This window comes from Coregonus lavaretus (genome assembly GCF_964263955.1).
Source record: "Coregonus lavaretus genome assembly, chromosome: 3".
In the NCBI taxonomy this organism is placed as follows: Eukaryota; Metazoa; Chordata; class Actinopteri; order Salmoniformes; family Salmonidae; genus Coregonus; species Coregonus lavaretus.
In genome coordinates this window covers 62,750,657-62,822,745 of record NC_139990.1, presented here as the reverse complement: position 1 = coordinate 62,822,745, position 72,089 = coordinate 62,750,657, and the positions used below count along the sequence as shown (strand labels likewise).

The window sequence follows — 72,089 nt, the reverse complement described above, 5'->3', positions numbered from 1 at the left end:
GCCATGTTCTTCCTCTTGCTGGCTCTTCTAGGAATGCCTACTGGTGCCATTGTTCCAAGTAAACACTTCCTCTTGTTGTTATCTCTAGATATATGACTCCCTTTAGATTGACTGGGCAAAGCCTCTCATAATCAATACTAAGAGTGATATCAGTTTCTAAGTAGCCAAGAGTACTGGTGTCTCGTTATCATTTACGACACGTCTGTTATAGAATAGATAATAACCACACACAAGGAACTAGAAATTGGAATGAGCAGATTAGAATGTTATTGTCTCACGTGCACCATTAAAATGCTCTCCTGCAGTCAAACAATATTATCCTCCTGCAGAAAATCTTGCCTTGCGTGGAAAAGCTACTCAGTCAAACCTCATCGAGAACCCATGGTCAGGTTATAGCCATCCCTCAAATGCCATTGATGGGAACCGCAATTCACATTTCCATCATGGGTCCTGCGCTCTCACTGACTCTGAGACTAATCCCTGGTGGAGAGTGGACCTGCTTGATACGTACATAGTCACCTCTGTCACCATCACCAACAGAGGTGACTGCTGCCATACAAATATCAACGGTGCTGAAGTTCGCATTGGGAACTCCTTACAGGATGAGGGCATTCACAACACACTGTAAGACCACAATTACTTTCAGGAATGTTTTATGTATGATTGTTCTTTCGACTGTTCTTTCGATTGCTCATTCTCTCTCTCTCTCTCTCTCTCTCTCTCTCTCTCTCTCTCTCTCTCTCTCTCTCTCTCTCTCTCTCTCTCTCTCTCTCTCTCTCTCTCTCTCTTTCTCTGTCTCTCTCTAGAGCTGGGGTGATCTCCTCCCTTGCAGCAGGTAGATCTCTCACTCTGAGGTGGACATCAGGTGTGGAAGGACGTTATGTGACTGTGGTTCTACCAGGGACAGGAAGACAACTGACACTCTGTGAAGTAGAGGTTTATGGGTACCTCGCCCCAACTGGTAAGGATAAGCGCTATCACTTAAATTCATGCATGTAGTTTTGGAATTGTACATGTTATTAGCACAAGTATTATAATGTAGGCACATATAGTGAAAATTAAATACAGAAATATCTCATTTCAATAAGTATTCACACCCCTGAGTCAATACATGGCAGCGATTACAGATGTGAGTCTTTGCACACCTGGATTGTACAATATTTGCCCATTATTCTTTTCAAAATTCTTCAAGCTCTGTCAAATTGGTTGTTGATTACTGCTAGACAACCATTTTCAAGTCTTTCCATAGATTTTCAAGCAAATCTAAGTTAAAACTGTAACTCGGCCACTCAGAAACCTTGTGTTTTAGGTTATTGCCCTGCTGAAAGGTGATTTCATCTCCCAGTGTCTGGTGGAAAGCAGACATGTACCAGGTTTTCCTCTAGGATTTTGCTTGTGCTTAGCCCCATTCCATTTATTTTTTATCCCGAAAAACTCCCCAGTCGTTAACGATTACAAGCATACTCATAACATGATGCAGCCACCACTACGCTTGAAAATATGGAGAGTGGTATTCAGTAATGTGTTGTATTGGATTTTGCCCCAAACATAACACTTTGTATTCAGGACAGAAAGTTAATTACTTTGCCACATTTCTTGCAGTATTACTTTAGTGCCGTGATGCAAACAGGATGCATGTGTTGGAATATTTGTATTCTGTACAGGCTTCTTTCTTTTCAATCTGTCAATTAGGTTAGTATTGTGGAGTAACTACAATGTTGTTGATCCATCCTCAGTTTTCTCCTATCAGAGCCATTCAACTCCGTAACTATTTCAAAGTCACCATTGGCCTCATGGTGAAATCCCTGAGCGGTTTCCTTCCCCTCCGGCAACTGAGTTAGGAAGGACGCCTGTATCTTTGTAGTGACTGGGTGTATTGATACATCATCCAAAGTGTAATTAATAACTTCACCATGCTCAAAGGGATATCTGCTTGTTTTTTACCCATCTACCAATAGGTGCCCTTGTTTGCGAGTCTTTGAAAAACCTCCCTGTTCTTTGTGGTTGAATTTGTGTTTGAAATTCACTGCTCGACTGAGGGACCTTACAGATAATTGTATGTGTGGGGTGCAGAGATAAGGTAGTCATTCAAAAATCATGTTAAACACTATTTTAGATTAATGATAAGAACCCGTCTGCGCTTTTTTAAGAATCCTGAAAGAGATGGAGATACACACTGTCGAAAAAAGGAATAATGTTTATTAGAACACCATGGTGCCCAAAAAATCATAATTCAAGAAAGTACATAAACAAAAGGTAAAAACAAAACCACAGTTTCGCCTCAGGCCTCAGGCCATCATCAGTGTAAATCGTCGGCACACACACCTGGCTTCTACTTCAAGGATAATTGCATATGTCACATGATCAAGAAAACGTATCAGAAAATCTATAAAACAGAACCTATTACAATAGAATGCATGATCTACATTATAGATAAAATATACGCGGAAAGAGAAATATCATCAATTATACATATATAAGAGTTGGAGGCTAGAGATACCACTAGATGAGGGTATCGAACACCAACAAGAGACAGTAAACCAGTTACAGAAAACACATCAATAACAATTCTTCGTTCATGCCAGATGGGTGGAGAGTTTTTAAATAAAACATCCAGCTGCATTCTGTCTGGAGAAGACTTAATTCAAGATGACCACCTCTATGTGAACGTTGTATCTGCTTTATAGCACAGAAGGACATGGAAAAGACGGGGTGACCGGCCTCTGAGAAATGACATGCAATAGGGGATTTAGGTTCATTTCTCCTTATACTGATGATGGCCTGAGGCCGAAACACTTGTTTTGTTTTCACCTTTCATTTATGCACTTTCTTGCACTAAGATTTTTTGGGCACAATGATGTTTTAATAAACATCTTTATTTGTGTATTATTTTTTTCAAGCCTCAGTTTTGGATGTATTCCTTTTTTTGACAGGTCTCCATCTCTCCCAAACACTATTATTGTACACAGAGTGAGTCCATGCGACTTATCATGTGACTTGTTAAGCAAATGTTTACTCCTGAACTTATTTAGGCTTGCCATAACAAAGGGGTTGAATACTTATTGGCTCAAGATATTTCAGCTTTTCATTTTTTATTAATTTGTCAATTTTGGGGAAAAACATAATTTCACTTTGACATTATGGGGTATTGTGTGTATGCCAGGGACAAACAAATCTGAATTGAATCCATTTTGAATTCAGGCAGTAACACAACAAAATGTGTTAAAAGTCAAGGGGTGTGGATACTTTCTAAAGGCACTGTACTTTGTATCCCTAATTTACTCAAGTGTTTCCATTATCTTGGCAGTTACCTGTACATAACACCTTCATGAAACCAGTCATAACAGCTTTATTCAACATAATTCATAAGAAATGTTCAAAATACTGTAAAGTCCCCTCGATTATAGCTCTTTATTTATCAGTTCAACAGAAATTCATATTTTCACTGTAACAGTACCCAACCCACTGACACATTATTCACACAGCACCGGGTAAGCCTCAGAGAATTACCCAGGTAGCAGTGAAGGGGTTTATATGCCTTGCTCAAGGCCACAATGACAGTAAGGCAGGTGTGTCAAAATCAACTCCTGGAGCATGTGTCTAATGGTTTTTGTTATTTCCTTTCAATTAGTATCCAGTTAACACCTAGACAACCAGGTGAGTGGAGTTCCTAACTAATCAATGACCTTAATTGATTAATAACAGAAGGCCCGAATACCCGCAGACACTCTGCCCTCCAGGAATTGGGTTTAACACACCTGCTTTAGGGGTTGCAATCAGACCTGCTTTAGGGGTTGCAATCAAATTATTATCTTGCAATGAAAACATTTTATTATTTTTTAAGGTTCTTTATGAATGATGTTGAATAAATGTGTTATGAAGGTTGTTATGAATGATACTGCAACATTGACGAAGGGGTCATTAATGGTTTCATAAAGGTGTTATGAATGCATTATGTATACCCCCTTCATATAAATTAGTACCGTTATTATAAAGTGTTTCACAGGACAAATACATTTCTTCACATTTCTGTCTAGGAATGAATGTGGCGATGACAGGAAAGGCCACCCAGTCATCATTACATGGGTTTGGGTTTGCTAACAATGCTATCGATGGGAACCGAAATGGTATTTATGAAGATGGTACCTGCACCCACACCAAAGCCAACTATAACGCCTGGTGGAGGGTGGACCTTCTGAAGACCTACAAAGTGTTCTCCATCACCATCACCAACACAGTCAGTGTTCCCAGCAGACTCGATGGAGCTGAGATTCGCATTGGAGATTCCCTGGAAAACAACAATGGCAACAACAATCCCAGGTGAACAAAAGTGTTCTTCGGCTGTCCCCATAGGAGAACCCTTTGAAGAATCCTTTTTGGTTCCAGGTAGAACCCTTTTGAGTTCCATGTAAAACTATATACACAGAGGGTTCTACACAGAACCTAAAATAGTTATACCTGGAACCAAAAAGGGTTCTACCTGGAACCAAAACGGATTCTTCAAAGGGTTCTCCTATGGGGACAACTTTTGGAACCCTTTTTACTAAGAGTGTAGAGTCTAACTGACTAGATTTGCTAAAGTGTGTGAGGTACATGTGACAGTGTGCAAACGGTGTCATAGATACCTTTGCTGCAGTGACTTATCAGTGTGTTTGATTGTGCAGGTGTGCTGTGATCTCCTCTATACCCGGGGGCTTCTCCAACACCTTCCAGTGTAACGGCATGGAAGGACGATATGTCAATGTGGTCATCCCAGGAAGAAGTGAATACCTGATCCTGTGTGAGGTGGAGGTCTATGGGTCACCACTGGACTGACAGATCCAGAGCATTTATTACCAAAATGTAATCTGGAGAACAGTATACACTGTTTTCTGGGGGGGTTACAGGTACAAAGCAAAGAAAGTAACAAAAGTCTAAGTAAATATACAGTACATCATTGGTTTGTATGTGTGGGGCTTTGGCTGAGAATACTGACCTATATCACTGGTGACCTGGCTGCTCAATTGTTCCTTGACTAGCACCATGTCATTTTTTCACAGCACCTGACCTCTGTGATTGCCAACAAGGGTTTTGCCACCAAGTACTAAGTCATGTTTTGCAGAGGGGTCAAATACTTATTTCCCTCATTAAAATGCAAATCAATTTATAACATTTTTGACATGCGTTTGTTTGGATTTTTTTGGTTGTTATTCTGTCTCTCACTGTTCAAATAAACCTACCATTAAAACTATAGACTGATCATGTCTTTGTCAGTGGGCAAACGTACAAAATCAGCAGGGGATCAAATACTTTTTTCCCTCACTGTAAATGCCTGGAATATTTCAATATTGGAGAATCTCTAATACAATGGGTTAAAGTTATGTATAGTAACCCTAGGTGTAAAATAGTAAATAATGGCTACTTCTCAGAAGGTATTAAACTGTCAAGAGGAGTAAAACAAGGTTGTCCACTATCGGCATATCTATTTATTATGGCCATTGCAATATTAGCTATTAAAATCAGATCCAACAATAATATCAAGGGGCTAGAAATCCAGGGCTTAAAAACAATGGTGTCATTGTATGCTGATGATTCATGTTTTCCTTTACATCCACAATTTGTATCCCTCCATAGTCTCATAGAGGATCTAGATACTTTTTTTAACCTCTCTGGATTACAACCAAATTATGATAAATGTACTATATTATGTATTGGATCACTAAAAAATACAACTTTTACATTACCGTGTGGTTTACCAATAAAATGGTCTGACAGTGAAGTGGACATACTTGGTATTAATATACCGAAATAAATACATTCTCACTACAATACATTTTTATAGAAAGTTAGCAAAAATAGATAAGCTCTTGCTACCATGGAAAGGAAAAAACCTGTCCATTTGTGGAAAAATCACCCTGATTAACTATTTATCCATATACCAGTTGACCTATTTGCGTATGGCACTTCCTAACGACTTGTTTTTTTTAAATTATATGAGCAAAAAATATTCTATTTAATATGGAATGGGAAACCAGAAAAAATGTGACGGGCCTATTTATATAATTAATTCAAATTCAGAGGGCAGAAATTATTAAATATTGAAGCATTAGACCGCTCACTAAAGGCTTCAGTCAGACAAAAGCTATACTTAAATCCAAACTGGTTCTCTAGCAGATTAGTATGAATGGCTCAGCCGTGTTTAAGAATGGCCTGTTTCCCTTTATTCAGATTACAACCTCTCACTTTTGGTTATTTGAAAATGAAATATTGCTATTTTAGAAATGATATCATAATTTGGACTGGTAGAGTTATGTCACACATGCAGCTAACAAAAATATATGGAAATGTCTTCTCTATCCAAAATTACAACCAACTAATTGCAGCATTACTGCAAAAATGGAAAAGGCAAGTGGAAGGGGGAGAAAGTAAGGAACTTGTCTGTCGGCCCTGCATTAAATACTAAAATTGGTTAAAGAAAACTGTGATAAACAAAAAAGTATACCAGTTTCATTTAAGGACCAAAACATTGACAGCTGTGCCATAGAGATTGCAAAATAGTTGGGAAGAGATTTTTTATGTACCGATGTACTGACACAGGAGGCGGATAGTACGAGTCTCAGAGTTTATTACAGTACAAGGGCAGGCAAAGAGTCGTAATCCAAATCAGAGTCAGGCAGGTACAGGACGGCAGGTGGGATCAGGGTCAGGCAGAAAGGTCAGAACTGGGAAGACTAGAAAAAGCAAAACAGGAGACAAAGGGCTGTGAGAGGGGTTTAATTCTAGATACATGGAAAGTGGGATGTACAGTTGAAGTCGGAAGTTTACATACACCTTAGCCAAATACATTTAAACTCAGTTTTTCACAATTCCTGACATTTAATCCTAGTAAAAATTCCCTGTCTTAGGTCAGTTAGGATCACCACTTTATTTTAAGAATGTGAAATGTCAGAATAATAGTAGAGAGAATGATTTATTTAAGTTTTATTTCTTTCATCACATTCCCAGTGGGTCAGAAGTTTACATACACTCAATTAGTATTTGGTAGCATTGGCTTTAAATTGTTTAACTTTGGTCAAACGTTTCGGGTAGCCTTCAACAAGCTTCCCACAATAAATTGGGTGAATTTTTGCCCATTCCTCCTGACAGAGTGAGTCAGGTTTGTAGGCCTCCTTGTTCGCACACGCTTTTTCAGTTCTGCCCACATATTTTCTATAGGATTGAGGTCAGGGCTTTGTGATGGCCACTCCAATACCTTGACTTTGTTGTCCTTAAGCCATTTTGCCACAACTTTGGAAGTATGCTTGGGGTCATTGTCCATTTGGAAGACCCATTTGCGACCAAGCTTTAGCTTCCTGACTGATGTCTTGAGATGTTGCTTTAATATATCCACATAATTTTGCCTGTTTCCTCCAGCATCTTCACAAGGTCCTTTGCTGTTGTTCTGGGATTGATTTGCACTTTTCGCACCAAAGTACGTTCATCTCTAGGAGACAGAACGCGTCTCCTTCCTGATGACGGCTGCGTGGTCCCATGGTGTTTATACTTGCGTACTATTGTTTGTACAGATGAACGTGGTACCTTCAGGCGTTTGGAAATTGCTCCCAAGGATGAACCAGACTTGTGGAGGTCTACAATTTATTTTCTGAGGTCTTGGCTGATTTCTTTTGATATTCCCATGATGTCAAGCAAAGAGGCACTGAGTTTGAAGGTAGGCCTTGAAATACATGCACAGGTACACCTCCAATTGACTCAAATTATGTCAATTAGCCTATCAGAAGCTTCTGAAGCCATGACATCATTTTCTGGAATTTTCCAAGCTGTTTAAAGGGACAGTCAACTTAGTGTATGTAAACTTCTGACCCACTGGAATTGTGATACAGTGAATTATAAGTGAAATAATCTGTCTTTAAACAATTGTTGGAAAAATTTATTGTGTCATGCACAAAGTAAATGTCCTAACCGACTTGCCAAAACTATAGTTTGTTAACAAGAAATTTGTGGAGTGGTTGAAAAACAAGTTTTAATGACCTAAGTGTATGTAAACTTCAGACTTCAACACTTCAATATGCAGGCATATTCCACCCACACGAGTTGCTGGCTCCGGGTGGTGGGATTGGTGAAGACGAGGCAACGAAGAGTCGTCTCAAGGTCCTGATTGGCTCCCTCCAACTGGCCGTTAGACTGGGGATGAAAACCAGAGGACAGGCTGGCCGACGACCCAATGAGGGTGCAGAACGCCTTCCAGAACTGGGATGAGAACTGAGGACCGCGATCGGAGACCATGTCGACCGGAAGACCATGGATCCGGAAAACGTGCTGCACCATGAGCTGGACCGTCTCCTTAGCTGAGGGCAACTTAGGAAGGGATATATTGGACCAGGGGCGGTGAGGAACAGGGAGTGGTTGAAGGAGGCCAGCCAGAGCTTGCCGCAGAGTCTTGTTTTGCACACACACAGTGCAGGTGGCAACGAATGCGGAGACGTCAGGAACCATGGTGGACACCAAAAACGTTGTCGGACGAAAGCCAAGGTCCGACTGGATCCAGGATGACAGGTGAGTCTTGAGGAATGTTCCCCCCCCCCCCGATGTCGTCGAGGTAGACAAACACAAATCGATTCAACATGTCATGGAGCACATCATTGACCAGGGCCTGGAACACAGCGGGTGTGTTGGTCAGTCCGAATGGCATCACCAGGTACTCGTAGTGCCCGCTAGCCATGTTGAAGGCTGTCTTCCACTCGTCTCCTTCCCGTATCTGAACCAGATGGTAGGCATTCCGAAGGTTCAACTTGGTGAAGATGACCGCCCCTGGAGAGGTTTGAAAGCCGAAGAGATGAGTGGTAGCGGGTAACAGTTTTTAACCGTAATGTCATTAAGACCCCGGTTGTCGATACACGGACGCAGGGTCTTGTCCTTCTTCTCCACAAAGAACAACCCTGCGCCGGCGGGGGAGGCAGATGGACGCATAATCCCTGCAGCGAGAGAGTCCTCAATGTACCCTTCCATTGGTCTCTGGACATAACAGGGAATAAAGTCACCCCCGAGGCAATGCGGTGCCTAGGAGATGGACCTAGACTTGGCTCTCCTGTACCACCTGCAGTGCGGTAGAAGAGAGAACAGTCTATGACTTGGGTGGCTGGAGACTTTGACAATTTTTAGGGCCTTCCTCTGACACCGCCTGGTATAGAGGTCCTGGATGGCAGGAAGCTTGGCCCCAGTTATGTACTGGGCCATATGCATTACCCTCTGTAGCCCCTTGCGGTCGGATGCCGAGCAGTTGCCATACCAGGCGATGATGGAACCAGTCACGATGCTCTCGATGGTGCAGATGTAAAACTGTTTGAGGATCTGAGGACCCATGACAAATATTTTCATTCTCCTGAGGGGGAATAGGCATTGTCATGCCCTCTTCATGACTGTCTTGATGTGTCCGGATTAGTGTCCCGCTCCTTGAAAGCGGCAGCTCTAGCCTTTAGCTAAATGCGGATGTTGCCTGTAATCCATGGCTTCTTGTTGGGATATGTACGTACAGTCACTGTGGGGACGACGTCATCGATGCACTTATTGATGAAGCCGGTGACTGATGTGGTATACTCCTAGGAGGCACAAAAGGTACAACCTTAATATATAACACTATGTCTTTTTAGTTCTCACATGCACACACGCACATATGGTCATGTAACAGGGTGGATTGCAATTGCACCAGGCCAGCAGATGTAAGGAAACATTGAAGTAATTTCATAATTGGACACTTTAAGTCTGACACCTACTACAAATCTTATTGAATTTAGTAATCAATCGCAGTAGAATATCTGAAGTGGAATAAGAATACATACAGTGTATAACATGTTGCCTGGTTCCTGTATGCCCTTATAATAATAATATGCCATTTAGCAGACGCTTTTATCCAAAGCGACTTACAGTCATGCGTGCATACATTTTCTTTTTGTGTATGGGTGGTCCCGGGGATCGAACCCACTACCTTGGCGTTACAAGCGCCGTGCTCTACCAGCTGAGCTACAGAGGACCACATAAGATCCCATGTGTAGCAATGTTAACAACTACTCTGTTACACATTGAACATGTGATGTTTCCTGTTATTCCCTTCCATATCACTCTATCCTGATCATTCAATTATACTGTCTTTATGTAACAGTGTTGCTTCCGTCCCTCTCCTCGCCCCTACCTGGGCTTGAACCAGGGACCCTCTGCACACATCGACAACAGTCACCCTCGAAGCACCGTTACCCGTCGCTCCACAAAAGCCGCGTCCCTTGCAGAGCAAGGGAAACAACTACTTCAAGGTCTCAGAGCGAGTGACATCACCGATTGAAACGCTACTAGCGTGCACCGCTAACTAGCCATTTCACACTGGTTACATTTATATCTCCATAAAATTTGAATCACGTTTTAGTTATCTATCTCAAAGATGACTCAGCCTTATCTATTCTGATAATAGCATGTGCTGCACGTTTTACATGTAGAAAACAAAGGTCACAAGTTCATTGACATGGTGACAGGTGTATAAATACCTCTGTCAGATTCAGCTTAGTTTACATAACCTTTACCTACATCAACATCAACAGTGACTTTATTATTTTGAGTGTGAAGGTAAGAGGATATGACAATCTAATACTATTTGGAATTGCTTTATATTATATTGTATTTTCTGCCTAACTACAACCCTTAATTTACATAACAGTTATGGCATAATAACGATGTAATCATTCAGCAGTGAATTAAATTGTAGATTTAATCAAACCTGCCATGGGGAAAAAATTGCGGTATCTTTGTTTACACAAGTAAGCTGTTTACATGTTAGGAAAGTCTATTTGCTTTTTTGTTTTACAATACAAACATATAAAAATATAAAACAGGGAGCACTGCTTTGTAAAGAATATAAATGGTATCAAACAAAAATGTATGTTTATGCTGGTGCAATATGGGTCTGTTTATATGTTACTGCAATGTGAGCCCTGTGTCTGAGCAATGTGCCTGTACCACTGAATCTGCAATGTGCCTGTACCACTGAATCTGCAATGTGCCTGTACCACTGAATCTCCTGCCACAGCATCTGTACATTTGCTTGTTCTGTGTTTCCCCTCCAGGATGATGAGACAGGCCATGTTCTTCCTCTTGCTGGCTCTTCTAGGAATGCCTACTGGTGCCAGTGTTCCAAGTAAACGCTTCCTCTTGTTGTTATCTCTAGATATATGATGCTCTTTAGATTGACAGAGAAATGCCTATAGTTACCAACATTAAAAGTGGTATCAGTTCACAAGGAGCCAAGAGTTGATTGTTTTGTTTATGACACACCTGTAATATAATCAATCCTTATCACACACAAATAACAAGGAACTGGTGCACCAGTGTTATTCCTATGGTAGATCTCTCACTCTGAGGTGAACATCAAGTGTAGAAGGACGTTATTGTCTGTGGTTCTACCAGGCCAGAACAGTCTTCTAACACTCTGTAAAGTGGAGGTTTATGGGTACCACGCCCCAGCTGGTGAGGATAAGCCTCATCACGTTTAATTCCATTTGAATATTATTGAAGTAAATACTTTTAGTAAGTAACTCAGAGCAATCATGTCTTCTACTGACTCATTTAATGCAGACAAAGATTCAAGTGATGTCTTGGGTATACATACTGTATGATACGATACACTATAAATAATGTATCATTGCCTAAACAGTAGTTAAAAACTTGGTTTAAAGTCTGCTGCCAAATCTGTAAAATGTGAAGCTGTGTATCCTCTTTCAATTACAAGGGGATTACATTTACATCAGCATACTAATGCAAGCGCTAACAGGAAATAATGTAGTTTTACAGGGAAAACCCACCCAGTCATCATTGTATGGGTTTGGTTTTGCTTATAATGCCATTGATGGGAATCACAATGGTATTTTGGAAGATGGTTCCTCCTCCTGCACCCACACCAAAGTAAACTTTAACCCACACAAAGGGTTCTCTATCACCATCACCAACAGAATGGATGGGACTTTCAGTAGACTGAATGGGTCTGAGTTCCGCATTGGTGACTCCCTGAAAACAACAAGAACAATGGCAACAACAATCCCAGGTGAACTATGGGAGTTAGAGTCAATGCTATATTTATAGCAAACCTGTGTGCAGTCCGTAGAGATAGTTACAGTGGCTTGCGAAAGTATTCACCTCCCTTGGCATTTTTCCTATTTTGTTGCCTTACAACTTGGAATAAAAATGGATTTTTGTGGGGTTTGTATCATTTGATTTACACAACATGCCTACCACTTTGAAGATGCAAAATATTTTTTGTTGTGAAAAAAACTAGAAATAAGACAAAAAAACTGAAAACTTGAGCGTGCATAACTATTCACCCCCCCCCCCCCCCAGCAATTACAGCTGCAAGTCTCTTGGGGTATGTCTCTATAAGCTTGGCACATCTAGCCACTGGGATTTTTGCCCATTCTTCAAGGCAAAACTGCTCCAGCTCCTTCAAGTTGGATGGGTTCTGCTGGTGTGAAGCAATCTTTAAGTCATACCACAGATTCTCAATTGGATTGAGGTCTGGGCTTTGACTAGGCCATTCCAAGACATTTAAATGTTTCCCCTTAAACCACTCGAGTGTTGCTTTAGCAGTATGCTTAGGGTCATTGTCCTACTGGAAGGTGAACCTCCGTCCCAGTCTCAAATCTCTGGAAGACTGAAACAGGTTTCCCTCAAGATTTTGACCAGTTTCCCAGTCCCTGCCAATGAAAAACATCCCCACAGCATGATGCTGCCACCACCGTGCTTCTCTGTGGGGATGTTCTCGAGGTGATGAGAGGTGTTGGGTTTGCGCCAGACATAGCGTTTTCCTTGATGACCAAAAAGCTCAATTTTAGTCTCATCTGACCAGAGTACCTTCTTTCATATGTTTGGGGAGTCTCCCACATGCCTTTTGGAGAACACCAAACATGTTTGCTTATTTTTTTCTTTAAGCAATGGCTTTTTTTCTGGCCACTCTTCCGTAAAGCCCAGCTCTGTGGAGTGTACGGCTTAAAGTGGTCCTATGGACAGATACTCCAATCTCCGCTGTGGAGCTTTGCAGCTCCTTTAGGGTTATCTTTGGTCTCTTTGTTGCCTCTCTGATTAATGCTCTCCTTGCCTGGTCTGTGAGTTTTGGTGGGTGGCCCTCTCTTGGCAGGTTTGTTGTGGTGCCATATTCTTTCCATTTTTTAATAATGGATTTAATGGTGCTCCGTAGGATGTTCAAAGTTTCTGATATTTTTTTATAACCCAACCCTGATCTGTACTTCTTCACAACTTTGTCCCTGACCTGTTTGGAGAGCTCCTTGGTCTTCATGGTGCCGCTTGCTTGGTGGTGCCCCTTGCTCAGTGGTGTTGCAGACTCTGGGGCCTTTCAGAACAGGTGTATATATACTAAGATCATGTGACACTTAGATTGCACACAGGTGGACTTTATTTAACTAATTATGTGACTTCTGAAGGTAATTGGTTGCACCAGATCTTATTTAGGGGCTTCATAGCAAAGTGGGTGAATACACTTTTCCGTTATTTATGTTTTAGATTTTTTTGAAACAAGTAATTTTTTTCATTTCACCAATTAGGACTATTTTGTGTATGTCCATTACATGAAATCCAAATAAAAATCTATTTAAATTACAGGTTGTAATGCAACAAAATAGGAAAAATGGCAAGGGGGATAAATACTTTTGCCAGGCACTGTAGAGGACGCAACATTGTATCTGTCCCATTATGGTGTCTGTGAGAGCATGGGCAGTGCCATTGAGGCCATCTCCATTTTGAAGTAGTCCATTTTATTTTTCTACTACTTCTATGAGTTGGTAAACAAACCTTGAATGTGTTGTTTGAACAGGTATAAAGCCAAGATTGACGATTTACTGCCACCTGCAGTTACGGAATATTTGTTCACAAGTATAATTTATAGGCTGATCCCTCCTGGAATTATGTGATCCTTCCTTAACCCATAGGAAGTCCCACCCAGTTGACTACTTCAAAATGGTGAAAGTCCTCAATGGCGCTCCATATGCTAAAATGGGCGTTTGGTCACTTGAGTCCTCTATCTATCTCTATGGTGCAGCCTGACTACACCAGGAAATGTGTTGAATTGTCAACATTATTGAGTGGTTCACCATATGAGTCTAATGAGTTAACATGGAGCTGCTTGTGTTATAGTTACTGTTCTAAAGCAGTTTTGGTTTCCTCCTACATGTGTGCTGTGATCTCTTCTATTCCAGCTGGCTTCTCCAGCACCTTCCAGTGTAACGGCATGGAGGGTCGACACATCAACGTGGTCATCGCAGGAAGAAGTGAACACCTGATCCTGTGTGAGGTGGAGGTCTATGGGTCACCACTGGACTGACAGATCCAGAGCATTTATTACCAAAATATAATCTGGAGCACAGTATACACTGTTTTCTGGGCTTGATAGATAACTTATATTGTAGGTAATATTCTCTACACTCTTAGAAAAAAGGGCTCCAAAAGGGTTCTTCGGCTGTCCCCATAGGATAACCCCTTTGAGTTCAAGCTAGAACCGTTTTGGGTTCGATGTAGAACCCTCTTTAGAAAGGTTTTTACATGGAATCCAAAAGGGTTCTTCATGGAACCAAAAAGGATTCTTCAAAGGGTTGTCCTATGAGGACAGCCGAAGAACCCTTTAAGTGTCTAGATCGCATCTTTCTTTTCTAAGAGTGTATGTGTAGGGAAAATCCATGTTTAAATTCATTAACAGTTTAGCTTTTGTCAAACGGCTGATGTCGATGTGTGGTGGGAGTCAGGCGCAGGACACAGAGGCTCAGTCAAAACGACTTTACTGGACTGAAAATAAACACTCAATACAAAAATAAAGACCTCGACACAGGAGGTAAAACGAACACGCAAACTATGCGTAACAATAATATCCGACCAAGGAAAACCAAACTGACAACCCCAGACAGGCGGACAATTACACACAAATACCCACAAACAAAACGAGAAACTTATAGGGGACATAATGAACACTAAATAGAAACAGGTGTACAAACAAGACAAAACCAAACAAACATCGATAACATACAACGGTGGCAGCTAGTACTCCGGGGACGACTAACGCCGAAGCCTGCCCGAGCAAGGAGGAGGAGCAGTCTCGGCAGAATTCGTGACAGCTTTTTAATTTCACACTGTAAATATAGTTATATTGAGCACATTCATTTAGATCTGTTTTATTGAAACTGTACATACTGTAATGGTTCCTATCATTGTACTGTATTGCATGTTAATGTATTTTGAGAAGATAAAGTGTAACACAACACCTACGTTTCAGAAGTGTTTCATGGTTTCACCCAGAATGCAATTATCAAAGATGTTTTGATAGGAATATTAAGTTCTATGGCCCTATGTTTTTTGTATTCTCAAAACCAAGACATTTACTTAAGTCACCTGCGAATGCACACAAGCATGTACGCACGCATGCACTCACATGCACGCACACACATACTGTATACACACTCACTTGGTCATGTAGAAGAGTGTGGATTGCAATTGTACCACGACCGTAAGGAAACATTGAAGTAATTTTATCATTAGACCACTTTTAGTCTACTTTTATCTAATTGAATTTAGTCATCAACTGCAGTAGAATATCTGATGTGGAATAAGTATACAGTGCATACGGAAAGTATTCAGACCCCTTGACTTTTTCCACATTTTGTTACCTTACAGCCTTATTCGTGGTCCTCTGTAGCTCAATTGGTAGAGCATGGTGCTTGTAATGCCAGGGTAGTGGGTTCGATCCCTGGGACCACCCATACGTAGAAATGCATGCGCGCATGACTGTAAGTCGCTTTGGATAAAAGCGTCTGCTAAATGGCATATTATATTATATATTATTATATTATATTCTAAAATATATTCAATAAAAAATGTTCCTCATCAATCTACACACAATACCCCATGATGACAAAGCGAAAACAGCATTTTAGAATTTTTTGCAAATTTATAAAAAATTAAAAACAGAAATACCTTATTTACATAAGTATTCAGACCCTTTGCTATGAAACTTGAAATTGATCTCAGGTGCATCCTGTTTCCATTGATCATCCTTGAGATGTTTCTACAACTTGATTGGAGTCCAACTGCGGGAAATTCAATTGATTGGACATTATTTGGAAAGGCACACACCTGTCTATATAAGGTCCCACAGTTGACAGTGCATGTCAGAGCAAAAACCAAGCCATGAGGTCGAAGGAATTGTCCGTAGAGCGCCGAGACAGGATTGTGTCGAGGCACAGATCTGGGGAAGGGTACCAAAACATTTCTGCGGCATTGAAGGTCTCCAAGACCACAGTAGCCTCCATCATTCTTAAATGGAAGAAGTTTGGAACCACCAAGACTCTTCCTAGTGCTGGCACCCCGGCCAAACTGAGCAATCAGGGGAGAAGGGCCTTGGTCAGGGAGATGACCAAGAACCTGATGGTTACTCTGACAGAGCTCCAGAGTTCCTCTGTGGAGATGGGAGAACCTTCCAGAAGGACAACCATCTCTGCAGCATCCACCAATCAGGCCTTTATGGTAGAGTGGCCAGACGGAAGCCACTCCTCAGTAAGGGCACATACAGCCCGCTTGGAGTTTGCCAAAAGGCGCCTAAATGACTCTCAGAACATGAGAAACAAGATTCTCTGGTCTGATGAAACCAAGATTGAACTCTTTGGCCTGAATGCCAAGTGTCACATCTGGAGGAAACCTGGTACCATCCCTATGGTGAGACCTGAGAATAGCTATGCAGCGACGCTCCCCATTCAACCTGACAGAACTTGAGAGGATCTGCAGAGAAGAATGGGAGACACTCCCCAAATACAGGTGTGCCAAGCTAGTAGCGTCATATCCAAGAAGACTCAAGGCTGTAATCGCTGCCAAAGTGCTTCAACAAAGTACTGAGTAAAAGGTCTGAATACTTATGTAAATGTATATTTCAGCTTTTACATTTTTTTAATTTTTAAAAACCTGTTTTTGCTTTGTCATTGTGAGGTATTGTGTGTAGCTTAATGAGGGGAAAAAACCGATTTAATCAATTTTAGAATAAGGCTGTAATGTAACAAAATGTGGAAAAAGTCAAGGGGTCTGAATACTTTCCGAATGCACTGTACATATCATATGTTGCCTGCTCCTGTACATGCTCTTGAGATTATATGTGTAGTAATGTTAACAACTACTCTGTTACAAGTTGAACATGTGTAGATGTTTCCTGTTATTTCCTTCCATACCACTATATCCTGATGATTCAATTATACTGTCTGTATATCGCCATAAATTGGAATAATGTTTTAGTTATTTATCTCAATGATTATGTCACAGGGTGGAAAAGTGACAGGCTCTAAGGTCTGAGTTGAGCAGGCAGAGGCAAAAACTATATTTTTAACATTTATTTTCATAGGGCATAGTTTACAGTTGTCACCGTTTCAGTAATCAAGTTTCAACACATGAAAAATTATTTACAATTCAGTGAGAATGCTTCATCTCCGTATCAAATCATCAGACAAGCATTCAATCCAAACCAAAGAAATAAAGGGGCACATTAAGCGGTTCAGGCCAGCAGGTAGGTTGCAACAAGGATCCACCCAAAGCAAATGTTTCACACAAAAATAAATAAACCCCCATATTTACTCATAGCAAACAACAAAGTCCTCTTGAGCATGAAGTCCTCCAATACCTGCTAGCAGCCCTCCCACATGGTGCCCTGGGGCAGGCAGGGCCGTTCTTGTAGTCTTCTACTAACACAACACATTATTTGATCTTGTCATCGGGACGTTAAGTGACGGTCACAAGGAAATGTTCTCTAGGAGGCTTTTGTCTAGTTCCCTCTGTGGTCCTGGGACGTCAATGAGGACCAGATAAATATGTTTTTAGGACGTTCTCAAGACATTCAGTCTATCAGTTGTCAGGATGTATATAATGGTCCCAAAGAAACGTCACTAGGGTGTTGTAACGGATCATGTCCGTTAGTGGTTAGATTCCAGTATTTTGCAGAAGTATCTCTTGTGTTCCCTCCTTAAATGCCCGGTCATGATACAAGCAGCCCTGTTGATGATTCACTGGAGCTGGTTGAGACCTGTCTTATTGCACTGAAGTAGTGCTGGAAGTCAAACTATGGCACAGTAGTGCAGGTGATTAGTTATCATGGTATGGTAAATGATCAGGAGGATGTCCTTGGAGACAACATCGGACATTGGGGTGTATAAATGAATCAATCAGATTCAGTTGTCTACAGAATTTTTACCTACATCAACATCAACAGTGACCTTATTTTTGTTGAGTGTGAAGGTAAGAGGATATTACAATCTAATACTATTTGGAATTGCTGTCTATTACATTATATTTTCTGCCTTACACAACCTTACATTAACTGTTGATTTACATAACAGTTATGTCATAACAATAATGTCATAATTCAGCAGTGGGTTGAATTCAGATGGGCGTGATGTTCCCATAATCCAATCCTTTACTTAAATGCATGCTGTTTGCAAGTAGGCTATGATTGCAAAGAGACAGCAAGCTGGTCTGCATTTTAAACTGAAAGACTTGCATTCTATTGAAAAAGGTAGCATGGTCACAACAGTAGAGAATAGTGCTAAGAGTAATGTAGCGCCTCTCATTGTCCTCTCAGCTAATATTATACTCTCATGAATTACGAAGTAGAAATAGTGCAGACATTTAAAAGCCAGTTATATTAAATGAAGTGTACTTTAAAGACCACAAGGAAAATTCTACAAATCTGATTTTTAATATGAATGAAGTATTGCTAAAGAGACAAAAATCTGCATTTTGACGTGTCCCTTTTCTGAGGAAGATTTGAACCCAAAAATGTCCCCAAGTTTTCAGCATCATTGTAAAGCCCTAGTTATTTTATTGCTTTGACAATGTCATTTCTGAAGATTATTATTAATTTCACGAGATTAGTGATTCATTTAAATGTGTCCCTCATTTTCAAGGTCAACCCTGCTACAGGAACTGAACTCTCGTTTAAATATGGTGATTACTTTTTAAATAATTTTTTCAATAAAAACATGGTGGAAATCTGAGTGGGTCAAGAATAACACGTCAACCAATGTTACACATAGATGATAGGCTAGAAATGTAAAAAAAAAAAAAAAAAGTTGAACATGTGCTCTTAATGACAGAATGTTAAAATGAGTTTAAATGAATAGTAAAAAAAAATACCAATAGAGCCTGCAAGTCCCAGGAGAGTCAACAAGAGGAACATCATGGTTGATCTCATCATCCTGTAGGAAAAGCATAGAGCAAGTCAACAACTGGTCTGATAGGAACCAGTCCACAGAAACATTGACACAAACACTGAAACAATCTTAGATTACACTTTCCAAAATGCACTCTCTTGGTGTTTATTGTTAATATAATAATAATATGCCATTTAGCAGATGCTTTTATCCAAAGCGACTTACAGTCATGCGTGCATATTTTTATTTTATTTTTTATATTTTTTGTGTATGGGTGGTCCCGGGGATCGAACCCACTACCTTGGCGTTACAAGCGCCGTGCTCTACCAGCTGTTCTTCTTGAGAGGTGAGTTAAACAATATTTAAAATGTTTTTCTTTGTTCAAGTGAGCTGAATTTATTAAAATTATCAATTGTGATTGAATTGCAGCCTAACAGATTGTTTCAGTGTTTGTGTCAATGTTTCTGTGGACTGGTTCCTATCAGACCAGTTGTTGACTTGCTCTATGCTTTTCCTACAGGATGATGAGATCAACCATGATGTTCCTCTTGTTGACTCTCCTGGGACTTGCAGGCTCTATTGGTGCGACTGTCCCAAGTAATCACATCTTTAATTCCATTTCCTCCTGTTAACTGACAGATATACAGCCTGGTCTCAGAGCATTTTGTATTATTCTGTACTTATATCTGAGAAGCTTCATTTAGTATGATATGTTACTTTTGGTATGTGTTCCGCATTTACTCACAGAATAATACGAAATGCTCTGAGACCAGGTTGAGATATAATGCCCTTTAGATTAACAGGTCAATGTCTCTTACTATGAAACGTGAGGTTATATTATATCTCAATGTATTTATGACACCAACAGGCAGATTTATGTACTAGGATCACAGTCCGGGGCCTTGGCGTAAAAAAATGATGAAAGCGTTACGGAGCCGATTAAAGCAGAACATTTGGTAGGGATGCTCTTTGGGATGTATTAATTGTCCCCAACGATGAAATCGGGGAGGGGACTGTGGATCGGTCTGCGTCTGTCCGTCCGTCCATCTGTCCATTCGTTAGTCAAACCCGATATCTCAGACACCGCTGGGCCGATTTTGACTAAACTTGTGTGAATGATGCGTCTTGCCATAGAGATCCGGCATTTACAAAATTTCACTGATTGGCCCAAGGCGGGAGCTATAGCAATGAACTGAAATGTGTGAGTCACACCAGAGAGCGAAGTGAGAGGGACAATTGGGACCAAAATCTGTGGTGTTTTCTATTTGGCACGTGACATGGAGTACAGGGAGTGGACTAGCTAAAGAGACAGGTACCCAGGCTAATCACCTTCCATTTTTGAAGACATTTATTTTCTGAGCAGCCAATTGAGTATCTGGTCAATATAATGGATAATCTGTGGTCACACAAGATAACATACATTTGTTTGTCACACGCGATATCTCAATTGGCCCAATTGGCAATGCATCCTTTCTGGGGGAAGAGATGTTGTTGATATTAGAAGGGGTTCCCAAAAATGGGGGCATGGCACCCCTATTTAATTTTTTTTTTTACATCATATAGCTGACAATACGGAATCAGATTTTGGAAATGTGATATTACTGTTGACTTTTTGTAGCCATGTACATGTATAATACAAATCTTGTGTATTTGTAAACTGGCAGAACTGGCCTGGAAACACCCCAACTCAACCTGTAAACCACTCAAATGTGGTTTGAATCACCTCAACAAATGTCCAAAAGGTTAAAAACATAATGTTATCAAGTTTTTAAATTGCCAACACACCCAAGGAGTTGTATTATGTAGCTTATTGATGTAGCTAAAAACATTTCTCCCCACGCTGCAGACGTCTGTATTGGTCCGCTAATACAGGAGAAGTAAAGACCAAGTGCACTACTTTTATGAGAAAACATTTTTCCCGCACTGCAGAGGGCTATATTGGTCCGTTAATACAGGCAAGACCGTCACGCTAATTAGGCAGGATTAGATTGAAGAGGCCTTTTCTGTAGCCTACAGGCTGGAGATAAAATGTATGAAAATACAATGAGACAGACACATTTTAGATCATGCAGGTTTCTCCGATCATAGCGTAACCTAAATGGCGGCCAATCAAAACAAAATGTGCTGACACGTTAACAAACAACATATCCTAAAAACAGGACAGCAGTCTTTTTTTGGTGCATTCCAGACCTTGATTTGGCTCAAACATAGATGTCTATGTTCGGTTCAGATTTGTGGTGGTCCGGACCGGCCTTGATTTTAATGTTCATGGACATCGATTTTTGGTCCGGTCCGGACCAAATCTGAACGAATCCTAGACGTCTATGTTTGGTTCAGTTTTTGTCTGGTCTGGACCAGCCTTGATTTGCCCCAAACATAGATGTCTAAATTATGTCTTTTCAACTTTAATTCAGAACCGAAAATGAACCTGATTTCAACGTCCGGAAAATAATATTTTCAATGTCTGGAAAATAGGTATTTTCAACGTCCGGAAAATACGTATTTTAGACTTATTTTCAACGCCATTTGTATTACTGGGACTATTCTAGTTTTGTGGGGCTGCAATGTTGAATACAGGAGTAGCAAAGGCCCAGTACACTACTTTTGAAAGAAAAACAAAGGGAAAGTTGTAAGGTGCTGGGTATGCCCATGCTGGGGTTGCCAATTTCAGGGACAGCACACTCATTCTTGAAGGCAGCACGCTTGACCGAAACCAGGCACAGTCATCAAGTTACTTTGCTTTCATTGTCAAAACTCCTGAAAGATGCTTGGTTGTTGGAGTCCACATGCTCTTCTTTTGATACATGGAAAGCAGAAAGCAGGTATCCAACCTTCCAGCTCTGGAACTTTGTTCTTGAATTTGAAAGACTGACCGTGCACACAGAACTAGAGATTTTGGTCTTTGTGTTGATAAGATGCCTTGACACCCTGGTTCTTTGCACTGGACATAATAAACTACGCAAGGTGGATTCCTATCCACATTCGAGACATGAAAGCTCTACCAGCTAAAATCAGAGAAGAATTCTCAGACTTCTGGGTCCTGCCAAAAACACAAAACAAGTTCTAATACATGCCACTTGACCAGGCCCATGAGCAAAACCATTAGCTGGTAAAAAGGATCAGGGGGAGCCATTGGTCTAACAGAGAACCCCACTGCCTTCCAGAGATGGATGGTAGCAGGATCTGAGCAGACCAGACTACTGGTTGATTTTGAATTTCAGCTTTTGAATTTAGAGTCCCCTTTTAAAACAAAATCTTGAACACGAGCAGAGTTCATCACAAAAGCAAACATTCAAAAAACAAGTAGCCAACTGTGCAACACAATCTCAAGCATTGGGATTCCATTCCTGGATAAATGTCCAGAGCTTCTGGTTTTGGATAGACTTAATTGTGCAAGTAAAGATGCCATTACCACTGTCTGCACCATTGAGCAACTATGCACTTAAAAACTACTACAATTGCTCAGAGAAAAAGTTTTTGTTTAACAAGTAATACTTTCTTTCTCTAAAAGGTAGGGGTCAAAATTATTGACAATCCTAAAGATTCTTATAAATAAAGTAGTCAAAAGTTTAGTATTTGGTCCCATATTCCTAGCACACAATGACTACATCAAACTTTTGACAATACAAACTTGATGGATGCATTTGCAGTTTGTTTTGATTGTGTTTCAGATTATTTTGTGCCCAATAGACATGAATAGTAAATGCATTGTGTCATTTTGGAGTCTCTTTTACTGCAAATAAGAATATATGTTTCTAAACACTTCTACATTAATGTGGATGCTACAATGATTACGGGTAAACCTCAATGAATCGTGAATAATGATGAGTGAGAAAGTTACAGAGGATCAAAGATCATACCCCCAAGCAGGGCTCTAAAGTGCGACCATTTTTGGTTGCATATGCTCCTAAATATTTTGCTGTGCGACCTGTCATTTTAATTTGAAATCTGCGTCTAGAAAAATAATCACCCAGATACAAATTGTTGTAATGATTAGGCTTCGCTGTTTTCGAGTGAACTGGAGATAAAATTGAGCACAGATTCATTACTATCATCGTTGCACCATTACTACAGTGAAAACTGATAGGTTTCTAGCACAAACAGGTACAAATATATTCTCATATTACCGTGCATGCTGTCGTCTTTTTCTTCCTATCATGAATTGGCTATACATTCATAAACCATTTGGCAAGATGTCCCAAAACAACCCACGGGGCATTTATTTACACCTTGTTCAGTCATGTAACATCATTAGCTAGTTAGCTAACAATCTGGTTACTGAATTAACACTATATACAAACATTTGTGGGCACAGAAAGAAAGGAAAAGGGATAGCTTCTTCGGGAAATCAATGATCCTATCAGACCAATGAACTTGACGCTCTTAAAGAGAGTGTACAATTGTCCATTCAATAGGTAGTGCTTTTACACAATATAGAAACCTAATATTTAAAAAATTACTGTAATTTCAATTACAGGTTTTTGTCTCAACATTTTAGCTTTTTATAATAAATAAATGTCTTTATAGGGTTAAAATATTATTTTATAGGGCACAAAGGTAGCTAGACATTCGTATAGGCCCAATATAGGCTATATCTCAATCAATTAAAACAATCTTATTTTCTGGTGCTCCTAAATGTTATGTTGTGCTCCTAACTTTTTAATGTTGTGAGCACCAGTGCTACCAATGTAACATGTTAATCAAGAGCCCTGCCCCCAAGATATGTTAATCTCTCACCATTACCAATAACATGGAAGGTTTGTTAAAAGTAGGGCCCTTTCTTAAACAAGCCATACAAAGCTGGTTACAATTTCAATTTTATCATCCAGAAAAGACAGAACAAATATTACAACAAATATTATGGTTAAACTCAAACATACTGATTGATAAAAAAAAACATTCTTTATGGATTTTTTAAAAATTCAAATGGTATTATATTTATTAATGATATTATGAGTTACAGTGCCTTCGGAATGTATTCAGACCCTTTGACTTTTTCCACATTTTATTACGTTACAGCCTTATTCTAAAAGTATTTGGGGACCTTTAACAAAATGTGACTGTCAGAACGGGTGTTGAATGTGGAGGATGAGGGCTGCAGTAGATAAATCAGATAGTGGGGAGTGAGGCCTAAGAGGGTTTAATAAATAAGCATCAACCAGTGGGTCTTGCGACGGGTATACAGAGATGACCAGTTCCACAGAGATTATATAATTTTGTACCCCACTGTACATTATGCACATAGCAAAATAATGCCATCTGCACTGTTATTTTAGTTGTCAGTTAATCTGACTATTCTCTGATCATTGATTTTACTACTTATTTCAGAATTATTTTAAGGTTTTCTGTATAGTTGTCTGATGTTGGTGGGGCATACCATAATTTGTTATGTTAATCCTGAATCACTATGATAAATATATACAGTACCAGTCAAATATTTGGACACACCTACTCATTCCAGGGTTTTTCTTTTTTCTACATTATAGAATAATAGTGAAGACATCAAAACTATGAAATACCACATATGGAATCATGTACTAACCAAAAAAGTGTTAAACAAATCAAAATATATTTTATATTTGAGATTCTTCAAAGTAGCCACCCTTTGCCTTGATGACAGCTTTGCACACTCTTGGAATTCTCAGAGAGGCAACAAAGAGACCAAAGATAACACTGAAGGAGCTCCACAGCGGAGATTGGAGTATCAGTCCATAGGACCACTTTAAGCCATACGTTCCACAGAGAAGGGCTTTACGGAAGAGTGGCCAGAAAAAAGCCATTGCTTAAAGAAATAAATAAGCAAACACGTTTGGTGTTCGCCAAAAGGCATTTGGGAGACTCCCCAAGCATATGGAAGAAGGTACTCTGGTCAGATGAGACTAAAATTGAGCTTTTTGGCCATCAAGGAACACGCTATGTCTGGCGTAAACCCAACACCTCTCATCACCCCGAGAACACCATCCCCGCAGTGAAGCATGGTGGTGGCAGCATCATGCTGTGGGGATGTTTTTCATCAGCAGGGACTGCAAAACTGGTCAGAGTTGAAGGAATAATGTAAGGCACTAAATACAGGGAAAATCTTGAGGGAAACCTGCTTCAGTCTTCCAGAAATTTGAGACTGGGACGGAGGTTCACCTTCCAGCAGGGCAATGCATACTGCTAAAGCAACACTTGAGTGGTTTAAGGGGAAACATGTCTTGGAATTCTCTAGTCAAAGCCCAGACCTCAATCCAATTGAGAATCTGTGGTATGACTTAAAGATTGCTGTAGACCAGCGGAACCCATCCAACTTGAAGGAGCTGGAGCAGTTTTGCCTTGAAGAATGGGTAAAAATCCCAGCGGCTAGATGTGCCAAGCTTATAGAGACATACCCCAAGAGACTTGCAGCCGTAATTGCTGCAAAAGGTTGTTCTACAAAGTATATACTTTGGGGGATGTGAATAGTTATGCACGCTCAAGTTTTCTGTATTTTTTGTCTTATTTCTTGTTTGTTTCACAAACATTTTTTATTTTGCATCTTCAAAGTGGTAGGCATGTTGTGTAAATCAAATGATACAACCCCCCAAAAAATCTATTTTAATTCCAGCATGTAAGGCAACAAAATAGGAAAAATGCCAAGGGAGGTGAATACTTTCGCAAGCCACTGTAAAATATAATTTGATTTGTTTAACACTTTTTTGGTTACTACATGACTCTATATGTGTTATTTCATAGTTTTGTTGTCTTCACTATTATTCTACAATGTACAAAATAGTAAAAATTAAGAAACACCCTTGAATGAGTAGATGTTCTAAAACGTTTGACCGGTAGTGTATATATATATATAATATATCTTCTTCTTTGGAGTTTAAGGGCGGTTGGCATCCAATATGTTGCATTACCACCCCCAACTGGACTATGACATAAATCCATTTTACTTTGTGATAGAAAATAAAGCTAATAAAAATAAATATTATTATTAACAATAATAATAATAATAATAATACTATGTAAAAACACCCTTCCAACTAACCCAACATTCATTAATAACCCATTACCCCATTCCACTACTTTGACCATATCTGCTCCTGCACCATGCCAACGGCCTGGGAGGACGGGACACCACCACTCAACACACACTGTAACTCTTCTGAAGTAAAATCTCGTATGTCCAAATACTTCTCTGCAGCTGCCACCACAAAATCTATTTTCGTTCCATTTCTGCGGTACAGTTGATAACCATTGCAATGAATGCTAAGAAGCCAACCTTACTGAAGCAAATACTGTATCACTCGTTGGCCTATCCCTCTGTGCTGGCACAGATCTACTACTGTAGATTAATTACATCTACATCGGTGGCCATTTTGAATTCCGCATCCTCGTTAAGTTTGCAATGAGCACCCTTTCTAGGATGTTCATATCACCTGAGGAATGTTTGTACCAAATGTCATGCTTTAATCCATGACATTTTAGATTAGAAAACTATGTTATTCTGTTTTGAATGCATCATTAAATTGCTCCTCTATACTCACTCAAGTATATATTTCACTGCAGGAAATCTTGCCTTGCGTGGAAAAGCTACACAGTCAGACCTCATCGAGAACCCATGGCACGGTTTTAGTCATGCCTCCAATGCCATTGATGGGAACCGCGATTCACATTTTCATCATGGGTCCTGCACTGCAACTGATGAATCCACTAACCCCTGGTGGAGAGTGGACCTGCTTGATACCTACATGGTCACCTCCGTCACCATCACCAACAGAGGGGATGCTGTTCCTGAGAGGCTTAACGGGGCTGGGATACGAATAGGAAATTCTTTAGTGGACAATGCCAGTCATAACCCTTTGTGAGTCAAGATACTGTGTTTAAAAAAAATGGTATATACAATGTGTTGCTACTGTTTACATCCTTGAAGAGTTAAATTAGAGTGACCACAGTATAAATAGCAGACATACTGTACATAAAAACCCATGCAGACAGGACAGATAGAATCAAGCAATGCTGGTGAAAAGATTCAACCCCACTCATAGGTTACCACCAGACCAGAGGCACAGTTGTAGACATCAGCATATCATCTCCTGTGCCTTGTTTATTTAGTTTAAATAAAGTTATGTAGTATATGATGCAGTATCTTGACAGAGGTCAGTAAAAATTAATTTCTCTCTCCAGGGCTAAAACAATTGCCTCTGTGCCAGCCGGCAGTTCTCTCACCCTGGACTTGAACCCAGCATTTGAAGGACGTTATGTGACTGTGGTTCTACCAGGCCAGCAAAGACTTCTGACACTCTGTGAAGTGGAGGTTTATGGCTACCTTGCTCCAACTGGTAAGAACGTATATTAATATATATATATATATATATATATATATATATATATATATACAGTGGGGGAAAAAAGTATTTAGTCAGCCACCAATTGTGCAAGTTCTCCCACTTAAAAAGAAGAGAGAGGCCTGTAATTTTCATCATAGGTACACGTCAACTATGACAGACAAAATGAGGAAAAAAATTCCAGAAAATCACATTGTAGGATTTTTTATGAATTTATTTGCAAATTATGGTGGAAAATAAGTATTTGGTCAATAACAGAAGTTTCTCAATACTTTGTTATATACCCTTTGTTGGCAATGACACAGGTCAAACGTTTTCTGTAAGTCTTCACAAGGTTTTCACACACTGTTGCTGGTATTTTGGCCCATTCCTCCATGCAGATCTCCTCTAGAGCAGTGATGTTTTGGGGCTGTCGCTGGGCAACACGGACTTCCAACTCCCTCCAAAGATTTTCTATGGGGTTGAGATCTGGAGACTGCCTAGGCCACTCCAGGACATTGAAATGCTTCTTACGAAGCCACTCCTTCGTTGCCCGGGCGATGTGTTTGGGATCATTGTCATGCTGAAAGACCCAGCCATGTTTCATCTTCAATGCCCTTGCTGATGGAAGGAGGTTTTCACTCAAAATCTCACGATACATGGCCCCATTCATTCTTTCCTTTACACGGATCAGTCGTCCTGGTCCCTTTGCAGAAAAACAGCCCCAAATCATGATGTTTCCACCCCCATGCTTCACAGTAGGTATGGTGTTCTTTGGATGCAACTCAGCATTCTTTGTCCTCCAAACACGACGAGTTGAGTTTTTACCAAAAAGTTCTATTTTGGTTTCATCTGACCATATGACATTCTCCCAATCCTCTTCTGGATCATCCAAATGCACTCTAGCAAACTTCAGACGGGCCTGGACATGTACTGGCTTAAGCAGGGGGACACGTCTGGCACTGCAGGATTTGAGTCCCTGGCGGCGTAGTGTGTTACTGATGGTAGGCATTGTTACTTTGGTCCCAGCTCTCTGCAGGTCATTCACTAGGTCCCCCCGTGTGGTTCTGGGATTTTTGCTCACCGTTCTTGTGATCATTTTGACCCCACGGGGTGAGATCTTGCGTGGAGCCCCAGATCGAGGGAGATTATCAGTGGTCTTGTATGTCTTCCATTTCCTAATAATTGCTCCCACAGTTGATTTCTTCAAACCAAGCTGCTTACCTATTGCAAATTCAGTCTTCCCAGCCTTTGACAGCTCTTTGGTCTTGGCCATAGTGGAGTTTGGAGTGTGGCTGTTTGAGGTTGTGAACAGGTGTCTTTTATACTGATAACAAGTTCAAACAGGTCCCATTAATACAGGTAACGAGTGGAGGACAGAGGAGCCTCTTAAAGAAGAAGTTACAGGTCTGTGAGAGCCAGAAATCTTGCTTGTTTGTAGATGACCAAATACTTATTTTCCACCATAATTTGCAAATAAATTCATAAAAAATCCTACAATGTGATTTTCTGGATTTCTTTTTCTCAATTTGTCTGTCATAGTTGACGTGTACCTATGATGAAAATGACAGGCCTCTCTCATCTTTTTAAGTGGGAGAACTTGCACAATTGGTGGCTGACTAAATACTTTTTTTCCCCCACTGTATATATTCTCTGTAATCATAGTCTAAACATTATCCACTCTTCTTAAAGTAACCTCTATGATTACAGTGAATGAATATGCTTACACAAGTTCAAACAATTGTTTGATAAGATGACTCATGAGAGTTATTGTGCATTATCCTCTATTTTGTCCAGGAGATAATGTGGCTCTATATGGAAAGGCCACCCAGTCGTCTTTGTATGAGTTTGGCATGCCCAGCAACGCTATTGACGGGAACCGCAATGCTATTTGGATAGGAGGGTCCTGCACCCACACTCTCGAGGACATGAACGCCTGGTGGAGGGTGGACCTTCTGAAGACCTACAAAGTGTTCTCCATCACCATTACCAACACAGTCGACAGTGTTCCCAGCAGACTCAATGGAGCTGAGATTCGCATTGGAAACTCCCTGGAAAACAACGGCATCAACAATCCCAGGTGAATTACTGTAGTAGAGTTGAGGTCCTTTTTATATGTTTTAAAGATTAGTTGAAGCAAAAAAGGATGGAAAACCAACCTAGCCAATCAGGAGCCAAGTTGGAACTATAACCATATTCGTACATTTATCCTGGCTAAGGTACTTACCGGGTACCTTAAAGGGGCAATCTGCGAATGGTACATCCATTTTTTGACTTTTAAATTAATGATTTTATACCCATTGATTGTTGAAGTATATAGCTCATAAATACCTCATGAGCTTAGTTCAGAACCCAAAATATAAACTTGTTTTACTCCAATGTTTGTAAACAATGTAGATGTAAATTGACACGGTATAGTCTCAAAACATTGTTAAAACTATAATGTTGATATCATAGTTGGTCAGTACTTGCATCCATAGCTCTGCCTATGATTTTGAAAGAGGTTACATTAATCCAGCCTCATCCCTCAGTTTTTTTTACCAAAACAGTTGCGGGGTGCCGCTTTGTTATTGTTTGAACTGCAGATGGGCGGCTAGAGATAGCGGCTAGATATCAATTTTAAATTGAGCAGAAGTTGCTATAGTAGTTTGTTTATCTTTTATCCTGCAGGTGTGCTGTGATTTCCTCTATCCCAGGTGGCAATTCAAGCACCTTCCAGTGTAATGGCATGGAGGGTCGATATGTCAACGTGGTCATTCCAGGGAGGAAGGAGTACCTGACCTTGTGTGAGGTGGAGGTGTACGGGTCACCCCTGGATGGGACTGGGCCTACATGTAACTAAATCAGATCATTAAGTCTTAACAGCACCCTGCAATGTTTGGGGGCTGTATTGTCTTACAGAAAACAATTAAACATGTTTTGTATACTTTCACTATGTTAATTATCAAAAATGTGTATTTACTTTCAGTATACAAAAACGAATTTGGTACACTATTCTGGAAGTTCTGTTTGTACACTGTTTTTGGATGTTTGGGTATAAATTGGCAAACATTTTTTGTAAAACTTTTAGCCTAATTATTGGTTAGATGGTTATTATTAATACCTAGAAATACATGTAATGCTGTAATACTAATGCTATTATGTTAGAATTAATGGTCCCGCTTTAAATGACGTTCAGATTATAAAGGCTTCGTAAAGCCTTCATAATGCCTTCATAAGCACTATATACATCTGTTACAAAGCATCTATAACCGTATGTCATCCTTTATAAAGGGTTCATAAATGTGGCATAACTGTGTGACATAATCGCCAATGTCAAATGTGACATAATCCACTAGGTCGAATATGATGTAAACATGTGCTTTATAAAGGGTGACATGCTGAAGGATGGCAACGCTCTAAAGTGATGTCATGTTAGTCACATTACACCTAATCTCGTTCCCAAACACTTCCGCCCAAATGCTCAGAAGGTCACTTCCTGGTGAGGCCTGATCACCCTCACTAGAAAGACTGGAGACATTGGGTGAGATGTAAACACTAATAATTAGAAGAAGTTTATAATTCATCAATAGTCCTATGTGTATTTCGAATCACGAGAAGGACAGAGAGAGAGTGCTGCCTCTGAATGAGGGACACCTGTCTCTAGTCTATTTTACCATTACCTTATGGGATACAATTATTTCCTTATGGAGTTATCAAGAGTTGTAATTCTAATTTGATTTGTTTTTGATTTAACAGGCAGTGTTGTTGTTTATTGGGTCTCGTCATCTTTTGGTCCTTTTTTGGTCATTTCCCTCACGCTTCATAACATGTGCCGCCGGTTTTCCTCGCAGACCCCCACTGGAAAGCTCCGCAGGCAGAATCAATCATCGCCAAATTGTCGTGGAAATTCTTACACAGGGACACTTGAAGTCAATCTTAAATTAATGTCACGATCGTCAGGGAGAGACCAATGCGCAGCGTTGAAGGTGAACATATTTATTTAATTAATGATCACACGATCAAAACAACAGACGATAACGTGATGTCTACGGTTCAACACAAACCAAATAAGAACAAGAAACCACAAACACAAAGTGAAAGACAGACAGTTAAATATGGCTCCCAATCAGAGACAACCAGCTGACACTCGTTGCCTCTGATTGGGAGTCACTCAGGCCAACATAGAAATACAAACATAGAATTACACACCCTGGCTCAACATAACAGTGTCCCCAGAGCCAGGGCGTGACAATTAATCATTGTCTACTGTCAACGCGCTGGAGAGGTTCTAACAAACAATGAACCATAGTGAACATCTGTCAGAATCTCTAACGGGGCAGTCCCGTTAGTTCCCTTATATACTGACAAGTTATATTTGCATGATTTAGCTTATTCATAATTAATTAATCATTAACGTTTGCTTCATTTATGTGACCGACCAATTCTGGGTCATGCATGTGACAGACCAATACCTCACGAGGCTTCTTCTCTCTAAGCTGAGACCTTGAAACTGAGATATCCCTTTCTCTAAAGAAGGTTCTGGGCGTACTGTCAAATTGCAGACACTGGATAGTGAGGATTCGTTCAATCAGTCACTTGCATGAATACAGAAATTGGTTTATGGAAAAGCACAAACATAGAACATAGAAATTGGTCAATAGAAAAGCACCAACATAACATTTTCCATCACACAACTTTAAATGGTTGATATCCCAGGCTTATGTGTGCTGTGTGTGCAATAGCCTGGGGGTGACGTTACACCAAGAAACACTTACCTTGATGAAAGCCCCCAACCTAAAGAAATTGAAAGTGTCTTTCTTCTGGAACCAAGTTACATGTTCTTTAGAAGACAAAACATCCAGACAACAAAAACGAGCCTTACCGCGTGGTGCTGGACCCAGTCAAATCTTTGACACATTCACTCACTCCCCCGCTGAAAGATCAGCCACAAAATGTTAGCACCATTGTAACATGTTGTAAACAAGCTCTGGTCTCCAGCATGGGAACAGAAGAGGAAAATCTGGTGCGGTAGTCTCAGGTTGGACTACTCCAAATCATCTTGGTTCTGACACACAAACGCAAGCTTTGCAGGTCCATCATCCCATTTAACAGCCTCTCACACACTACTGTAACCTGTGGATCATGACAGAAACTTCATAAATCAGCAGAATGTTAATAACCTATTTATTTACACTTTATGTAGTGTCCAGTAATACTTAATTTGAAATGAGACACCTTCGCATGATGCTGTACTTAATTTAAAGTCAGACCCCTTTGGTCATTTATAGCACATTAAGTACCAGTCAAACATTTGGACACACCTACTCATTCAAGGGTTTTTCTTTATTTTTACTATTTTCTACATTGTAGAATAATAGTGAAGACATCAAAACTATGAAATAACACATATGGAATCATGTAGTAACCAAAAAAGTGTTAAACAAATCAAAATATATTTTATATTTGAGATTCTTCAAAGTAGCCACCCTTTGCCTTGATGACAGCTTTGCACACTCTTGGCATTCTCTCAACCAGCTTCACGAGGAACGCTTTTCCAACAGTCTTGAAGGAGTTCCCACATATTCTGAGCACTTGTTGGCTGCTTTTCCTTCACCCTGTGGTCCAACTCATCCCAAACCATCTCAATTGGGTTGAGGTCGGGGGATTGTGGAGGCCAGGTCATCTGATGCAGCACTCCATCACTCTCCTTGGTCAAATAGCCCTTACACAGCCTGGAGGTGTGTTTTGGGTCATTGTCCTGTTTAAAAACAAATTACAGTCCCACTAAGCGTAAACCAGATGGGATGGCGTATCGCTGCAGAATGCTGTGGTAGCCATGCTGGTTAAGTGTGTCTTGAATTCTAAATAAATCACTGACAGTGTCACCAGCAAAGCACCCCCACACCATCACACCTCCTCCTCCATGCTTCACTGTGGGAACCACACACGCGAAGATCATCTGCTCACCTACTCTGCGTCTCACAAAGACATGTCGGTTGGAACCAAAAATGTCCAATGGTCTAATGTCCATTGCTCGTGTTTCTTGGCCCAAGCAAGTCTCTTCTTCATATTGGTGTCCTTTAGTAGTGGTTTCTTTGCAGCAATTCGACCATGAAGGCCTGATTCACGCAGTCTCCTCTGAACAGTTGATGTTGAGATGTGTCTGTTACTTGAACTCTGTGAAGCATTTATTTGGGCTGCAATTTCTGAGGCTGGTAACTCTAATGAACTTATCCTCTGCAGCAGAGGTAACTCTGGGTCTTCCTTTCCTGTGGCAGTCCTCATGAGAGCCAGTTTCACCATAGCACTTGATGTTTTTGCGATTGCACTTGAAGAAACTTTCAAAGTAGAAAATAGTACAAATAAAGAACAACCCTTGAATGAATAGGTGATCCAAAATGTTTGACCTGTAGTGTACATAATGGCTTAATGATGTAAACACACATGTATTAACACTTAGGGAATTGTCACTAATAGCTAAAACAAGTGTCTAAACCATACATTTCTTTTTATTTGATGTTTCAAAAAGTCCAGCAATGCGATTACATTGAACATTACACAGGGCTGTGAATAGTGTGGCTTGTCCCTGAGCTGGTGGACGAATGGTTCTTGCCTCCGTTCTTGCTGGAGGTACTGCATGTTGGTTCCAACCTTAAAGTAACAACAAATAAAGTTAATAGGTCTGTTAGGAAATGCCGTTGTCACACCATCTGGATAAGGGCATATCTGTGCTGTACCAGAAACTCAAAAATGTGAAGATGGGAATCTCCATTAAATTCGTTTATTATATTCTTCTTTCATTTACAAATCTCATGACGTAACTATGAGACATAGCTGTATCTAAGGGATATGTATTTAGCTGAGCCTGCTAGCTAACTATATTTCGAACTCATCACATGATCAGCATCTCATCAGCAACACTAAAAAAGGCCTTCCGGAGTCACAGAATTTCTGAAATTTTCTAAATAAAAGTCCCCCATGTAATAACAGAAAAGTGTCAATAACTATTTATGATATATGACAAATAATTATCTAAACATTAACAATGATTCATATTTGTTGATATTTAAGTGACATTTGCATTAAATGTGGGTTTTAAAACATGTTCCAAGGTCAAATAAATGCCCCCAATGCGAATCACTGTATATGGAATACATATTGGCTTAGAGCAAGAACTATTCTGGGTGCAGCAGTAAAAGTATTGTAGGGAATACTCAATAGAATGTATATATGGTGTCATTTCATGGGGCTCTAAATAATACGGAGTGTGGCGGGCCTTTTACTCCACCCATTCCATTGGCGGCCCAATCACATCACATGTGTGCTTACTGCACTACAGAAAACCTGCTACCCAAACAACAATGCAGGGCATGCTCACTGAATTAAAGGAAAACTACACTCAAAAATCTAAGTTTCTTAGATTTTTCCCAAAACTGGGGTAAACCAGAAAAAATGGGGGAAATCCGAAACCTGGAAAAACAAAACCAAGAAAACGGAATTTGGGAAAAAACTGAAATAGGCAATGAATAAAAAACTATTATAAAAGGCCCTACCAATGTTTTTTGCTGTGCATGACTGCACTTTGGAGTCTGTGTTCTCCTGCAGCACAGCATTTTGTGGGGAGTTGAGGTCAGGTCCAATATTGACTATGTACCCAAGAGGGAAAGAGGTTGGGCCATTCTATAAATGTTTTAGTGAAATATAATCTAATATATAACATTTTGCAGAAACTTTTATCGAAAGCGAATTACAGTCATGCATGAATACATTTTTACGTATGGGATGGTCCCGGGAATCGAACCCAATATCCTGGCGTTGCAATGCTCTACCAAGAAGTATGACAGGGTTATAAATGTTTTGTGAAGCCTCAATTTAATATGATTTATAAGGTCTTTATTAAGCGGTTCTTATGCCAACCTTTATAAAGCACAGGTTTATATCATATTTGACATTGGTGGTTATGTCAAACAGTTATGCCACATGTATGAACCCTTTATAAAGCATGACATATGGTTATAGATGATGTGTAACACATTTATGTAGTGTTTATGAAGGATTTATGAAGGCTTTATGAAGCCTTTATAAGCTGCACGTCATTTAAAGCGGGACCGAATTAATTAATGGTGAAATCTGGAAAGTTTCCATTGTGTATTTGGTTGTTTGTGCTTGTAGTCTGTAAATAGCTAAATAAATTGGGCAATATGCGCTCCTTCGTCCTTTGAACAACAATCCACTCTTTGCCATAGCCTGTTCCCTCTGAAGTTGTAACACTATCTTCTACTCGAAATTATTAGGGCCCTAAGTTATGGTCGGGATGACTGCAGATGACTTTATTGCTTGCAGCTTTATTACTTGCCGGCTTCATATCATAGCACATGGTTTGAAGTTTGAAGAACCATAAACATAAGAAATTATTAACCAGCTGCATTCATATATGGCTGAGTGTTACCAGACCAGGACAAGACCAAATCAAGCATATATCAACATACGTCTAAACTCCGCTGGACATTAAGGTAAGATAATATGACAGAATCCACCAGTAGTCCATTGAATGCCTTTACCCTTATTTGGACATAATAGTAGTGATGTTAATTTGTTTACATAATGTGTATTTTAATTGTACTTAATAAAACAAGACGTCAAAAGATGAAAAATCAACACTTGAAAGTAGGCTTGAAGTGAATACTACCAAACTACCTTGAAATGAATAATGCCAAAAGGTCTACACCATGGGGTAAACAGTGCCCATGACCACGTTTCCATCCACAATTTTCGTGTGAGTAAAGTCATACCATATAAAAAATAATCACGACAGCTGTGATGGAAACAGGACGTTTCGGTACAATTTAATAAAATAAAAAAATAAAAATAGGCTACATTGTGAAACGAGTAGGTGATTACTGTGTAAGGGTTTGATATAAGCTTTCTGAAAATGTTGTACAGTAAATTACTTACTGGTTGATTCACCTTGGAACTTGAAATTAATCTCATGTTGAATAGCGACCTGGACGTTTTACGTCATATTATGAGGCATGTTTTACCTTGCTTCAAAGTAGCCTATAGCCATAATCCCACCATAGAAACAGGCAATTATTTTTATAAAGATTTACTCATATGCGTTCTCCTGTTCTATTGGTTTTCTTTCAACTTTATTTTATTGTCTAGCAGCCAAAGACATTATTCTAGTCATATTAGCAACCCATGAGAGTTGCATCTTTAAATCCCCCCTCTTTCTAAATTTCGAATGGATATTTCCATCTCTGTCCATGAAGCCGCTCACATATGTGGTGCACATTTTAGAAGGGTGTTTTCCTGCAATTGCATTTTGGAACATTCACGCGTAGGCCTTCCAACTTGTGTACATTGCTGCGCCTAAAATGTGAAGAAAAAATAGTTTATCAACATTTAAGCTAAACATTCTAATCTGTTCCATCAGCCCTATTCATTGATACAGTGTATACTTCCACTACACTACTTTGATTATTATCAGTGGGGATTTAGAATTGAGTATAAGCAATGCCCACTGGAAAATAAGTGGGTATGTGGCAGTGGAGGCTGCTGATGGGAGGACGGCTCATAATAATGGCTGAAATGGAGCGAATGGAATGGCATCGAACACATGGAAAACATGTGTTTGATGTATTTATTTGATACCATTACACATATTCCGCTCCAGCACACTTGCTGTTGATTGGTGAGATAATGCTGCTGCGCTCAGCCATGAGGAAGTTATGATTTACCCAGTATGTCAAAGTTAAATATGATTGGATAATTTATCTAGCAAGTCATCAGATGATATTTGGGAGTTCTATATACTTTATTTTAGTACACTGAACTAGAAATAAATAAGTAACCATAAGGCATTTTTTTGTGTTTCATGAACTCAAATCTGAGTTGATCATCAGACTCCAGATACATACAGTAAGTTCACCTTACTTAATTGAATTACGGCAATTGGATTCCATACTTTAAAAAAGCCATCTTATTTGATTTCACAGTGCCTACAGAATGATAAGAAAGGCAATACTCCACCTCGTACTGGGAGTGCCAGGTCTCCTTTGTGCTGTTGTTGCCCCAGGTAAACAGATTGATTAATAACATATAAATGTCACTGACACCATAAGAATGTCAGACTACCAAGGCATGGGTATTTAACACACTGATCAAATGACAAGTACTAACTTTCCTTCATTTGTCCACATAATGTTGCTTGTAATACAAAACTTTAATGCTAATTGTTTAAATCTGCCTGCAGAAAACATTGCCTTACGTGGAAAGGCAACCCAGTCGTATGTGATAAATAACGCATACACAGGTTATAGTCTTGCATCAAATGCCATTGATGGGAACCGTGAGTCAAATTTCATGGCTGGGTCTTGCACTGCCACTGAGACTCAGACGAACCCCTGGTGGAGAGTGAACCTGCTTGGTGTGTACATGATCACATCTATCATAGTCACCAACAGAAATGAAGATTCTGAGCGGCTCGATGGGGCTGAGATCCGCATAGGAAACTCCTTACTGGACCATGGTGTTCGCAACCCTCTGTAAGACACATATTCACTCAGGGTTCCACACTCTGTGTGTTTCTTTGATGACATTACATTTTGATCACACACATCACAAAAGCTAGATTAATGTCTACACAATCATGTAAAGACAGATAGATAATTAAACATGCTTTGCTCTATTTCTTTGAATAGAGTAATAATCTGATATGGTTCAATGTGTACAGTATGATAAGTGTACACTCTTAGAAAAAAAGAGTTCCAAAAGGGTGCTTCGGCTGTCCCCATAAGTTAACCCTTTTAGGTTCCATGTAGAATCCTCTGTGGAAAGGGTTCTACATGGAACCCAAAAGGGTTCTACCTAGAACCAAAAGGGTTATACCTGTAACCAAAAAGGGTTCTTCAAAGGGTTTTCCTATGGGGACAGCAGAATAACCCTTTTAGGTTCTAGATAGCACCTTTTTTTCTAAGAGTGCACTCTACTGTTCTATTGCAGACTCTTCCTTCAGGATAACTTATTATTTCTCTTCAGGGCTGGGGTCATTAAATCCATTCCAGCAGGTAGATCTCTCACTCTGAGGTGGACATCAGGTGTAGAAGGACGTTATGTGACTGTGGTTCTACCAGGCAAGAACAGAATTCTAACACTCTGTGAAGTGGAGGTGTATGGGTACCATTCTTCAACTGGTAGGACTCAGTTTTCTTAAATGTATTTTTATTTATCTTCAGCATATTAATATAGTGACCAGTAAACAAAGTATAATGTCCTGCTATTGTGTCCAGGAGAGAATGTGTCGTTGAAGGGAAAAGCCACCCAATCTTCACTTCATAAATTTGGATCTGCGTACAATGCCATTGACGGGAACCGTGATGGCCGTTGGGCACATGGCTCCTGCACCCACACTGAAGTTGAACTGAACCCCTGGTGGAGGGTGGACCTTCTGAAGACCTACAAAGTGTTCTCTGTCACCATCACCAATAACTTAGACATTATTCCCAGCAGACTGAATGGTGCTGAGATACGTATTGGAAACTCCCTGGACAACAACAATGGCAACAACAATCCCAGGTGAAGTATGGGACTTAGATACTACACTGTGTTAGAGACCGTGTTGGGGAGTACTGAACTAGATGTAGTTCAACTAGTAATTCAACTACATTTTGCAGTAGCCTGGTGGTAGTTTAACTAAATTCAAATCTTGGTAGTGTTTTCAGTAGTTAATACTTTTTTTTGCGGTGTAGCCAACTACTAGAACTACACACTACTTCTTTTGTAAAAAGAAAAGTAAATATGGGTGAAGAATTCCCTTTCTTTTTCAGCATCAGACCTGTTTAAATCTCACTTGAAACATCGTTTTTGTTTAGTAGGCTAAACTACACATTCTGTTAACATATGACCCCAAAGTGATTTGTTCTTACAATTTGTAGTCTGTGACATTTCGAATTTTCACAAAGTCGTTTGGATATAGTGAACTACTTTTGCAAAGTAACTTTATATTTTTCTTATGGGTAGCTTTAGTGTAGCTTAATTTCTCCCATTGTGAATAATCGGTAGCTTGGTAAACTATATTTTTAGAGTAGCTTCCCGAACACTGGTGAGAGAGTAGTATTCAGCTGGGTTAATCGGCCAAAGCTATTGCTCTTACTGCTGTTCTAAATCAGATTCAGATCGATTCAGATCCATTTATTTTGCATCCTGCAGGTGTGCTGTGATCTCCTCTATCCCAGCGGGCTTCTCCAGCACCTTCCAGTGTAACGGCATGGAAGGACGATATGTAAATGTGGTCATTCCAGACAGAAGAGAGTACCTGATTCTGTGTGAGGTGGAAGTGTACGGAGCACAGCTGGTTTGATAAATCAGTACTCACGATACTACCATGGCTTGCTAGTTCCTTGCAACCTGCCAAGGATTACATTCACCTGAAACACTGTTTTTGTATACAGTATGAGATTGAATTGCATGAGAATATAAAATCCACTCATTTTCTTGTTTACATTCAAAATGTTTTCTTTATTAAATCATATATTACATTTTTGGTTTGTTTTTCTTCCACCAAGACCCGATGTTTGGGGTATAAAATATATATATTTTGAACCATCTGATGGTGTTGTTGTATTGCACATGTTGATTCCCCTGGTGTAATAGTGGACTTCTCCAGCACATTCCAGTGTAACGGGATGGAGTGACAATACATCAATATGATCATTTCAGGAAGAAGTGAACACCTGACCCTGTGTGAGGTGGAGGTCTATGGGTCACCACTGGACTGACAAATCCAGAGCATTTATTTCCATAACTAAATCTGATGCACAGGATACACTGTTTTCTGGTCTTAATATACGTGGATAACACATTGTAGGTAACATTTTCTGTGTGTAGGGAAAAAGCATGTTTAAATTCAGTTGAGTTTTTTTCTTTTCACACTATACATATTGATACACTAAGTACAGTGCCTTCGGAAAGTATTCAGACCCCTTGACTTTTTCCACATCAATCTACACACAATACTCCATAATGACAAAGCAAAAACAGGTTGTTAGAAATTTTTGCTAATTTATTAAAAACAAAATAAAAGTATTCAGACCCTTTACTCAGTACCTTGTTGAAACACCTTTGGCAGCAATTACAGCCTCGAGTCTTCTTGGGTATGACGCTACAAACTTGGCACACCTGTATTTGGGGAGTTTCTTCCATTCTTCTCTGCAGATCCTCTTAAGCTCTGTCAGGTTGGATGGGGAGCGTTGCTGCACAGCTATTTTCAGGTCTCTCCAGAGATGTTCGATTGGGTTCAAGTCCGGGCTCTGGCTGGGCCACTCAAGGACATTCAGAGACTTGTTCCGAAGCCACTCCTGATTTGTCTTGGCTGTGTGCTTAGGGTCGTTGTCCTGTTGGAAGGTGAACCTTCGCCCCAGTCTGAGGTCCTAAGCGCTCTGGAGCAGGTTTTCATCAAGGATCTCTCTGTACTTTGCGCCGTTCATCTTTGCCTCGATCCTGACTAGTCTCCCAGTCCCTGCCGCTGAAAAACATCCCCACAGCATGATGTTGCCACCACCATACTTCACCGTAGGGATGGTGCCAGGTTTCTTCCAGACGTGACGCTTGGCATTCAGGCCAAAGAGTTCAATCTTGGTTTCATCAGACCAGAGAATCTTGTTTCTCATGGTCTGAGAGTCTTTAGGTGCCTTTTGACAAACTCCAAGCGGGCTGTCATGTGCCTTTTACTGAGGAGTGGACTCCGTCTGGCCACTCTACCATAAAGGCCTGATTGGTGGAGTGCTGCAGAGATGGTTGTCCTTCTGGAAGGTTCTCCCATCTCCACAGAGGAACTCTGGAGATCTGTCAGAGTGACCATCAGGTTCTTGGTCACCTCCCTGACCAAGGCCCTTCTCCCCCGATTGCTCAGTTTGGCTGGGCGGCCAGCTCTAGGAAGAGTCTTGGTGGTTCCAAACTTCTTCCATTTAAGAATGATGGAGGCCACTGTGTTCTTGGGGACCTTCAATGCTGCAGACATTTTTTGGTACCCTTCCCCAGATCTGTGCCTCAACAGGTGGACTCCAATCAAGTTGTAGAAACATCTCAAGGATGATCAATGGAAAATGGATGCCCCTGAGCTCAATTTTGAGTCTCATAGCAAAGGGTCTGATTACTTGTGTAAATAAGGTATTTCTGTTAATTTTTTTAATACATTTGCAAAGATTTCTAAAAACCTGTTTTTGCTTTTTCATTATGGAGTATTGTGTGTAGATTGCTGAGGATTTTTATTTATTTAATCCATTTTAGAACAAGGCTGTAACATAACAAAATGTGGAAAAAGTCAAGGGGTCTGAATACTTTCCGAAGGCACTTAGATAAATGCATTTAGATAAATGTGTACTGAATTTCAGGACTCTAGGTCACACGGGGGTGTAACCTTTCAAAGTTAGCATTTTTAATCGCTTGTTGTATGTTCATGTACTTGGAGAAGATAAAGTGTAATACAACACCTGCGTTTCAGAAGCATTTCATGGTTTCACCTAGAATGCAATTATCAAAGATGTTTTGAAAGGAGTATTACACCCTATGTCTTTTGCACTCTCAAACCCAAGTTATTTAGCTGCACATGCTCAGGCACATGCCCACACTCATGCAATACACACACACTTGGTCATGTAACAGTGTGGATTGCAATTGCGCCAGGCCCGCAGATGTAAGGAAACATTGAAGTAACTTCATAATTAGACACTTCAAGTTGGACACCTACAAACAAATCTTATTGAATATCTGAAGTAGAATAAGTACATACTGTATAATATGTTGCCTGGTTCCTGTACATGCTCTTGTAATTCCATGTGTAGCAGTGTTAACAACTACTCTGTTACACGTTGAACATGTGTCACTGTGACATTAGGGTCAACTTTTGGCCATCCAACACCACTTCCAGCCCCAACCAGATTTCCATAGGTAGTCTCCAATCCAGCGACCAACCAGGCCTGTATTCGGAGTATACAGTTAATGTTCACAGTGGTGTTGGCATATCTCCAGTACCTACCTCTTGGAGTGTGTAACTGAGGTGCTCTTTCGGTGGAGGTTTCAGAGTGGAGGCACACAGATTGGTATGGTTCAAACTCAGGATTAGGGTGTTTATACAGGAGGTGAAATCAAGCTGGGGAAAACTGTACAATAAGTACATTATGTAAAACAAATATAACAAACATGATGATAACTGAGACAGAAAACATAAAACTGGAAAAAACTAAGAATAAATCAAAATATAACTGCAAGCAGCCTTGCCGGGTTTCAAGCTGTTACACACAGTGAGACCATTTGGGTACATTTCCCTAGGATGAGTTACATTGCTGCTATAAGCCAATGAGCTGGCATGTATTGTTTATTCTATTTGTGTGTAGTTAAGGGTCGGCAGGTGGCTTAGTGGTTAAGAGCGTTGTGCTAGTAACCGAAAGGTCGCTGGTTCTAATCCCCAAGCCGACTAGGTGAAAAATCTGTCCTATGTGCCCTTGAGCAAGGCACTTAACCCTAATTGCTCCTGTAAGTCGCTCTGGATAAGAGTGTCTGCTAAATGAAAAAACAAAACAAAAAAAAGTATATAATGTTTTGCAACACTACTGCCTATTGGCCTCATAGCGCAACCATCAAACGTCTTCTTCTCCAGAACCGCTGGACCGATCTGCAACACATTTGGTATGTTTCATCTATGGACATACGTCTTTAAACGCAATATTTTCCAAGTCTCTAGCTCAAAAAACATGGCCGCTACAAGCCAATGAGCTTGCATGATTCGTTTTTCCTGTCCAACAGCTCCACAAATTTCATCATGTCAAACAGATCAAGAGATACTGTATAAATATATGCCATTATAGTGCCACTGTGTGGTTGATTTGAATGTGCTTGCATACGTTGAGTCTTGACAGTGTTTGGAACATATGTGTCAAGTTTTGTTACAATATGAATCTGTCTGATTTATAAGTATTTATGTGCCAGGTCAAGCCCACTTTAATGTTTATTGGTTAGTAGCGGCCATGTTGTTTGAAATGCCTTCCTGGAAAATGTTGCGTTGTGAGACTTTGGTCTATAGATGCCATGTATCAAGTTTCATGCAGATCAGTCATTCGGTGCAAGAAGTGTTTTTCACAAAATTCAAAATTCAGGAAAATCCATAGTGGCGGACCTTAAGTGTCCTTGAGACACATTTCATCCTTGTGAGGAGAAGGACCTACGTATTGAATTTCAGGACTCTAGGTCACACGGGGGTGTAACCTTTCAAAGTTAGCATTTTCAATCGCTTGTTATAGCACCACCATGTGGCCAATTGGCATGGCATTGCATGAGAGGGTGTGGCCCTTGGCCCTTTACCATCTTATAAAGTTGCACTCTCCTGGGTTTTACCATCTCACAGGAATGTGATTTTTTTCCACAAAATTGGCAGAAGAAGGAAAATAATAATCAACGCCAACAAATACAATAGGCTTTTACCCAGCTTTGCTGTTTGACCCCTAATAATAAGCTGAGCTGAAATAAATTAGGCATCAATCATGCCTGCAAACTGGTAGTATGCCAACCTTACCCCTGTCTGACAAGAAGAGGAATGACCAGGGTTTTGTAGTTTACCTGAGATAGGCCTACCTGGAAAATACCATTATCAACTAATCAAATATCACTGGCATGAAATAAATACATGAAATGACCAATAACAACATACAGACATTCACATTCCATAAATACATAATTCTCAATAACAGTGTAGAACAATGCTTAAAGCATACAATAAACCCGGGTAACATTAATTTCCCCCCTTTGGACATGGCCAACCGAATTGCAGTCCTGGTTTGGCCCGCTCTCTGCCAGAGCATTAACCTTCAACAACCAGGAAAATACAGGTAAGTTCTAAATATATGTAGATATAGAGATCTAATTACCAGAACATTTGCATTTTGTAGTTAGTCTTGGAAATCTCAGAATTTGGGCAACAGCACTAGGTCTGCAAGACTGCAGCTGGATGCATCTCCACTGATTAACCAAAGGCTCATTATAGACTATTACGACAACAGAGAAATTGTGCAATATTTTAGTTTTTTTGTGTGTCCATTTCGACCGGCCCACCCAACTAAGAGATGGTCCATCTGGCATCTGCCAAAATTGCAAGATGGCCTATCCGTCCCTGCAGACAGAGCATCAAGGGAATGCACACAGCAGTACAGGACAGACAACTTTTTTGTCCACGGTTGGGGTGGGGTTATCTGGGAAACAAAGACTTGTAAACAAACATGCTCAGGAGATCATCCTTCAATGGGATGGCCACCTGGTCATGTACATCACACACGGCGAACCCATTTGGAGCAGTGGTGTCTACTTTGCTGATAACCTCACCTTCAACAATCACCTCACCCTCACTGATGAAGGTGCCTAATCCTACAGAGACTGAAAGGTGATATGGTGCTCTCATGATCATCGCCGTACCTGTCAGTAACATTATCACCATACTTGTCTATGTTTACTACTAAAATCTCCTTTGGAGGCTCTCTTACCCTCATATTTGATAAATAAAGAAGACTGAATATTCATATTCATTGCTTTTCTATTAAACAGTTGTAATCCTCATACCATCACCCCACACTGACAGAACCCAGATCCTATTTAAGTTATTCAAGGAATAATCCACCCAAAACCACAAATTCCTATGAATTACAGTGTTAAATAACAAGAACATTATTTTTTTGTGAAGGAATGTTTAATTTTGCTGTTAATGAGGCTGGTAGCAACGTGTAAAAAATCGTTCTGGAAATCTGTTGCAACTCAAGTCGCCTACAAAACCCACAATGTAATGTTATCCTCTGGGCTGACAGGGTAGCTAGCTAGCAAACGTAGCTACACACAATAATACCAAAGTCAATATCAGCATGTGAAGTAGCTAGCTAGCTGTAAAATCCCCAGAAAGACAATTCCTATATACGGCCCCATAGAGAAGTCAAATTAGAAAATTCATAATAAGACACTTTAGACATCACCTTTGTGCACAAAACATCCATTACATTATTCAGATAAATGTAACCGAGGCCAAATCTTTCCCCATCACTCACAGACGAAGATATTAACATTTTATATTCATGCTTGTTTACCTGTCCACGTGCTTAGTATGAAGATATGTAGAAACTGCTTCTCTAATAGAAATCCCTGATCACGCTTGTAGGCGATGTCATGGCGATGTTTGCTAGCTAAGCTCATGCGCAGAAACACGTAATCACGCCAAACTGCGCATGTGCAGGCCTTCAAATCAAAGGCACTCCTTCGATATGAAGTTGTTTTTGACGAAATTTTAAATGTGTCAGTTTGTCACTTTGACGAGGTTGGAATAATAACACGTTCAGCTACTTAAGACATTGGCTCGAATCTAGGATGTGCCTTCAGATTAAAAAATTAATAAAAAAGAAGGAAGGATTTTTCACTTCTCTCACTGACTTCTCAAACCCCAAACCCCGGTCTGGTCTGCCAAGTCTGCTTCGCAAGCTTTCCCAGAAGTCTTGCGGTGTTGGGCCTCTGGGTCTAGAAACTCTGTGGTGCTAGTGCACAGGCGTAGAAATCCCAGTAAGAAAGATGGCAGCAACCACGAAATGGCCAATGTGAACGTGAGTAGATTACATCGAAGACAACGGTAGGCCATCTTGGATGCCGTCTCCAGTTATTTTATACTTCAATGACAGCCACAGACTCAGGCCACGGCGAGGAGCCAGGGGAGAAAATTACATTGCATGATGGTCATTGAAGGAAAAACTGAGTTGAATAATTTTGTCCACTGTTTAGTTTGAGCACATCTAAGCAAAATACATACTTTGTCATGACGATATAGACCAGGGGTGTCAAACTCATTTTAGCTCAGGGGCCACATGGAGGAAAATCTATTCCCAAGTGGGCCGGACCGGAAAAATCATGGTATATATATAACTTAAAAACAACAACTTCAGATTGTTTTCTTTGTTTTAATACGATCAACATACAACATGAAGCTGGAGCCTGAGGACAGTGTGTCCAAAATAGTACAAGCACAACATCACTATTAATCATAAAACATGTCAAGTTTATTTGAAAATTCGAAAGAAAAAGAACACAAACACACAATGCCTCAGTGATTAACAGAACTGTTTCACAGATCACAGAACTATATCAGGGGGTCATTTCTCAGGCAGAAATGTAGATAAAAAGAATGAAATCCTGTTCCCCAAACAAGTGCAAGAACCACAGAGTCAAGAATAGGTTAAATATACAAATAAAATAAAATCAATTAAAAACAATAGCACATCAACATAAAAACATATAAACATAAAGCTGGAGCCTGAGGACAGTGTGTCCAAAAGCACAACATCACTATTAAATCATAAAACACCTCAAGTTATTTGAAAGTTCTGAGGACAAAGAACACACAAACACACAATGCCTCAGTGATTCACAGAAGTATATCACAGATCACAGAACTATATCAGGGTGTCTCATGTAGCACTTTAAGTGGGGTTGCATAGTTTATTTGACTCCTGATACCTGGCATCTTTTAGCTTTCACCAGCGCATCAATATCAGGCGTCACATCCTGAGTGGCAGCCAACTTCAGGATGTGATTCAAGTGCTTGTGCGTGAGCCTTGAGCTTTCTCTCTGAACTTTGTCACAATGCCTGCTTTTTTCCCGATCATTGAGGGCGCACCATCTGTAGCCAGGCTGACAGCGCGGGACCAGTCCACTCCGACCCTGTCCAGCGCGCCGACGAGTGCGGTAAAAATATCAGCTGCTGTCGTTGTATCTGTCATCGGCACCAACTCCACGAACTCCTCGGTGACAGTCAATGTGTCATCAACTCCGCGGATGAAAATGGCCAGTTGTGCAACATCTGTAATGTCCGTGCTTTCATCAATTGCAACCGAAAACGCAATAAATGACTTTACTTTTTGCTTCAACTGGCTGTCCAAATCCACTGAAAGATCGGAAATCCTGTCTGCAACTGTGTTTCTTGTTAGGCTGATATTTACAAAAGCCTGACGCTTTTCAGGGCACACAATCTCCGCTGCCTTCATCATGCATGTTTTTACAAATTCACCCTCACTAAATGGTTTTGAAGCCACTGCGATTTCATTAGCAATGAGGTAGCTAGCTTTCACTGCAGTGTCACTGATGTCTCGGCTGTGAGTAAACACAGACTTGACCTACTTGCTCTGCCCCGGTATAAACAGTTTGCTTGCTTAACACAACTGCTATTGCGCCATCCAGTGGACGCAATTGGAACAGCAGTTTATTTTATTGAAAAATTGTAGCGCATTTTTATACTTTACAAAATCATCTCGCGGGCCGGATTAAACCCGTTTGCGGGCCTGATCCGGCCCGTGGGCCGGACGTTTGACACCCCTGATATAGACGGATGGATGTGTTCTAGATAAGTGTGCCCATACCATCTATTGGCTGATTTGGCAATCTGGAGTGAAGGTAATAGTTTTAAAAGCGTTATGAAATGTGACAGTGTGTTATTCCCTGTCTCCAGTGATGAGAACCTTATCGTGACGATGCTTTACAATACGATTTCCTGATTTCACAGACGGACCAGTTAAATAATGGTGAAAATAGTCTATGTTCTATGAGGCATAAACGACATACATTTGCTTGCGAAAGTATTCACCCACCTTGGCATTTTTCCTATTTTGTTGCCTTACAACCTGGAATTAAAATAGATTTTTTGGGTGTTTGTATCATTTGATTTACACAACATGCCTACCACTTTGAAGATGCAAAATATTTTTTGGGGGTGAAACAAACAAGAAATAAGACAAAAAAACTGCAAACTTGAGCGTGCATAACTTTTCACCCCTCCAAAGTCAATACTTTGTAGAGCAACCTTTTGCAGCAATTACAGCTGCAAGTCTCTTGGGGTATGTCTCTATAAGCTTGGCACATCTAGCCACTAGGACTTTTGCCCATTCTTCAAGACAAAACTGCTCCAGCTCCTTCGAGTTGGATGGGTTCCGCTGGTGTACAGTAATCTTTAAGTCATACCACAGATTCTCAATTGGATTGAGGTCTGGGCTTTGACTAGACCATTCCAAGACATTTAAATGTTTCCCCTTAAACCACTCAAGTGTTGCTTTAGCAGTATGCTTAGGGTCATTGTCCTGCTGGAAGGTGAACCTCCATCCCAGTCTCAAATCTCTGGAAGACTGAAACAGGTTTCCCTCAAGAATTTCCCTGTATCCATCATTCCTTCAATTCTGACCAGTTTCCCATTCCCTGCCGATGAAAAACATCCCCACAGCATGATGCTGCCACCACCATGCTTCACTGTGGGGATGGTGTTCTCGGGGTGATGAGAGGTGTTGGGTTTGCGCCAGACATAGCATTTTTCTTGATGGCCAAAAAGCTCAATTTTAGTCTAATCTGACCAGAGTACCTTCTTCCACATGTTTGGGGAGTCTCCCACATGCCTTTTGGCAAACACAAACTTATTTTTTTCTTTAAGCAATGCCTTTTTTTCTGGCCACTTTTCCGTAAAGCCCAGCTCTGTGGAGTGTACGGCTTAAAGTGGTCCTATGGACAGATATTCCAATCTCCGCTGTGGAACTTTGCAGCTCCTTCAGGGTTATCTTTGTTGCCTCTCTGATTAATACCCTCCTTGTCTGGTCTGTAAGTTTTGGTGGGCGACCCTCTCTTGGCAGGTTTGTTGTGGTGCCATATTCTTTCCAGTTTTTAATAATGGATTTAATGGTGCTCCGTGGGATGTTAAAAGTTTCAGATATTTTTTTATAACCCAACCCTGATCTGTACTTCTCCACAACTTTGTCCCTGACCTGTTTGGAGAGCTTCTTGGTCTTCATGGTGCCGCTTGCTTGGTGGTGCTCCTTGCTTAGTGGTGTTGCAGACTCTGGGGCCTTTCAGAACAGGTGTATATATACTAAGATCATGTGACAGATCATGTGACACTTAGATTGCACACAGGTGGACTTTATTTAACTAATGATGTGACTTCTGAAGTTAATTGGTTGCAACAGATCTTATTTAGGGGCTTCATAGCAAAGGGGGTGAATACATACACTACCGTTCAAAAGTTTGGGGTACTATCCAGGTCTGTGCCCAACCAGCTCCTACTTCTAAAAATCCACCTTTCCAGAAATAAGTCTCTCACTGTTGCCGCTTGCTACAGACCCCCCTCAGCCCCCAGCTGTGCCCTGGACACCATATGTGAATTGATTGCCCCCCATCTATCCTCAGAGTTTGTACTGTTTGGTGACCTAAACTGGGATATGCTTAACACCCCGGCCATCCTACAATCCAAACTAGATTCCCTCAATCTCACACAAATGATCAAGGAACCTACCAGGTACAACCCTAAATCCGTAAACATGGGCACCCTTATAGATATCATCCTGACTAACTTACCCTCTAAATACACCTCCGCTGTCTTCAACCAGGATCTCAGCGATCACTGCCTTATTGCCTGCGTCCATAACGGGTCCGCGTAACAGGTAAACGACCACCCCTCATCACTGTCAAACGCTCCCTAAAACACTTTAGCGAGCAGGCCTTCCTAATTGACCTGGCCCAGGTATTCTGGATGGATATCGATCTCATTCCGTCAGTAGAGGATGCCTGGTTGTTCTTTAAAAGTGCTTTCCTCTCCATCTTAAATAAACATGCCCCATTCAAAAAATTCAGAACTAAGAACAGATATAGCCCCTGGTTCTCCTCAGACTTGACTGCCCTTGACCAGCACATAATCATCCTGTGGTGTACTGCATTAGCATCGAATAGCCCCCACGATATGCAACTTTTCAGGGAAGTTAGGAACCAATATACACAAGCAGTTAGGAAAGCAAAGGCTAGCTTTTTCAAACAGAAATGTGCATCCTGTAGCACTAACTCCAAAATGTTTTGGGACACTGTAAAGTCCATGGAGAATAAGAGCACCTCCTCCCAGCTGCCCACTGCACTGAGGCTAGGCAACACTATCACCACCGATAAATCTACAATAATCGAGAATTTCAACAAGCATTTTGCTACGGCTGGCCATGCTTTCCACCTGGCTACCACTACCCCGGCCACCAGCTCTGCATCCTCCGCTGCAACTTGCCCATGCCCCCTCCGCTTCTCCTTCACACAAATTCAGACAGCTGATGTTCTGAAAGAGCTGCAAAATCTGGACCCCTACAAATCATCTGGGATAAACAATCTGGACCCTTTCTTTCTAAAATTAGCCGCCGAAATTGTCGCAACCCCTATTACTAGCCTGTTCAACCTTTCTTTTGTAACGTCTGAGATCCCCAGAGATTGGAAAGCTGCCGCGGTCATCCCCCTCTTCAAAGGGGGTGACACTCTAGATCCAAACTGTTACAGACCTATATCCATCCTGCCCTGCCTTTCGAAAGTTTTTGAAAGCCAAATTAACAAACAGATCACCGACCATTTCGAATCACACCGTACCTTCTCTGCTATGCAATCCGGTTTCCGAACTGGTCAAGGGTGCACCTCAGCCACGCTCAAGGTCCTAAACGATATTATAACCGCGATCGATAATAGACAGTACTGTGCAGCCGTCGTCATCGACCTGGCCAAGGCTTTCGACTCTGTCAACCACCGCATTCTTATTGGCAGACTAAATAGCCTTGGTTTATCAAATGACTGCCTCACCTGGTTCACCAACTACTTCTCAGATAGAGTTCAATGTGTCAAATCGGAGGGCCTGTAGTCTGGACCTATGGCAGTCTCTATGGGGGTGCCACATTGTTCAATTCTTGGGCCGATCTCTGTTTATATCAATGATGTCGCTCTTGCTGCTGGTGACTCTCAGATCCACCTCTACGCAGACGACACCATTTTGTATACATCTATCCCTTCATTGGACACTGTGTTAACAAACCTCCAAACGAGCTTCAATGCCATACAACACTCCTTCCGTAGCCTCCAACTGCTCTTAAACACAAGTAAAAGTAAATGCATGCTCTTCAATCGAACGCTGCTGGCACCCGCCCACCCGACTAGAATCACTACTCTCGACGGGTCTGACCTAGAGTATGTGGACAACTACAAATACCTAGGTGTCTGGTAAGACTGTAAACTCTCCTTCCAGATGCAGATTAAGCATCTCCAATCCAAAGTTAAATCTAGAATCGGCTTCCTATTTTGCAACATAGCCTCCTTCACTCATGCTGCCAAACATGCCCTCGTAAAACTGACTATCATACCGATCCTTGACTTCTGCGATGTCATTTACAAAATAGCTTCCAACACTCTAATCAGCAAATTTGATGTAGTCTATCACAGTGCTATCCATTTGTCACCAAAGCCCCATATACAGTGGGGAAAAAAAGTATTTAGTCAGCCACCAATTGTGCAAGTTCTCCCACTTAAAAAGATGAGAGAGGCCTGTAATTTTCATCATAGGTACACGTCAACTATGACAGACAAAATGAGAAGAAAAAAATCCAGAAAATCACATTGTAGGATTTTTAATGAATTTATTTGCAAATTATGGTGGAAAATAAGTATTTGGTCACCTACAAACAAGCAAGATTTCTGGCTCTCACAGACCTGTAACTTCTTCTTTAAGAGGCTCCTCTGTCCTCCACTCGTTACCTGTATTAATGGCAACTGTTTGAACATGTTATCAGTATAAAAGACACCTGTCCACAACCTCAAACAGTCACACTCCAAACTCCACTATGGCCAAGACCAAAGAGCTGTCAAAGGACACCAGAAACAAAATTGTAGACCTGCACCAGGCTGGGAAGACTGAATCTGCAATAGGTAAGCAGCTTGGTTTGAAGAAATCAACTATGGGAGCAATTATTAGGAAATGGAAGACATACAAGACCACTGATAATGTCCCTCGATCTGGGGCTCCACGCAAGATCTCACCTAGGGACCTAGTGAATGACCTGCAGAGAGCTGGGACCAAAGTAACAAAGCCTACCATCAGTAACACACTACGCCGCCAGGGACTCAAATCCTGCAGTGCCAGACGTGTCCCCCTGCTTAAGCCAGTACATGTCCTGGCCCGTCTGAAGTTTGCTACAGTGCATTTGGATGATCCAGAAGAGGATTGGGAGAATGTCATATGGTCAGATGAAACCAAAATAGAACTTTTTGGTAAAAACTCAACTCGTCGTGTTTGGAGGACAAAGAATGCTGAGTTGCATCCAAAGAACACCATACCTACTGTGAAGCATGGGGGTGGAAACATCATGCTTTGGGGCTGTTTTTCTGCAAAGGGACCAGGACGACTGATCCGTGTAAAGGAAAGAATGAATGGGGCCATGTATCGTGAGATTTTTAGTGAAAACCTCCTTCCATCAGCAAGGGCATTGAAGATGAAACGTGGCTGGGTCTTTCAGTATGACAATGATCCCAAACACACCGCCCGGGTAACGAAGGAGTGGCTTCGTAAGAAGCATTTCAAGGTCCTGGAGTGGCCTAGCCAGTCTCCAGATCTCAACTCCATAGAAAATATTTGGAGGGAGTTGAAAGTCCATGTTGCCCAGCGACAGCCCCAAAACATCACTGCTCTAGAGGAGATCTGCATGGAGGAATGGGCCAAAATACCAGCAACAGTGTGTGAAAACCTTGTGAAGACTTACAGAAAACGTTTGACCTGTGTCATTGCCAACAAAGGGTATATAACAAAGTATTAACAAACTTTTGTCATTGACCAAATACTTATTTTCCACCATAATTTGCAAATAAATTCATTAAAAATCCTACAATGTGATTTTCTGGATTTTCTTTTCTCATTTTGTCTGTCATAGTTGACGTGTACCTATGATGAAAATTACAGGCCTCTCTCATCTTTTTAAGTGGGAGAACTTGCACAGTTGGTGGCTGACTAAATACTTTTTTCCCCACTGTACTACCCACCACTGTGACCTGTACGCTCTTGTTGGCTGGTCCTCACTACATATTCGTCGCCAAACCCACTGGCTCCAGGCCATCTATAAATCACTGCTAGGCAAATCCCCGCCTTATCTTAGCTTATTGGTCACCATAGCAACACCCACCCGTAGTCTGCGCTCCAGCAGGTATATCTCACTGGTCATCCCCAAAGCCAACACCTCCTTTGGCCGCCATTCCTTCCAGTTCTCTGCTGCCAATGACTGGAACGAACTGCAAAAATCTCTGAAGCTGGAGACTCTTATCTCCCTCACTAACTTTAACCATCAGTTGTCAGAGCACCTTACCGATCACTGCACCTGTAAACAGCCCATCTGAAATTTGCCCACCCAACTACCTCATCCCCATATTGTTATTTATTTTGCTAATTTGCACCCCAGTATCTCTATTTGCACATCAACTTCTGCACATCTATCATTCCAGTGTTAATACTCATTGTAATTATTTTGCACTATGGCCTATTTATTGCCTTACCTCCATAACTTACTACATTTGCACGCACTGTATATATATTTTCTGTTGTATTTTTTTGACTTTATGTTTTGTTTTACCCCATATGTAACTCTGTGTTGTTGTTTTTATCGCACTACTTTGCGTTATCTTGGCCAGGTCGCAGTTGTAAATGAGAACTTGTTCTCAACTGGCTTACCTGGTTAAATAAAGGTGAAATAAAAAAAATAAAAAATAAAACATGTATATTCTTGTTCTGAGAAATGAAGGCTATACCATGCGAGAAATTGCCAAGAAACTGAAGATCTCGTTGTCACGATCGTCGTACGGAATAGACCAAGGCGCAGCGTGATGAACGAACATGTTTATTTATCTATAGTGATAAATACTGACAATGAACAAAACAACAAACGACTCGTAACGTCCTAGGTAACATAGACCAACACGGAACAAGAACCCACAAACACAAAGGGAAAAACAGACAGTTTAAATATGGCTCCCAATCAGAGACAACCAGCCACAGCTGACACTCGTTGCCTCTGATTGGGAGTCACTCAGGCCAACATAGAAATAAACAAACTAGAACTCCCAACATAGAAACAGAACACATAGAATGAACACCCCCTGGCTCAACATATAGAGTCCCAGAACCAGGGTGTGACAGTACCCCCCCCTAAAGGCGCGGACTGCGACCACGCCTCAACCAGAGCAAAACAGGGGAGGGCTGGGTGGGCATTCCTCCTCGGCGGCGGTTCTGGCTCCGGGCTTGCCCACCACCCTTCAATAATCCCCCCATAGCGCCCCTGGTCCGGTCTGGCCCCGCTGGCTGGAGCTGAACTGGACGTAGCAGGAGCGGTTAGCTTCAGCTCCGTTGTGGAGCAGTTGACCGGTACCTGATTAGGCACCGGTGACCCAGGCACGGGTTGTGCCGGGCTGACGATGCGCACCCCTGGCTTGGTGCGTGGAGCAGCAACGGGCCGGACCGGGCTGACGATACACACCCCTGGCTTGGTGCGTGGAGCAGGAACGGACCGGACCGGGCTGACGATACGCACCCCTGGCTTGGTGCGTAGAGCGGGAACGGGCCTTACCAGGCTGACGACTCGCACCCCTGGCTTGATGCGTGGAGCAGCAACGGGACGGACTGGGCTGACGATGCGCACCCCTGGCTTGGTGCGTGGAGCCGGAACGGGCCTCACCGGACTGACGACTCGCACCCCTGGCTTGGTGCGTGGAGCAGCAACGGGCTTTACCAGGCTGACGACTCGCACCCCTGGCTTGGTGCGAGTAGCAGGAACGGGCTGGACCAGGCTGACGACGCACACCGTAGGCTTGGTGCGAGTGGCAGGAACAGGCCGGGCCGGGCTGGCGATGCACACCGTGGGCTTGGTGCGAGGGGCAGGAACAGGCCGGGCCGGGCTGGCGACGCGCACCGTAGGCTTGGTGCGAGTGGCAGGAACAGGCCGGGCCGGGCTGGCGACGCACACCGTAGGCTTGGTGCGAGTGGCAGGAACAGGCCGGGCCGGGCTGGCGACGCACACCGTGGGCTTGGTGCGAGTGGCAGGAACAGGCCGGGCCGGGCTGGCGACGCACACCGTAGGCTTGGTGCGAGTGGCAGGAACAGGCCGGGCCGGGCTGGCGACGCACACCGTGGGCTTGGTGCGAGGGGCAGGAACAGGCCGGGCCGGGCTGGCGACGCACACCGTAGGCTTGGTGCGAGTGGCAGGAACAGGCCGGGCCGGGCTGGCGACGCACACCGTGGGCTTGGTGCGAGGGGCAGGAACAGACCGGGCCGGGCTGGCGACGCACACCGTAGGCTTGGTGCGAGTGGCAGGAACAGGCCGGACCGGGCTGTGGAGACGGATAGGAGACCTGGAGTGAAGAGCGGCCACAACCCGTCCTGGCTGAATGCCTACCTTCACACACTCCGTGTGAGGCATCCGCACAGGACGTACAGGGCTGTGTACCCGTACTGGCATAACAGCACGTGACACTGGAGCAGGATATCCGGGACCGCGGAGAGGCATTGGAGACCACGAGCGTTGAGCCGGCACACTCCGTCCTGGCTGCATACCCACCTTCGCACGACACATGCGGGGTGCTCGCACAGGACGTACCGGACTATGCCGGACCACTCGTGGCACAGTACGCCGCTCCGGGGTTGCCTCTCGTCCGTCCGACGATGACACTGCTGACGCCGCTGCTCCTCTCTCGCCAGGGCCTTAATCCTAGCCCATGGCCCTTTTCCCCCGAGCATGTCCTCCCAGGACCACACTCCGGGATGCTGACCTTCTAGGCAGAGTTGCAAAGAAAAAAACATATCTCAGACTGGCCAATAAAAAGAAAAGATTAAGATGGGCAGTCTGAGATATGGCTTTTTCTTTGCAACTCTGCCTAGAAGCTCAGCATCCCGGAGTCGCCTCTTCACTGTTGACGTTGAGACTGGTGATTTGCGGGTACTATTCTTATCATTTGATTTGATTGACTTAATTCAGCAATTTAAGGCTTTTCTGTATATTTGTCTTATATTGTTTTACTGTTACTCCTGAATCACTATACAAAAAATAAAAAGATTATTGAGTGTATTTTTAACACATCTGAGATTTACTTTGTAAAGTGTAGCAATACAGGTGAATTCAGGCATTGACACAGACATGGTGGCGTAGCAGGGAGATCGGAATGCCTGGAACCAAGAGGTTTTGAGTTCAAATCTCAGGTGAGGACATGTTGAATGATAACTACTGTATAAATTAACATGCACAATGTAATCATTATGTTAAAGTGTTTCAAATATGTAAGTTAAAAGTTAAAACACTTTGTGTGGTAGTCCCTAACCTTGTCAACAGACAAAGTACTGTGACTGGATCAGTGGTTCACCAACCAGGGCCTTGACGGGCTCTGCAACAGTAAAAAGGGGTGATGTGTAATGAAACAAGGGTGCGCATGCCAAGGTACATGGGTAGAATGTTTTGTTTTTTGGAGAACATTTCTCTGGGACCGGGAACTAGACAAAAACTTCCAGGGGACCATCACAGAATGTTCTAAGAACATCCTAAAATCGTCCTTGGGGACGTCCCCAGAACAAACCAGGAACTAGACAAAAACCTCCAAGGGACCATGACACAACATCCTGAGAATGTCCTAAAATCGTCCTTGGGGACATTCCCGAACAAACCTGGAACTAAACAAAACCTCCAAAGGACCATGACACAACGTCCTGACGACTTAGGCGACTATTTCATGATGCTCCGTGGAAGTCCTAACGACTCAGTATTGTTTGCAGGGCCTTGAACCTTGAGACCCTGGAGGTATGAACCAATGGTAGGGTGCTAGTAGGGGAATATCTCATGTGAAGACTATCCTTTAGTACCAAAACGTTTGGCACATGATAAACAGTGCTTAATCAACGAGAGACAAGATACAGCCAACAATTACAGCAAAAACAAAGAAAAACTAGGTGTGACTCAGTTTATCTACATGATTACATACAGTGGGGGAAAAAAGTATTTAGTCAGCCACCAATTGTGCAAGTTCTCCCACTTAAAAAGATGAGAGAGGCCTGTAATTTTCATCATAGGTTCACGTCAACTATGACAGGCAAAATGAGAATTGTTTTTCCAGAAAATCACATTGTAGGATTTTTTATGAATTTATTTGCAAATTATGGTGGAAAATAAGTATTTGGTCAATAACAAAAGTTTCTCAATACTTTGTTATATACCCTTTGTTGGCAATGACACAGGTCAAACGTTTTCTGTAAGTCTTCACAAGGTTTTCACACACTGTTGCTGGTATTTTGGCCCATTCCTCCATGCAGATCTCCTCTAGAGCAGTGATGTTTTGGGGCTGTCGCTGGGCAACACGGACTTTCAACTCCCTCCAAAGATTTTCTATGGGGTTGAGATCTGGAGACTGGCTAGGCCACTCCAGGACCTTGAAATGCTTCTTACGAAGCCACTCCTTCGTTGCCCGGGCGGTGTGTTTGGGATCATTGTCATGCTGAAAGACCCAGCCACGTTTCATCTTCAATGCCCTTGCTGATGGAAGGAGGTTTTCACTCAAAATCTCACGAAACATGGCCCCATTCATTCTTTCCTTTACACGGATCAGTCGTCCTGGTCCCTTTGCAGAAAAACAGCCCCAAAGCATGATGTTTCCACCCCCATGCTTCACAGTAGGTATGGTGTTCTTTGGATGCAACTCAGCATTCTTTGTCCTCCAAACACGACGAGTTGAGTTTTTACCAAAAAGTTATATTTTGGTTTCATCTGACCATATGACATTCTCCCAGTCCTCTTCTGGATCATCCAAATGCACTCTAGCAAACTTCAGACGGGCCTGGACATGTACTGGCTTAAGCAGGGGGACACGTCTTGCACTGCAGGATTTGAGTCCCTGGCGGCATAGTGTGTTACTGATGGTAGGCTTTGTTACTTTGGTCCCAGCTCCCTGCAGGTCATTCACTAGGTCCCCCCGTGTGGTTCCGGGATTTTTGCTCACCGTTCTTGTGATCATTTTGACCCCACGGGGTGAGATCTTGCGTGGAGCCCCAGATCGAGGGAGATTATCAGTGGTCTTGTATGTCTTCCATTTCCTAATAATTGCTCCCACAGTTGATTTCTTCAAACCAAGCTGCTTACCTATTGCAGATTCAGTCTTCCCAGCCTGGTGCAGGTCTACAATTTTGTTTCTGGTGTCCTTTGACAGCTCTTTGGTCTTGGCCATAGTGGAGTTTGGAGTGTGACTGTTTGAGGTTGTGGACAGGTGTCTTTTATACTGATAACAAGTTCAAACAGGTGCCATTAATACAGGTAATGAGTGGAGGACAGAGGAGCCTCTTAAAGAAGAAGTTACAGGTCTGTGAGAGCCAGAAATCTTGCTTGTTTGTAGGTGACCAAATACTTATTTTCCACCATAAATTAGAAATAAATTAATAAAAAATCCTACAATGTGATTTTCAGGAATTTTTTTTCTCAATTTGTCTGTCATAGTTGACGTGTACCTATGATGAAAATTACAGGCCTCTCTCATCTTTTTAAGTGGGAGAACTTGCACAATTGGTGGCTGACTAAATACTTTTTTCCCCCACTGTATCTGTTTTGGAATGTTTTTCCTTTCGATGGTTCCTCGTTCTCAGTGTCACTGTCTCCTCAAAGTGTCATTGCCAAGGCATTTAGTGGTTCCGGGTTGACATTCTTCAGGTCTCAGGAAGGCGGTAGAGTTGACCAAAAACAGTGGCAAACACAAGAAGACCCAAGATTGATGTGGACAATTTGTGCTGATGATCTGTCTGCATTATGGATATTGAATGGAGGGCTGAGTTACTTACCTGAGAAATAGCTGCCTGAAGGCTGGTGGCAGGAAGTCTGGATCTCACGTATACGGGTCGTTCCACAAATTGGGTGCCTTTTTAAATAGTGTAACTAGATCAAAAATGTCCCCTAATTTTAACATTCTTTCATAAAAAGCACATGTTCAACTTAATAAAAACACATTTTCCCATCTCAAAAAGATTATGCCAAAGTATCTAGTCATGTAAAATGTAGAATTGCATGAAATGCATTTATAAAAGGACACATTTTTCCCGGACCCCAGGCCACTAGAAATGTTCTCCGTGTGTGCAACTTATGTTAGTGCCTATACTCTGCTGCTCTATGCCACTACACAAATGTGATGATATGCATGCAATGTTTTACTATAAAGGTGATTTTTTTGTTTCAAGCGTTCCGGTACCTCAGAGCTCCCTAGGTTACCACCCTCTCGCACTCACATTTTGCTCTGGCACCTCCCGATTTACAAATTAAGCACTGCATGGGGAGCTATGTCTCTGCAGGTGATCTGTCTATTTGGTAAAAATCACTGATACAGTTCCCCCTCCACCCTTTGGTGGTATGGATAACTTGTTATTATGTCTCCAGAGAAACCTAGATATGAAATTACTATAGGCAGAATTGGGTGTTTTCAAAATGACCCCAAATGACTATATTGATAGAGAAACACACACAAAAATGATTTAGATTTTTTAAGAACAAGCTGATTGACAAAATCATGATTTTTCTTTTGCCTCTGTTAAGTGGTGTAATCACTAGAGTGGAATAATAATAATAATAATAATAAGTATAAAATAAATCTAGTGGTGTTGCTTTTAACTTTCTACTACAAATCATATAGAACACCGCAATAAGTGCAGCCTACTGCCTCACAAGTTGTTAGGAGAAAAATACATTTCCAAAGCAAAAGACAACCCATCACTAAAGCAAACAATAGAAGAAGCAATACCTTACAAGGACAATCCTGTCTCCACCCTACTGTACACCTGACCTAGAAAGGTCCACAACGCCAGGGTTGTGGGTTCGTTTCCCACGGGGGACTAGTACGGAAAAGTACAAACCTGTATGCACTCACTACTGTAAGTCGTTCTGGATAAGAGCGTCTACTAAATGACTAAAATGTAAATGTAAAGAAAACGACTTAACTTTACCCCTTATCCTAAACCGTGTCCGTAACCAAACCCCCCCTATCCAAGCCCCAACCCTTTCCCCGACTCGGGCTCCCAAAATAGAAGAAGCAAGACAATTTAAGGATGCTCTCCTCCCACCGAAAGGGCCCCCCCAAAATATCATTTTATAATTTCTATATTTCTTTATCTTATCCTATAAGCTTATAATTTTTATCTATTTTATTTACTTATTGCCCAGCCTTATCTGCTTATTGACTTGCATCCCTAGAAATTGAATTGTATAACAGTTTCATTCACTCCTCCTTTACACACATACACAAATGCCTTGCCAACCATGCTCCACCCCCTCCACGAAGCCAACCAATCCAAGACAGAAGCAATGGATAGAAAAAGAGCTGACACTCTGAGCTATCTCACCAAGACCAAGCTACTAACCTACTACTACCTGCAGTACCACTGCTCCTCACCTGCCTGTCTACCAGCCCAGGCCAGCCCAGAGTACCACTGCTCCTCACCTGCCTGTCTACCAGCCCAGGCCAGCCCAGAGTACCACTGCTCCTCACCTGCCTGTCTACCAGCCCAGGCCAGCCCAGAGTACCACTGCTCCTCACCTGCCTGTCTACCAGCCCAGGCCAGCCCAGAGTACCACTGCAGTTAACCTGTCTGTCTATCCATTCACAATGAAGTGGATCCTGACTCTCTCATCTGCACTCTCTTCTGCTCAGGTAACACCTCTGACCTCTCACACTGAGACGGGCATCTACCGAGATAAAGAGTTTCTTGACTGCATCACTCCCAAATAACTGTGTAAATATTCTTCATAGCTAAATTGCCTTTACAGAATATAAGTACATTTTCTTATTTGATGTGTATTTGTATTTTCATGTTTTTCAGTTGAGATGCTGCAGTGTCTCAACTGCATTGATCCAGAGTGTATAAACTCATCTTTAGTTACCTGCCCAGCCTCTTTCAACGAAACATGTGTCACTAGTGTGACTACTATCATAACCGTAACAGGTGTGTTTAGAGTTTGTTATCTACTTAAAAATGCTTCAAGCAAAGCCATGATGCTGTTAGCTTCCTTATGAAGGATGTTTTGAAACCTGATGTAAAATTACAATGTACAATATTTATGGGTAATTTACTCTTTGCTCTATACTACTATTTCATTAGATTCTATTCTAAATGGATCTATTTTTTATCTTGTTTTGTAAAGGGCCTGTTACTGGTGAAGGCATTACAGGGCATGTGGCATTAAAGCAACATCCATCACTACCTCCAACTGCAGAACTCCTCTGAGCACTGAAGCCACAGTGTCAAAGAACAAGGGCTTAATATGCACTGCCTCTAACCAGCTCTGCTGTAACACCAGTGGCTGCAACAATCATACACTGACTGGTAAGATACCTGTGTCTATTACCTAAATAAGGTTTGGGTTTCCAACAATGTATTTGATGTCCTAATTTCAGCAGTCATAGTTTGAAGAAATACAGTATATGATCTGAGTGTGTCTTACAGATCTAGTATCTTCATTTGAGCCAGTTTGCTACAGCAGGAAAATAATCCTGCAGCCACAGGAAATGTGAATTATTATGTGGATTATAATTAAATACTTTCTTTGTAGGGTTTGATAAATTTTTTGTTAGGGCAAATCAAGTCTCACATTTTAAAGTGGAAATTACAAACTTTAGAAGCATTTTTAAACCTCGAATACAATACAAGTTTGCATTTCCTGCTGTGCAGGAAAATTCTCAGCAACAAAAGAGTGATCAAATTAAGATTCTACATCCGTACTTACATAATAACAGAACGCTTGTGCAAATACAGCAGCTGAGATTTATTGCCTGTTCTGGAGATTTTCTCATTTAGTACAGTCTGAAAGGTAGCTTAGTACAGGGCGGCAGGTAGCTTAGTGGTTAAGAGCGTTGTGCCAGTAACCGAAAGGTCGCTGGTTCTAATCCCCTAGCCGACTAGGTGAAAAATCTGTCGATGTGCCCTTGAGCAAGGCACTTAACCCTAATTGCTCCTGTAAGTCGCTCTGGATAAGAGCGTCTGCTAAATAACCTATTATTATTGAAAGCAACCGATGTCCCTGATGGGGATTTTTCTTTTAAAAAGAAAGTGTTCACTTATACATACTGTAGCCAGAAGTTGAAATCCTTTGTTGCTGCCCTTTATGCCAGAGTGAGTGAGTGAAGTACATAGCTAAATCATTAGAAGGGTATTTATGATTTTTTTTTAGCACAGGAGGAAGATTTGAGCAATGTATGCAGTCAGTCACGTAGGTGGTTAAGGCTTTTAACCAGTTAGGCCACTGATCTAACTGTCCAGTCAGTCTTTGGAGTTGAGCACATACTGTAGGTAAGACATCAGATTTCACTACCTTTCTTAGGAGGGTTATACATTTTATATTTCACATTTTAGTCATTTAGCAGACACTCTTATCCAGAGCGATTTACAGTTAGTGCATTCATCTTAAGATAGATATGTGGGACAACCACATATCACAGGCATAGTAAGTACATTTTTCCTCAATAAAGTAGCTATCAGCAAAGTCAGAGCTACTATACTGTAATATCACATTGCCTCAATTCCACTCTCAGAACCAGGACAAATTAGAACTAAGGAGAACCAGACAACAAGGTTCTTGAATGTCTTTCCATTGCCCTACCAACAATGAGATCAGAACAATAATTATTTATAGCTACTGTACAGTAGCTAGCTATATGACCCCTGAATGGAAAATACATATCCACTGATATCCATCTCTGTTCTCCACCTACAGCTCTCCTCCCCAGTTCACTGGCTAAAGGACTACAATGTAACACAGCCCCTGTAACTGTAACTACAGCTCCTGTACCAGTAACTACAGCCCCTGTAACTGTAACTACAGCCCCTGTAACTATAACAACAGCCCCTGTACCTGTAACTACAGCCCATGTAACTTTAACTACAGCCCGCTAACTACAACTACATCCCCTGTACCTGTAACTACAGCCCCTGTAACTGTAACTACAGCCCCTGTAACTGTAACTACAGCAACTGTAACTGTAACTACAGCCCCTGTAACTATAACAACAGCCCCTGTAGTGGTAACTACAGCCCCTGTAACTGTAACAACAGCCCCTGCACCTGTAACTACAGCCCCTCTAACAGTAACCACTGCCCCTCTAACTGTAACTACAGCCCCTGTACCTGTAATTACAGACCCATGTAACTGTAACTACAGCCCCTGTACCTGTAACTAACTACCGCCCCTGTAACTGTAACTACAGCCCCGCTAACTACAACTACATCCCCTGTAACGGTAACTACAGCCCCTGTAACTGTAACTTCAGCCTCTGTACCTGTAACAACAACTCCTGTAACTGTAACTACAGCCACTGTAACTTCAGCCTCTGTACCTGTAACACAGTCCCTAAAACTGTAACTACATCCCCAGTACCTGTAACTACAGCCCCTGTAACTGTAACTACAGCCCCGCTAACTACAACTACATCCCCTGTAACGTCAAGAGTGTGCAAAGCTGTCATCAAGGCAAAGGGTGGCTATTTGAAGAATCTCAAATATAAAATATATTTTGATATATTTAACACTTTTTTGGTTACTACATGATTCCATATGTGTTATTTCAAAGTTATGATGTCTTCACTATTATTCTACAATGTAGAAAATAGTAAAAATAAAGAGAAACCCTTGAATGAGTTGGTGTGTCCAAACTTTCGACTGGTACTGTATATATATTGAGCTTACAAAACATGACATAGACTTACCAGGTGAATCCAGGTGAAAGCTATGATCCCTTATTGATGTCATTTGTTAAATCCACTTCAATCCGTGTAGATGAAGGGCAGGAGACAGGTTCAATAAAAATGTTTAAGCCTTGACACAATTGAGACATTGATTGTGTATGTGTGCCAGTCAGAGGGTGAATGGGCAAGATAAAACATATTTAAGTGCCTTTGAACGGGGTATGGTAGTAGGTGCCAGGCGCACCGGTTTGTGTCAAGAACTGCAACGCTGCTGGGTTTTTCTTTTATTTATGTACACTACCAGTCAAAAGTTTGGACACACCTACTCATTTAAGGATTTTTCTTTATTTTTATTATTTTCTACATTGTAGAATAATAGTGAAGACATCAAAACTATGAAATAACACACATGGAATCATGTAGTCAACATAAAAGTGTCAAACAAATCAAAATAGATTTGAGATTCTTCCAATAGCCACCCTTTGCCATAATGACAGCTTTGCACACTCTTGGCATTCTCTCAACCAGCTTCACCTGGAATGCTTTTCCAACAGTCTTGAAGGAGTTCCCACATATGCTGAGCACTTGTTGGCTGCTTTTCCTTCACTCATCCCAAACCATCTCAATTGGGTTGAGGTCAGAAGATTGTGGAGGCCAGGTCATCCGATGCAGCACTCCATCACTCTCCTTCTTGGTAAAATAGCCCTTACAAAGCGTGGAGGTGTGTTGGGTCATTGTCCTGTTGAAAAACAAATAATAGTCCCACTAAGCCCAAACCAGATGGGATGGCGTATCGCTGTAGAACGCTGTGCTAGCAATGCTGGTTAAGTGTGCCTTGAATTCTAAATAAATCACAGACAGTGTCACCAGCAAAGCACCCCCACACCATAACACCTCCTTTTCCATGCTTTACGGTGGGAAATACACATGCGGAGATCATCTGTTCACCCACACCGCGTCTCACAAAGACATGGCGGTTGGAACCAAAAATCTCAAATTTGGACTCCAGACCAAAGGACACATTTCTAATGTCCATTGCTCGTGTTTCTTGGCCCAAGCAGGTCTCTTCTTCTTATTGGTGTCCTTTAGTAGTGGTTTCTTTGCAGCAATTCGACCATGAAGGCCTGATTCACACAGTCCCCTCTGAACAGTTGATGTTGAGATGTGTCTGTTACTTGAACTCTGTGAAGCATTTATTTGGGCTGCAATTGGTAACTCTAATAAACGTATCCTCTGCAGAAGAGGTAACTCTGGGTCTTCCATTCCTGTGGTGGTCCTTATGAGAGCCAGTTTCATCATAGCGCTTGATGGTTTTTGCAACTGCACTTGAAGAATCTTTCAAAGTTCTTGATATTTTCCATATTGACTGACTTTCATGTCTTAAAGTAATGATGGACTGTCATTTCTCTTTGCTTATTTGAGCTGTTCTTGCCATAATATGGACTTGGTCTTTTACCAAATACGTCTATCTTCTGTATACCCTCCCTACCTTGTCACAACACAACTGATTGGCTCAGACGCATTAAGAAGGAAAGAAATTCCACAAATTAAATGTTAACAAGGCACACCTGTTAATTGAAATGCTTTCCAGGTGACTACCTCATGAAGCTGGTGTGCAAAGCTGTCATCAAGACAAAGGGTGGCTACTTTGAAGAATCTCAAATATAACATATATTTTGATTTTTGAAAAAAGAAATTGGTTACTACATGATTCCATATGTGTTATTTCATAGTTTTGATGTCTTCACTATTATTCTACAATGTAGAAAATAGTAAAAATGAGTAGGTGTGTGCAAACTTTTGACTGGTACTGTATGTATTTTCTTGTTGTTGTATTTTACCCAATTTTTCTCATTGCTGCAACTCCCCAACAGGTTCGGGGGGCAAAGGTTAACCCAGAAGCAAGCAGCACCAATTTGTCGGAGGAAACACCGTTCACCTGATGACCGAGGCCGGCCTGCAGGTGCCCGGCCTGCCACAAGGAGTCGCTAGAGCGCGATGAGCAAAGTAAAGCCCCCCCCCCCGGCCAAACCCTCCCCTAACCCGGACGACGCTGGTCCAATTTTCGCCGCCATGTGGGACTCCCGATCACGGCCGGTTGTGATACACCCCGGGATCGAACCTGGGTCTGTAGTGACGCCTTAGATCGCTGCGCCACTCGTGAGGCCCCGCTGCAGTGTTTTTCATGCTCAACAGTTTCCCGTGTGTATCAAGAATGGTCCACCACCCAAAGGATATCCAGCCAACTTGACACAACTCTGGGAAGCATTGGAGTGAACATGGGCCAGTATCCATGTGGAACGCTTTCAACAACTTGTAGAGTCCATGCCCCCAATGAATTGAGGCTGTTCTGAGGGCAGAAGGGGGTGAAACTCAATATTGGGAAGGTGTTCCTAATGTTTTGTGCACTCAGTGTACAAGTGGCCAGTGACCCATAACCCCATGTGAGAGTACCTCTAGTGGACAAAACAGGTTAAACATCATTAGATAGAAAACACATACACAGGCCGAAATATTTCCTACATATTCATTTTACTCAAAGCAAGACTGCTGTCAATGACTAAGTAACAATAGTTAAAACAAGTAATAAAACATGATAAGCATATGTAATGCATATTTATATTATACAGAATTTCACAGCTTTGTTTTAAGGAGACAGTTTAGGCTCTGTCGCTGCACTCTCCTGGAAGTGCAGACCCACATATTGCAGGATGTGGTCAACTGCATGGAGCAGAAGGATGTTCTGTTCTCATCAATGTTCAGCACAGATGAGTAGTACTTCAGTGGGATGATGTAGGCGGTGGACATGCCAAGCAGAGCCCCAATCTTGGTCATCTACACACACACGTGTGCATGCACAATCACACATGTGCACACACACACACATGTTTGTTTTACTATTCCAGTGGGACAAAAAAATGTATTCCCATTCAAAATCCTATTTTCCCTAACCCCTAAACCTAAACCTAACCCTAACTCCTAAACCTAACCCTAAACCTAACCCTAACTCCTAAACCTTCCCCTAAACTTAACCCCTAACCCGAATTCTAACCCTAACCCAACCCTAACCTTAATTGTAACCCTAACCCTAAACCTAACCCCTAAGCCTAAAATAGTATTTTTCCTTGTGGGGACCTGATAAATGTCCCCACTTGTCCGAATTTTCCTCGTTTTACTATCCTTGAGGATTTCTGGTCACCACAATGATAGTAAAACCAAAAACACACACACACAGTTATTAAATCATATACTTGATTTTTGAGATGAAATGAAGCTCCTCTTTTGAACCATCTGATGGTGCTGTTGTATTGCAAACATTTATTCTGCTTGTGATATATAGTGGGTGAAGGACGTGGCATACCGTGATTCTGCAATGCTGCTATATTTATTCAGTGGTGTTCAGTGGTCTTCCTGGATTTTGTTGTTGTTGCAAAACCTAAAATTAGTTTTAAATGACCATTTCAGACTGATTTAGCAGTGTTTTCTGGACTATATGCATGTGTATACTACATTATGATTATAGGGCAATGGCCAGGTTGATGTCACCAGGTTGTTCCACTGAGCCTTTACAACAATCAAGGCCATCTTAGTGTGTCTGTAATCTACTGCAGTAATCTACTGCAAAATGTGTCAGTCACATGTTTTATCTGATCTGTGAAATTTCAAAGAACTGTCTGGTGAACAGAACATATGAACCTGTTGATGTTTATCTGTGAACCTCTCCTATTTGTCTCTATCAACAAGATTAAATAAGTTATTATACTCTCCCTACTGGGATTCTGGGAATGGGAAGGTGCTCTAAAGATGAATTAGGTTGGTAAACCTCTTACCTTATTGTGTCCCATCGGAATCTATGTTCTATTGTTCTATATGTAAAGTTAATGCATGCAAATAGTGTCATTATTTCAAATATGGATCTTTAAATACAGTCTTTAAAAACTATTTTATAACATGTAAGGAGATTATCAGCTGGTAACATGATTTATGGTTGATCTGTGTTCTGAATAGCTATCCTCATTATTCTCCTTCTTGCCCACAGTGAATGTTGCTCTGAGGGGCAAAGCAGCCCAATCCTCCACATTCTACGGAGGCACTGCAAAAAGATCCATTGATGGAATATGGAACTCGGCTTATGAAGATCACTCTTGAAGCCACACTTTGGGAGAGACCAATCCCTGGTGGAGATTGGACCTGCTGGAGACATACCAAGTCACCTCCATCACCATCACCAACAGAGATACTTTAGCTGAGAGGATCAATGGGGCTGAGATCCGCATTGGAAACTCCCTGGAGAACAATGGCAACAGTAACCCCAGGTATGGCACTGCCCTTCATCCTACATCTAAGTATTAGAGGAAAATAATGTTGTATGCCCAGGCTGATAGCAGACACCTGGGCTCTGTCACAATTCTATGATTCCTCACATCCTCTCTCTTCACCTGCTTCTCAATAGTATTGAGGAGAAGGTTCAAGGTGCCTCCCCTAGGACTTTTTTTATCCAATGGGTTTTGACAGTGGTGTAAAGTAGCTAAGTAAAAATACCTTTGACAACTTTTACTCCACTAGATTCATATTTTTCGTTTATTTTTCACTCCCATACATTTTCCCTGACACCCAAAAGTACTCAGGCAGGACAGCAAAATGGTCCAATTCACGCACTTGTCAAGATAATGTTACTGGGTGACTTTCACTTTTACTTGAATCTTTTTTACTGCAGTATATTTACTTTTACTCAAGTATGACAGTTGGGTACTTTTTCCACAACTGGGTTTTAAAAAAGGAGGCGAGGATAGAGGATACATCTTAATGTTCCATCCAGGTGTGCGTTGATATCCTCCATCCCTGCAGGGGGCTCCACCACATTTCAATGCCACGGGATGCAGGGGCAATACAGCAATGTGTTCCTCAGAGGATACATGCAATATCTGACCCTGTGTGAGGTGGAGGTGAATGCTCATCCTGCTCCTATTGGTACACATCAAAACCTGGAAGAAAATAACCCAGCAGAGTGATCATACACATATTGAGATCAATCTTTTGATGGTGATCCATTTGTGTGGTAGTTTTCCTTTTTTATTAGCTAGATATATTTGATAGAACACAGTATAATTTCACTGTTCATCCCATGTATGTTCCATTGTGTCTTCTAAGAAGAAATGGGACCAACTCAAACTTCAGAACTCGATTTAATTGTTCCTGTTACAGGTAAACCCAGATCTATACGACATAAGTATGTTGCATAACTTCATGGATCTTTGTACAGTATTTGTAATTGTAAACCTTCTAGTTCCCTAAAGACGATGTTGCCTTAAAGAAAACTACTGGCCAATCCTCCCAGTACTCCTACATAGGGGGCTCTGACAATGCCGTAGATGGAAGACGCCTCTCCATCTACAAAGACAAATCATGCAGTCCCAAGTCAGGATTTTAGTTACTATGCCTCCGATGTGTTATTGTTGGACATTAACTTGCCTACATGGTAGCTATTAGATGACTTGAAACCATGGCTAACTGTCTCTTAACAGTGTAGGTCCAAAGCCTGTGACTCATGTACTGTAATGTTTCCTGTAGAGAGGAAGGTGCAAGATATGAAGAGAAGGCAAGACATTCTATGCCCAGATCATAATACTCGATATGGTAATACAATATACAGTATTTTTTTATTTTGTTGTACTATAGAGAATGCAAACACTGTTTGAGAAAAAGTTTTCATTGAGATCATTGATTAGTACAGCTATGTACTGCATCTTGAACTGACAATGAACAATTTTTATACCCATGATTTTAATCTTGTTTGTTCTGTCACTGGCGGCATAGCCAGTCAGTCGTCGCAGTGGGACACGTTTGGAGATGCCAACAATGCCATTGACCTGAACTGGACCAATCGGTATCTGGAGGGGTCCTGTAACCACAAGAAAGCAGAGATCAACCCCTGGTGGCGGGTGGACCTGAGCAAGACCCACAATGTCACCTATGTCACCATTACCAACAGAGGGGACTGCTGCTCCGACAGGATCAGTGGAGCAGAAATCCACGTTGGGGACTCCCTGTTCAACAATGGCAATAGCAACCCACTGTGAGTTATCTTCATAACACAACTTCTGGCTGGCTACACAACCCACTATGTGTCATCCCAGTAACACAACTCTCCCTTAAACAATCCAGTCATCTCCATAACTCATCATCATTAACTATGAGACTTTAACCAGACTTAAAGGGGCAATCTGCCTTCAACTGCCCCCGAGACAGCTGTTACAGCTCCAAACCTAAACCTAGCCTGGCTGTGGGATATTCTGAGATCCCTCAGAAGACCTGCTATTCGGAAAGGTCAGCTACTCCTACATCCAATCATACAGTACCCTCCAGGCTAAAATTGGGACCAGAAATCAGAAATCCTTAACCAGAAGCTTGGATTTTACACAATATTCCATACTCACTAAGTAATTTTTCTCAGCAAATCCCATCCCTCTTATTTGAATGAAGGCAACGTGGCACTGATGGGCAGAGCGACCTAGTTGTCCAAGCTAAGCCGTCTGACCCACGCCGAGAACGCCATCGATGGTCGCCTGGACGCAGAGTACCTCTCTGGCTCCTGTGCCCACACCCAGCTCCAGAGCGACCCCTGGTGGATGGTGGACCTGCTGGCTGTTCACAGAGTCACCTCCGTTACCGTCACTAACAGAGAGGACTGCTGCCCCTGGAGGCTGGACAGGGCGGAGTTTCTCATCGGAAGTTCCCTAAAGAACAACGGCAACAGTAACCCTCAGTGAGTAGGCTGAGCAAATATGTTTACAATAAACTATTGACAACTCAGTTCTACTAAAGTGCTAGTACATGAAAAGCACAATGTCAAGGGTGTGCAAAGCTGTCATCAAGGCAAAGGTGGCTACTTTGAAGAATCTCAAATATAAAATATATTTTGATTTGTTTAACACTTTTTTGGTTACTACATGATTCCATATGTGTTATTTCATAGTTTTGATGTCTTCACTGTTATTCTACAATGTAGAAAATATTACAAATAAAGAAAAACCCTTGAATGAGTAGGTGTGTTCAAACTTTCGACTGGTACTGTATATATTTGTTTTTTTGGACATAAGACTGTAAAAACACCAGCAAATCAGCTCCAAGTGATTTTAGTTTTGGAAATCTGTTCCAAAGTATTCCCACGCATAATAGAGAGATATGTGACCATGTTCAAAGTAAGCATGGTTTGAAATGATTATGTTTTAATAAAATATTATATCTGTTTGTACTTCTTGCGGTCAATTTGCAGTTGACAAATTATTTGTAATTATGTTCCGGCCCCCTGACCATCCGCTCCAGTAAAAATCGGCCCACGTGTGAATCTAGTTGGAGATCCCTGTCTTAGAGACTTACAGAGAAAGACTGACTGCTGTAATCGCTGCCAAAGGTGCTTCTACAAAGTATTGACTCGGGGGTTTGAATACTTAAGTAAATTAGATATTTCTGTATGTCATTTTGAATACATTCGTTGAAATTTCAAAAAACATGTTTTCACTTTATCATTATGGGGTATGGGATATAATAATATCTATTTAATCAATTTTGAATTCAGGCTGTAACACAACATGTGGAATATGTCAAGGGGTATGAATACTTTCTGAAGGCACTGTATTTCCCCCTAATTCTTGTGTGCCCCTCAGAGAATCTAGCCTCCGGTGGAGTAGTGGTCCATTCCTCCCAGTATGACAGCCACGGTGCTGCCAGGAATGCCATCGACAGGAAGCATAACCCACTGTACCATGCTGGCTCCTGCAGCCACACGAAGGCAGAGACTAACCCCTGGTGGAGAGTGGACCTATTGGACACATACCAAGTCACCATCACCAACAGAGGGGACTGCTGTCTCCACAGGATCAACGGGGCTGAGATCAACATTGGAGACTCACTAACTGTAAGTCACTCTGGATAAGAGCGTCTGCTAAATGACTAAAATGTAAAACATGTAATAAGATATGATTCATGAAGCCTTGGCTTAGATGATCCACAGCGGTCATGTTTTGGAGATGTTGTGGAG

General features: G+C 41.5%; 3 protein-coding genes and 1 pseudogene across 5 annotated transcripts in view; all 4 read left to right on the top strand.

The window, feature by feature from the left end:
• LOC311108394 (fucolectin-2-like) overlaps positions 1 to 4,815 on the top strand; it is a gene marked incomplete at both ends in the record, with an annotated part of 4,947 nt that extends 132 nt beyond the window's left edge. The window contains 5 exons of the mRNA XM_084151026.1: positions 1 to 58; positions 330 to 624; positions 807 to 961; positions 4,038 to 4,320; positions 4,665 to 4,815. The exon at positions 1 to 58 is cut by the window's left edge and continues 13 nt beyond it. Coding sequence (XP_084007152.1) covers positions 1 to 58; positions 330 to 624; positions 807 to 961; positions 4,038 to 4,320; positions 4,665 to 4,815 — 942 coding nt within the window. The remainder of the gene's footprint in view (positions 59 to 329; positions 625 to 806; positions 962 to 4,037; positions 4,321 to 4,664) is intronic.
• A 14,660-nt stretch (positions 4,816 to 19,475) lies between these two features.
• LOC311111134 (fucolectin-6-like) lies at positions 19,476 to 30,422 on the top strand. Its single transcript, XM_084153822.1, has 6 exons — positions 19,476 to 19,545; positions 19,720 to 19,796; positions 26,733 to 27,027; positions 27,351 to 27,505; positions 29,288 to 29,570; positions 30,161 to 30,422. Exons 2-6 carry the CDS (start codon positions 19,721 to 19,723, stop codon positions 30,330 to 30,332), a joined length of 981 nt encoding a protein of 326 aa, XP_084009948.1. The 5' UTR covers positions 19,476 to 19,545; position 19,720; the 3' UTR covers positions 30,333 to 30,422.
• Positions 30,423 to 32,923: 2,501 nt separating this feature from the next.
• Positions 32,924 to 39,948, top strand: LOC311111144 (fucolectin-like). Of its 2 annotated transcripts, XM_084153831.1 has the most exons (6): positions 37,232 to 37,393; positions 37,471 to 37,550; positions 37,728 to 38,019; positions 38,513 to 38,667; positions 38,764 to 39,049; positions 39,683 to 39,948. In XM_084153831.1, exons 2-6 carry the CDS (start codon positions 37,481 to 37,483, stop codon positions 39,831 to 39,833), a joined length of 954 nt encoding a protein of 317 aa, XP_084009957.1. In that variant the 5' UTR covers positions 37,232 to 37,393; positions 37,471 to 37,480; the 3' UTR covers positions 39,834 to 39,948. The 2 variants fall into 2 exon arrangements, with proteins under 2 accessions (XP_084009958.1, XP_084009957.1); XM_084153832.1 differs by lacking the exons at positions 37,232 to 37,393; positions 39,683 to 39,948 and adding an exon at positions 32,924 to 35,985 and having other exon boundaries at positions 38,764 to 39,082.
• Positions 39,949 to 69,719: 29,771 nt separating this feature from the next.
• On the top strand, positions 69,720 to 70,509 carry LOC311120832 (fucolectin-like; annotated as a pseudogene). The gene has a single exon. The product of its transcript is annotated as a fucolectin-like (transcript).
• Positions 70,510 to 72,089: the final 1,580 nt, after the last annotated feature.

What these genes read in the sequence shown, in the direction of transcription:
- LOC311111134 (XM_084153822.1), top strand. Translation starts at nt 19,721, where the DNA reads ATGATGAGATCAACCATGATGTTCCTCTTGTTGACTCTCCTGGGACTT. An exon ending in AATGCCAGTCATAACCCTTT is followed by an intron (nt 27,028 to 27,350) that starts GTGAGTCAAGAT and finishes TTCTCTCTCCAG; the next exon opens with GGCTAAAACAATTGCCTCTG. An exon ending in TGGCTACCTTGCTCCAACTG is followed by an intron (nt 27,506 to 29,287) that starts GTAAGAACGTAT and finishes TATTTTGTCCAG; the next exon opens with GAGATAATGTGGCTCTATAT.
- LOC311111144 (XM_084153831.1), top strand. Translation starts at nt 37,481, where the DNA reads ATGATAAGAAAGGCAATACTCCACCTCGTACTGGGAGTGCCAGGTCTC. An exon ending in TTGTGCTGTTGTTGCCCCAG is followed by an intron (nt 37,551 to 37,727) that starts GTAAACAGATTG and finishes ATCTGCCTGCAG; the next exon opens with AAAACATTGCCTTACGTGGA. An exon ending in AATGGCAACAACAATCCCAG is followed by an intron (nt 39,050 to 39,682) that starts GTGAAGTATGGG and finishes TGCATCCTGCAG; the next exon opens with GTGTGCTGTGATCTCCTCTA.